Source organism: Marmota flaviventris, chromosome 18 (genome assembly GCF_047511675.1).
Source record: "Marmota flaviventris isolate mMarFla1 chromosome 18, mMarFla1.hap1, whole genome shotgun sequence".
NCBI lineage: Eukaryota > Metazoa > Chordata > Mammalia > Rodentia > Sciuridae > Marmota > Marmota flaviventris.
Window position 1 is genome coordinate 7,892,273 of NC_092515.1, and position 71,775 is coordinate 7,964,047.

General features: G+C 43.8%; 3 protein-coding genes across 3 annotated transcripts; 2 read left to right on the forward strand and 1 right to left on the reverse strand.

Moving 5' to 3' along the window:
• The first annotated feature begins 5,291 nt into the window (after positions 1-5,291).
• LOC139702666 (sulfotransferase 2A1-like) lies at positions 5,292-20,273 on the forward strand. The gene is made up of 6 exons (XM_071604256.1): positions 5,292-5,427; positions 6,478-6,686; positions 12,940-13,066; positions 16,314-16,408; positions 18,092-18,269; positions 20,161-20,273. Exons 1-6 carry the CDS (start codon positions 5,292-5,294, stop codon positions 20,271-20,273), a joined length of 858 nt encoding a protein of 285 aa, XP_071460357.1.
• An 8,035-nt stretch (positions 20,274-28,308) lies between these two features.
• Positions 28,309-35,853, forward strand: LOC139702782 (uncharacterized). Its single transcript, XM_071604944.1, has 4 exons — positions 28,309-28,661; positions 33,726-33,872; positions 34,086-34,217; positions 35,475-35,853. Exons 1-4 carry the CDS (start codon positions 28,576-28,578, stop codon positions 35,851-35,853), a joined length of 744 nt encoding a protein of 247 aa, XP_071461045.1. The 5' UTR covers positions 28,309-28,575.
• A 3,099-nt stretch (positions 35,854-38,952) lies between these two features.
• Positions 38,953-53,933, reverse strand: LOC139702665 (sulfotransferase 2A1-like). The gene is made up of 6 exons (XM_071604249.1): positions 53,798-53,933; positions 52,539-52,747; positions 46,159-46,285; positions 42,818-42,912; positions 40,956-41,133; positions 38,953-39,065 (listed from the first exon to the last, which is right to left on the reverse strand). Exons 1-6 carry the CDS (start codon positions 53,931-53,933, stop codon positions 38,953-38,955), a joined length of 858 nt encoding a protein of 285 aa, XP_071460350.1.
• Between the last annotated feature and the right edge of the window lie 17,842 nt (positions 53,934-71,775).

Below are 71,775 nucleotides of genomic sequence, written 5' to 3' on the forward strand. Positions count from 1 at the left end.
AAGCAAGCCTTCAGAATTTAAGATGAAATAAAAACTTCTCATGGTAAGCAGAGACTAAAAACAACAAAAAAACAACAAAGACATGACCACTAAACCAGCACTACAGTGCACACTCAATGAAATAGTTCATGCAGAAGAAGTGAAAATAAACATCAGAGCCAGTGCAGGATGAATTTCACTGGATGAGTTGTCAACTACAGAAGAAGCAAGTCTGAATTAAGAATTAGAAACCAATTAAAACATCAGGAAATAAAAATCATCTCCATAATAACACTGAATGTTAACTTTCCAATCAAAGCACAGACATTGGCAGAATGAATTCAAAAATAGGACCCCACCATGTAAGACCCACTTTACAGGCAAAGACACCCACAGGCTGCAGGTGAAAGGATGGAAAGAGATTTACCATGCAATTGGAAACCGAAAACAAGCAGCAATCGCTATCTCATCTGGCAAAATAGATTTCAAGACAAACTCAGTCAGAAGAGACAAGGGTCCCTTCATACTGGATAAGGGAATTATCCAATGGCAAGATATAAAGATTGTAAATATTTATGTCCCAAACATCTGTGCACCTACATACATAAAATATTCCTGACTCACATAAAGAATCATATGAACCCTGATACAATAACACTGTGTGATTTCAACATACCTCTCTCACCAATAGAGAGGTCATCCAGACATCATAAACTAAGGAAAGACTCCTGAGATATATATATATATATATTCAAGTGTACCTAACAGACATCTCTAGAATATTTCATCCATCAAAAATAGAATTCACATTTTTCTCAGCTGTACATAGAGACTTTTCAAAATAGACCATATTTTAAAACACAAAGCAAGTCTTAGCAAATATTAAAAAATAGCAATCATCCCTTATATCATATTTAATGGAAAAAACAGAAATCAATAAGATTAAACAAGTCATTTTAACATCTAGAGATTACATATTATGCTTCTGAATGAGAAATGGGTCAAAGGAGAAATGTAATAAAAAAAGACCTTAGAAACCTATGAGAAAAAGACATAACAACATAAAATCTCTGGGATGTTATGACAGCAGTTCTAAGAGGAAAGTTTATAGCAATAAGGGCCTCCATCTAAAAAAAAAAATAGAAAGATCCCTAATATTCTAATGTTAGGGATCAAGACACTAGACCTCAAGATACTAGAAAAGGAAGAAAAAAATAATTTCAAAATAATTAGAAATGGAAAATAATGAAAATCAGAGTCAAAATTAATGAAATTAAGAATAAACAACATTCAAAGAACCAATACAACAGAGTTGGTTGTGTGAAAGGATCAAGAAGATTGATAAACCCTACCCAAACCAAGCAAGAGAAAGAGAGAGAAGAACCCAATCCACTAATTTACGGACTAAGAAGAAGATACCAGCACAGACACATCTGAAATTGAGAGGATCAGTAGAAACTATCTGGAAAAGTTATGCTCCAACAAACTGGAAAATCCAGAAGATACTGACACATTTCTAGACAATATGACCTGCCCAAATCGAGACATGGGGATATCGAAAACCTAAACAGCCAATATCAAACTATGGGATTGAAGCAGAAATTAAAAGCTTTCTAAAAAGGGAAACCCCAAACCAGCCGTGTTCTCAGCCAAATTCTACCGATCGCTGAAATAAAATCTTATATTCTTCTTCCTCAAATCATTCCATGGAATAGAAAGGGGGGAAACCCACCCAAATTTGTTCTGGGAAGCTGATATCCTTCTTATATACAAACCAGACATAGAAAAAGGAAAGAAAACCACAGACCCATTTCTCTCTAAACAAAGACACCAAAAATAACTAATGAACTGTTAACAAAGTGCTTTCAAAACAGATCAAGAAGGTGGGGCACCATGGTCAAGTGGGATTCCCCCAGGGATGCACAGTCGCTTCAACATACATAAATCAGTAAGTGTAATTCCTCACAGAGCAGAATTAAGGACAAGAATTACACCATCACCCCACAAGCAGAAAAAGCCTTTGATAAAATACAGCTTAAAAATGCTGGAGAAACTAGGAGATGGAGAGCAGAACAAACCCTGGGGAGTCGGCAGGCTCACCACCATGGTCTGCTGCCCCAAGTGTGTTCCCAGAGGAGGGGCACCACCCCTCACCTGCCTGGATGGAATATTTTTCTCTATCTGTCACTCAAGAGACCCTTCAGCCCACACTTGAGTTCCCAAATAAATGCTGCTATTGATCAAGCTGGTGCTGAGGGATTCCTCTTTGGAATCCTAACAGTCATTTCATGGTGGTTTCTAGCACTATATTGTGGAAACTCCTGGGTGACAAGTTTGGAGAGTCCCAGCAGAGGGACTAGACAGGAAGGACAGATTGTAACCGTATAGTCAGAGCCTCCGGTGCCACCAGGGATAACTGCAGACCATACACAGCGGGCAATGGAGGGCACTAGGATAACTGTGGCCAGCACAGCACTGACTCAGGGGTCACCCAGTGTTCTCCATTTATAGAACATGAACTTGCTTATCACCAGGAACAAGGGTGCTGCAGCACAGAGATCACAGTAGGCCAGTGGGTGCTGGACTCTGCTGTCCCTCAGTCATAGCACTGGTCCAGGACAGGGCATGGACTGAAGTTCAGAACTGAGCATGGGCCTGTGGGATCCAGCAGAGAGCATGACTGGGTCACACCTGGTGACAACTATAGGCAGAGGGTGCTTCAGAGGAACTAAATGTAAGTGTCACCACACTCCTGACACCGGGACTCATTCCAATAAAGTAACCATTTTATTAAAAGAACTCAATAGACACTTCTCAGAAGAAGAAATACAAATGACCAACAAATACATGAAAAAATGTTTGGGCTGGGGATGTGGCTCAAGCAGTAGCGCGCTCGCCTGGCATGTGTGCAGCCCGGGTTCGATCCTCAGCACCACATACAAACAAAGATGTTGTGTCCGCCAAAAACTAAAAAATAAATATTAAAGAAATTCTATCTCTCTCTCTCTTTAAAAAAAATGTTCAACATTCCTAGCAATCACAGAAATGCAATCAAAACGACATTGAGATTTCATCTCACTCTGCTCAGAAAGACAATCTTCATGAACACAAATAATAAATGCTGAGGAGGACGTGGGGAAAGGGCACTCTCACACATTGTGGATGGAACTGCAACTTAGTACAACCTCTCAGGAAAGAACTATGGAGATTCCCCCAAAGACCAGGAATGGAACCCCATGGGACCCAGCAATCCCACTTCTTGGCATTTATCCATCTCTAAAGTTAGAACACTGTAGTGATGCAGCCACGTCAACGTATACACCAGTAGAACTCACAAGAACCCAGTTTTGGAACTAGCCCAGGTACCCATCAACAGGAGAATGGATTAAGGAAATGTGGTGTATACACACAGAGGAGTATTACTAAGTCATAACAAAAGATGAAATCATGGCATTTCCAATAAATAGATGGAACTGGAGGACGTCATGCTGAGTGAAATAAGCCAACTCAGAAAGGGAAGGGTGAGATGACTTGGCTCATATGAGGAACGAAGGTCAAAATAAAGGTGAGGAGTGTGTGTGTGTGTGTGTGTGTGTGTGTGTGTGTGTGTGTGGCAGGTGCTTTGGTATCATAAAGATAGAGGGAATATCAGTGGAGAAGAAGAAAAAGACTGAGGGGGTAGGAGGGACCGGAGGTGAGAAAATGGAGAGTGGAGTGGACAAAACCATGCAGTGTGCATTATAAATACAGCACAGTGGGCTCCACCTTAATGCATCTCTATAAAGCGTAAGTACATAAATACTAGTGGATAGAGGAGGGAAAAGTGGGGGAGGAACATCACAGCCCACTGGGGACAGAAGTGGAGAAAATGACATCCCATGCATGTATGATTGTGTCAAAATGAAGCCAACTATTACGTGTCACCACAGTGCACCACTAAACCACCAGAAAGCTCACCATTTTACTCTGTCGCCTGGTGGTGTCCACACTCCCTCATTCAACCCATGGGATTGGTGGACGGTGTAACTGGTGACACATATTAAGTGTGCTCAGTGCTTTAGACACATGTCACCACTCCATAACTACTGAGCACTCACAGGGTCACGTGATTGCCATAACTCTCTAGAATTACTTGGCAATACTAGTAAAGAAACAAAACTCATGAAGCAGCTTCCCCTTTTATAAAAGGTAGCTCTTTGCTCCTGATGGGCCCAGTGTTCTGTCTGTCCAGAGCACATGTGCCCCTGCAACTTTGACTGACTCAGTTCCTCTCTGCCTTCAGCCAGACGAATACCCGTGCCCCGACTGTTGGTCATTCTCCCCAGGATGCACACAGCAGTCTGTGGGCACATAGATCTGGATTCAGTGTCCACAGCTCCTAGTTCAACACACAAGTGCTCAGTCTATTGATTCTCCCAGGAATCAGCAGGAAGAGTGGAAAGTGTTCTTGTTCCTGATCATCAACATCTACAGGAAACCCCGTTGCCTTCAATGTGGGGTTTACGTCATTGATCAGATGGTTTTCCCTGTAGCTGACAGAAGCCCATGGGAACCGACAAAAATGTAGGTGCATCTTTCAGCATTCCTGGAATCAGTAGGTCACTATTATGGGCCCCCTGGATGGGCGTGTTGCTTGAACATGTGGAGCTGTTGGTCCCCGAGTCCCCTGGGCACTGAGAGTGCTCAACCAAGGAAGAAACAGAGCGTCGATGGATCTTTGATGTGATAGATATGAAGATTCCCTCATCTCAGTCCCTAAATCCTGACAGCATGCAACCCACTCCCACATGTGAATCAGAGGAAAGGGAGGACTGGACCCTGGAGTCCAGTGATAGTCCAGCCCTCTGTCTGCTGACTCTGAAGCAGGTTCTTGTCCTTTAGAGTCAAGAGTCTTCCATCCACAGTTCCACAAAGTCCTTCCAGGCTATTATTCTTACACTGTATCTATTGATTTCATGTAAAATTTCTATTATGAAAACTCTTCAAAACACATATAAACAAAAAAATGGCTTTCTTCAGGCCCCACACATTCCTCAGTGGGGTTATTTTGCAGCACTTGCCATGGGGTCCTGTCTATGAACTCATGCTCCCATCCTGATCCTGTTGTTCCCTGAATGATTCCTAAATTGCTCAATAAAAAGAAACTTTGATCACCAGTCACAATTTTGTTTAATCACCCAGTTAATTTGACAACAAGAAAAGTTAATGATTCTTTTGACTTTACTTCAAAGTCCATTCTCCCAGTACCTCCCCCAACATCCAATGGTGGATACAGCTTGAACCCCTGCACCTCGCACAGAGAGCTCATCACCATGACAGATGGCTACTTGTGGTTTGAAGGGTTACCTTTCGCTGTGGTTGGTTTTAGCTATGAAGTTTTGAAAGAAGCATGTGCTCAGTTTGTGATAAAGGATGAAGACACAGTGTTGGTGACCTACCCCAAATCAGGTAAGGAAACAGGACAGGGACCATCAATGGGAAAGGCGATGGCTGCGTTTCTCGCTTACACAGCAGATGGATGGCCTGACCTCTCCATGCCAGTGAGCCCTGCTTTAGGGAAGAAGAGGCAGTGCCCCAGGCCACTTGCATCCAGACTAGGACAGAGTGACATAAGTGCTCAGCAGGGGTCGTCTGAGGTATTAGAGTGAGATATAGGAGTGAATCCTAAGCAGATTTGGGCATTTGTGTGGTGGCACGGAGAAGGGTGTGGAATAGGGTGACCTGTGAAGACCTACTGGTGAAATACCAGCTCAACAGGAAGGAAAAGTTGGAATGGAGGTCATGTGGTGGAGGGGTACTGTAGAGCAGGAGGGTCAGCGTGGACTTGAAATCAGAAAGAGCCTGGAAAATTCAAGGGACTGAAAGGACATGTGTCATGCACCTACAGGAGAAGGGCATGGAGCAGGATCACAGCAAACTGGGCGAGGATTGGGGCCAATGACCTTTGAAGGGACACGAGGTTGGAAAGTCAAGGGAAGTTGGGACATATTAGAAGGATCTCAGCCAAGAGCCAAGGGTTGCAAGCATCCAAATATCCACTGGTAATTTAAAGGGTAAACAAAATGTGGCGAGTTGATACAATGGAGTAAGATTCAGCCTTAACCAGGACACAGGCTGACTCCTTCTACAATATAGGTCAATACTGGGACTCATGCTAAGTGCAGTCTGATGGGCACAAAAGGACAAATAGTATAGGAATCCCTGGGGCAAAGTGTAGTCAAGTTCACAGAAACAGAGAGCCCCATGGTGGGTTCCAGGGCCTGAAAGATGGAATTAGTAGGGAAATGTTGTTAAGGAGCAGAGAGTTTCAGTTTTTCAGACAAAAAGCTTCTGGACATCGGCTGAGCAACAGCAGGAACATGCTGAACACTGCTCAGCACCACCCCATGGCATGCTTAAAATGGGCAGATGGTAAAGTGCATGTCATGTATTTTATCATAAGTTTTGTTCACAAGCCAGGTTGAAGTGAGTGACCATCACTTTTCCTTTTTTATCTAGGAACTAACTGGTTGGTTGAAATTCTCTGCCTGATTCACTCCCATGGTGATACCAAGTGGATTCGATCTGTGCCCACCTGGGAACGCTCACCCTGGATAGAGACAGATGTGGGTTACAAACTGTTAAATGAGAGAGAAGGTCCACGGCTCATGTCCTCTCACCTCCCCTTCCATCTCTTCCCTAAGTCTCTATTCACTTCCAAGGCCAAGGTCAGTGCCTAATGTTCAGCCCATGCTTTCCCCTTCCATGTGCCTAGGTCACCCTGCAGATCTTGCTGGGGTGTGTGCTCACTGGGTGGATTGGGTGAGACAGCCATTCCCAGATATTATTTAGGTTCATGTGGCCACAACCAGACCACTCTTTTTTTTTTATGTTTCTTTTTTTTTTGTTGTTTGTTTTTTTTTTTAATTTTTTATTGTTGGCTGTTCAAAACATTACATAGTTCTTGATATATCATATTTCACAATTTGATTCAAGTGGGTTATGAGCTCCCATTTTTACCCCATATACAGATTGCAGAATCACATCAGTTACACATCCATTGATTTACATATTGCCATACTAGTGTCTGTTGTATTCTGCTGCCTTTCCTATCCTCTACTATCCCCCCTCCCCTCCCCTCCCCTCCCCTCTTCTCTCTCTGCCCCCTCTACTGACATTCGTTTGTCCCCCTTGTATTATTTTTCCCCTTCCCCTCACTTCCTCTTGTATGTACTTTTGTATAACTCTGAGGGTCTCCTTCCATTTCCATGCATTTTCCCTTCTCTCTCCCTTTCCCTCCCACCTCTCATCCCTGTTTAATGTTAATCTTCTTCTCATGCTCTTCGACCCTACTCTGTTCTTAGTTACTCTCCTTATATCAAAGAAGACATTTGGCATTTGTTTTTTAGGGATTGGCTAGCTTCACTTAGCATAATCTGCTCTAATGCCATCCATTTCCCTGCAAATTCTATGATTTTGTCATTTTTTAATGCAGAGTAATACTCCATTGTGTATAAATGCCACACTTTTTTTATCCATTCATCCATTGAAGGGCATCTAGGTTGGTTCCACAGTCTAGCTATTGTGAATTGTGCTGCTATGAACATCGATGTAGCAGTGTCCCTGTAGCATGCTCTTTTTAGGTCTTTAGGGAATAGACCGAGAAGGGGAATAGCTGGGTCAAATGGTGGCTCCATTCCCAGCTTTCCAAGAAATCTCCATACTGCTTTCCAAATTGGCTGCACCAATTTGCAGTCCCACCAGCAATGTACAAGTGTACCCTTTTCCCCACATCCTCACCAGCACTTGTTGTTGTTTGACTTCATAATGGCTGCCAATCTAACTGGAGTGAGATGGTATCTTAGGGTGGTTTTGATTTGCATTTCTCTGACAGCTAGAGATGGTGAGCATTTTTTCATGTACTTGTTGATTGATTGTATGTCCTCCTCTGAGAAGTGTCTGTTCAGGTCCTTGGCCCATTTGTTGATTGGGTTGTTTGTTCTCTTATTGTCTAATTTTTTGAGTTCTTTGTATACTCTGGATATCAGGGCTCTATCTGAAGTGTGAGGAGTAAAGATTTGTTCCCAGGATGTAGGCTCCCTATTTACCTCTCTTATTGTATCTTTTGCTGAGAAAAAACTTTTTAGTTTGAGTAAGTCCCATTTGTTGATTCTAGTTATTAACTTTTGTGCTATGGGTGTCCTATTGAGGAATTTGGAGCCCGACCCCACCGACTGTAGATCGTAGCCAACTTTTTCTTCTATCAGACAGCGTGTCTCTGATTTGATATCAAGCTCCTTGATCCATCTTGAATTCACTTTTGTTCATGGCGAGAGAAAGGGATTCAGTTTCATTTTGTTGCATATGGATTTCCAGTTTTCCCAGCACCATTTGTTGAAGATGCTATCCTTCCTCCATTGCATGCTTTTAGCCCCTTTATCAAATATAAGGTAGTTGTAGTTTTGTGGATTGGTTTCTGTGTCCTCTATTCTGTACCATTGGTCCACCCGCCTGTTTTGGTACCAGTACCATGCTGTTTTTGTTACTATTGCTCTGTAGTATAGTTTGAAGTCTGGTATCGCTATACCGCCTGATTCACACTTCCTGCTTAGCATTGTTTTTGCTATTCTGGGTCTTTTATTTTTCCATATGAATTTCATGATTGCTTTCTCTATTTCTACAAGAAATGCCGTTGGGATTTTGATTGGCATTGCATTAAACCTATAGAGAACTTTTGGTAATATCGCCATTTTGATGATGTTAGTTCTGCCTATCCATGAACAGGGTATATTTTTCCATCTTCTAAGATCTTCTTCTATTTCTCTCTTTAGGGTTCTGTAGTTTTCATTGTATAAGTCTTTCACCTCTTTTGTTAGGTTGATTCCCAAGTATTTTATTTTTTTTGAAGATATTGTGAATGGAGTGGTTGTCCTCATTTCCATTTCAGAGGATTTGTCGCTGATATACAGGAATGCCTTTGATTTATGCGTGTTGATTTTATATCCTGCCACTTTGCTGAATTCATTTATTAGCTCTAATAGTTTCTTTGTAGACCCTTTTGGGTCTGCTAGGTATAGAATCATGTCATCTGCAAATAGTGATAATTTAAGTTCTTCTTTTCCTATTTTGATGCCTTTAATTTCTTTCGTCTGTCTAATTGCTCTGGCCAGTGTTTCGAGAACTATGTTGAACAGAAGTGGTGAGAGAGGGCATCCCTGTCTTGTTCCAGATTTTAGAGGGAATGCCTTCGATTTTTCTCCATTCAGAATGATGCTAGCCTGAGGCTTAGCATAGATTGCTTTTACAATATTGAGGTATGTTCCTGTTATCCCTAGTTTTTCTAGAGTTTTGAACATAAAGGGATGCTGTACTTTGTCGAATGCTTTTTCCGCATCTATCGAGATGATCATATGGTTCTTATTTTTAAGTCTATTGATGTGGTGAATAACATTTATTGATTTCCGTATATTGAACCAGCCTTGCATCCCAGGGATGAATCCTGCTTGATCATGGTGCACAATTTTTTTGATATGTTTTTGTATCCGAGTGGCCAGAATTTTATTGAGGATTTTTGCATCTAGGTTCATTAGAGTTATTGGTCTGTAGTTTTCTTTCTTTGAAGTGTCTTTGTCTGGTTTAGGTATCAGGGTGATGTTGGCCTCGTAGAATGAATTTGGAAGTTCTCCCTCTTTTTCTATTTCCCGAAGTAGCTTGAAAAGTATTGGTATTAGTTCCTCTTTAAAGGTTTTGTAAAACTCTGCTGTATACCCATCCGGTCCTGGGCTTTTCTTAGTTGGTAGTCTTTTGATGGTTTCTTCTATTTCCTCAATTGATATTGGTCTGTTTAGGTTGTCTATATCCTCCTGACTTAATCTGGGCAGATCATATGACTTAAGAAATTTATCTATGCCTTCACTATCTTCTAATTTATTGGAGTATAAGGATTCAAAATAATTTTTGATTATCTTCTGTATTTCTGAAGTGTCTGTTGTGATATTGCCTCTTTCATCCCGTATGTTAGTGATTTGAGTTCTCTCTCTTCTTCTCTTCGCTTGCATGGCTAAGGGTCTGTCGATTTTGTTTATTTTTTCAAAGAACCAACTTTTAGTTTTGTCAATTTTTTCAATTGTTTCTTTTGTTTCGATTTCATTAATTTCAGCTCTGATTTTAATTATTTCTTGCCTTCTACTTCTTTTGCTGTTGTTTTGCTCTTCTTTTTCTAGGATTTTGAGATGAAGTATGAGATCATTTATTTGTTGGTTTTTTCTTTTTTTTAAGGAATGAACTCCAAGCAATGAATTTTCCTCTTAGAACTGCTTTCAATGTGTCCCATAGATTCCGATATGTTGTGTCTGTGTTTTCATTAATCTCTAAGAAATTTTTAATTTCCTCCTTGATGTCTTCTATGACCCATTGATCATTCAGTAACCTATTGTTCATTCTCCAAGTGATGTATTCTTTTTCCTTCCTTCTTTTATCGTTGATTTTCAGTTCCATTCCATTATGATCAGATAGGATGCATGGTATTATCTCTACTCCTTTATATTGTCTAAGAGTTTCCCTGTGACATAATATATGATCTATTTTTGAGAAGGATCCATGTGCTGCTGAGAAAAAAGTGTAACTGCTTGATGTTGGGTGGTATATTCTATATATGTCAATTAAGTCTAGGTTATTAATTGTGTTATTGAGTTCTATAGTTTCCTTATTCAACTTTTGTTTGGAAGATCTGTCCAGTGGTGATAGAGGTGTGTTGAAGTCTCCCATGATTATTGTATGGTGGTCTATTAGACTCTTGAACTTGAGAAGAGTTTGTTTGATGAACATAGCTGCACCATTGTTTGGGGCATATATATTTATGATTGTTATGTCTTGTTGGTGTATGGTTCCCTTGAGCAGTATGTAGTGTCCCTCTTTATCCCTTTTGATTAACTTTGGCTTGAAATCTATTTTATTTGATATGAGTATGGATACTCCTGCTTGTTTCCGAAGTCCATATGAGTGATATGATTTTTCCCAACCTTTCACCTTCAGCCTATGTATGTCTTTTCCTATCAAATGCGTCTCCTGTAGGCAGCATATTGTTGGGTCTTGTTTTGTGATCCATTCTACTAGCCTGTGTCTCTTGATTGGTGAGTTTAAGCCATTAACATTTGGGGTTATTATTGAGATATGGGTTGTTCTTCCAGCCATATTTGTTTATTTATGTTACTAAACATGGTTTGTTTTCCACTTTGATTATTTTCCCCCCTTAGTGTCCTACCTCCCACTGTTGGTTTTCATTGTTATTTTCCATTTCCTCTTCCTGTAATGTTTTGCCAAGGATGTTTTGAAGAGATGGTTTTCTAGCTGCAAATTCTTTTAACTTTTGTTTATCGTGGAAGGTTTTAATTTCATCTTCCATCCTGAAGCTTAATTTCGCTGGAAACACAATTCTTGGTTGGAATCCATTTTCTTTCAGTGTTTGAAATATGTTATTCCAGGATCTTCTAGCTTTCAGAGTCTGTGTTGAAAGATCAGCTGTTATCCTGATTGGCTTACCCCTAAATGTGATTTGCTTCCTTTCTCTTGTAGCTTTTAAAATTCTCTCCTTATTCTGTATGTTGGGCATCTTCATTATAATGTGCCAGACCACTCTTGAGTGCAAGGATGTTGGACCATTCTGCAGATTAGCCTCACGTGAATTCAGGGGTAATACGACTGGCTCAAGTCAGAATCTTAGAAAACCACATTCCATGTGTAACCAGAATTATAACTGCATCTACACTAGAGTGTTCCTGCATACAGCTCTTACACATGTCCGCCAATCTCACTCAATAACAGCCTCCTGCCAGGTTCGAGGAGGCACCCAAGTCAGTGTTGCCCATATGTGGGGAGCAGAGCCTGCATACACTGATGAATGCTCACATCCAGGGGACTGCTAGGAGTCAGGGCTTGCGTCATTACCACGTCACTGTGCTCTGAGATCAGCAGCCTCTCCAGCCTCCCCATGGCTGATGGATGATCAGCACAGACAGTGGTTATCCAAGATCTTACATGCCAAAGACTATATTTAGGAAGATCCTTTCTTAAGGTTGACTTCTTATTTTTTTCATGTTTTAAGTTTAAATGATGCCAAGATCATAGAATGATAACCAAGTGTCTTGGAAATGTCACAAAGTGCCTAACAGTGAGGCTGCTCCAATAGACCCATTTGCATGTCTCCTGTTGGATTCCTTTAGCCTCTGCCTGAGGAAACTGAGGCCTGTAGCGACATAAGTCCTCCAATAACAACTCCAAGAAAGTTGGCGCAAATACAAAGTTAGTTTCTAATGATTAAGTACCACGTGGTGTATGTGTGTGTGTGTGTGTGTGTGTGTGTGTGTGTGTGTGTTTGCTAATCGTAAACAAGAGCCTCTTCATATGAACAAATGCCCACAGTAGGTCAACTATCATGCAGACCAGATGTACAACATTTCTATAATCCAGAAAGTCTCCGTCTACCATGAGTGCCCACCACCTGAGGGCAAACTCCCTAGACTTTCAGCCACAGATTACTTTTGCTTATTCCTGAATTTTCTATAAATGCTTGCATACTGTCTGAATGTCATACATGTGAGACTCATCAATGGTCTTGAGTGTGAGAATGCTGTATGTGCTATGAATCTGAATATTCCATAATTTATTAATCCAGTGTGCTGTTAGTGGTCATTGTGGGAAAGCACACACACCCCTCACCACTTACCAGCAGCTTCCCAGGAAGAGTAGACAAGCATCCCAGAAAGAAGAGACAAGGTCTTCCCCCTCTACTCCTGGCACATGACCATGTAATAGGAACGTTAAGATGTGTATTTGGTGAATGAACGCTATAATATTTTATTAAAGGAATCCATCTTGTTTAATAAAGATTAAGGAAGAACTGCCCAGGGAAAGATCAAGATCAAGGTGGGGAAATGACTGACTGAGACTGATTTTTCATTTTCGCATTTTCTCTAATTTAAGGTGATATATATCACGAGAAATCCCAAAGATGTTCTTGTGTCAGGTTATTATCATCTGTCTATGATGAAACTATGTAAGCAACCAGAGTCACTGGAACAGTATTTTCAATGGTTCATCCAAGGAAACGGTGAGTGTTCTTCACATACAGGTCTGTGTCCTCTATTCTGCTGGTCTTTCTCTTGTTTTTTGGTATATCTATTTTATTCTTCTTCTGCGTATTTTCCACATATGAGAGAAAGCAGACAACCCTTGACTCTGTGAGTCTGGCTTGTTTCAGTCAGCATGCTGGTCTCCAGTTCCATCCATTTTCCTCAAAGTGACATAATTTAGTCCTTCTTTATGATGAGTAAAATCCATTGTGTATGAACCACATTCTCTGTATCCATTCATCAGTGGACACCAAGGCTGGTCCCATAGCTCAGCTGCTGGGAGTTGAACTGCTATCCACCTGGGGGGCATGTGTTGCTATAGTGTGCTATCTTTGTTTTGATGGATCCCAAGGAGTTCTATGATTAGGGCACATGCTGGCTCCATTCCTAGTCTTTTGAGGAAACTTCAGACTGATATCCATGGTGTTGTACTAATCTCCAATCCCGATAGTGTGTATGTGCTCCTTTTCACTCAGTCCCTCCTAGTGTTTATTCCTATTTGTGTTCTTTATGATTGCCATTGTAACTGGAGAGAGACACGATCTCCATGTAGGTTCTATTTACTTTTCTCTTGTTGTTAAAGAAGTTGAAATTTTCTTCATACAATTGTAGGCCATTGTATTTCTTCTTTTGAGAAATGATTGTGATTTCCCATCTGTTGATTTGGTTATTTGGTTTTTGGTGTTAAGTTTTTTGGTCTTATCCCAATCAATAAATGGGCTAAGGAACCAAACAGGCACTTCTCATAAGATATACAATCAATCAACAAATACATGAAAAAAATGTTCAGCAAGTTGAGAAATGCAAATCAAAACTACTCTAAGATTTCATCTCACTCCAGTCATAATGTCAATTTTCAAAAATACAAGCAAGAAGAAGTGTGGTAGGAGGTGGTAAGGGGAAAAGGCAAACTCATACATTGCTGGTGGCACTGCAAATTGGTGCAACTACTCTGGAAAGCAGTATAGAGATTCCTTAGAAAACTTGGAATGGAACCATATTTGACCCATTTATTCCATTCCTTGGTTTTTACCCAGAGGACTTAAAATCAGCAGACTATAGTGACACAGCCACATCAGTATTTATACCAGCTCAATTCACAATAGATAAACTTGGAAGCAACATAGATGCCCTTCAACAAATGAATGGATAAAGAAGCTGTGGCACTTATACACAATGGACTATTACTCCGCATTAATAGAGAATAAAATCATAGCATCTGCAGGTAAATGGATGGAGGTTTAGAATATCATGGTATGTAAAGTAAGCCAATCCTAAAAAAACAAAGGCCAAATGTTCTCTGTGATAAGTGGATCCTGAACCAAAAGGGACAAGGGCGGTGGTCAACGAAAGAATAGAGGAACTTTGATTGGGAAAAGCAGGGGAGGAGACATGAGGGCAGGAAAGACAGTGGAATGAGATGGACATCATTACCCTAAGTCCATGTGTGAGTGCAGACGTGGTGGGACTCTACTTCCTGCACAACCAGAGAAATGAAAAGTTGTGTTCCGTTTGTGTACAATGAATCAAAATGCATTCTACTGTATGTATAACTAATTAGAAGAAAGAAATAATAATAACAAACTTATTTTTGAGTTCTTTTTATGTTCTGCATGTTAATCTTCTGTAAGAAAAATTGGCTGGAAAAGGTTTTGCTCCCTTCTGTGAGCCCTCTCTCTCTGTGTCATCTCCTCAATGTGCACAAGCTTTTCAACTTGAGCGTCTCCATTTATCAACTCCTGGCCTTTCCTGAACACTAGGAGTCTTACAGAAGTAACGCTTGCACCTACAGGTCGGAGGATAGGCACTATGATTTCCACTAGTAGTTTCGGTGTTTATGGTCTAATTCCTGTTTTTTGATCCACTTGGAGTTGATTTTTCTGCAGGATTTAGCTTCATTCTTCTACCTGTAGATGTTCAGTTTTCCAAGCACCATTTATTAAATAGGGTTTGTTTTCTCCAAAATTTGCTTTTCGTGTCTTTCTTGAGGATCATTTGACTCCATCTGTGTGGGTCTGTCTCTGAGTCTTCTATTCTAATCTACTGATCTCAGTGAATGTTTTGATATTAGCAAACTTTTTTGTTACTATACCTCTTCAGTATGACTTGAGACTGGTTAGACTTTAAAACATGATAACTTCAGCATTATTATTATTATTATTCTATGGCACTGGGGATTAGACCCAGGGCTCTGCAGGTGCTAGTCAAGTGCTCTATGACTGAGCCACATCCCCAGCCCCTTTTCATACTTTATCTAGAGAGAGGGCTTCCCTAAGTTGCTGAGGCTGCCTTTGAACTCTCGATCCTCCTGCCTCAGCCTCCTGAGTATCTGGGATATAGGCATGCACCATCACATTCCACTACCTGGGTATTTGTTGAAACCTTTGTGAATGGAATTGCATTCTTGAATTCTTCCTCAGCAGATTTATTCTCGTGATGAAGAAAAGTGCTTGTTTATTAATGTTGATTTTTTTGTCTTGCTATTTTCCTCGATTGATCAGTTCTAGGAGTTTTTTGGGAAAGGTTCTTGGGTGTTCACAGCAGAGCCTCCTATCACCTGCGAACAGTGATAACGCGGCTTCTTTCTTTCCCACTGGTGAGGTTTTGATTCCCTTCTCTGCCAACACCTCTGGCTCGAGTCTCTAGAGCTCTGTTGAATGGCAGTGGTGAAAGTGGACATCCTTGTCTTGTTCCTGATATTAGGAGAGATGCTTCCAGATTTTCCCCATTTAGCATGATGTTGGCTTGGGGTTTGTCACACACAGCCCTCATGATGCTCAGCCAAGTTCCTCTGTCAAGGCCAATTCTATTGATGTGGTGAAATACATTTATGGATTTCCCTGTGTTGACCCAACCTTACATCCCTGGATGGAAATCAACATCTCTTGATGTACAATCCTAAAGTGTGAACACAACATGTCCTGAGTATAATCTTAATGCTGAATAGGATTTGCTGAAATTTTAATAAGCTGTTCTGTATCTATGTTCAGCAGGAATATTGGTCTGTTGTTTACTTACTTAATCTGTGTTTCCCAGTTGGGTATCAGTATGCTACTAGTTCCATAGAATGAATTCAGAAAAGGTCCCCTTCTCTATTGCATTACTTATTTTCAGCAGCATTTATCAATTATACGTGAATCAAGCTGTCAATATGTGTAGAGTGACACAGATGGCTCAGACCTGTTTTGACAGTGTGTAACCTGCACCCCTGTGCCTGCCCCACAGTGCCCTATGGATCATGGTTCGAGCACATTCGGGGCTGGATGTCCATGAGAGACAGGGAGAACGTCCTGCTGCTGAGTTATGAAGAGCTGCAGAAGGTGAGCGCCCTCTCATAGTCGGCACCTATAGCATCCCAACATCCTCTCTCTCCCCGATGTCCCTGGTCTTCAGGGTGTCCCCTTCATGTTTCCTGTCAAAGCATAGGCTGTGAAGGTCACTGAGAGGAGATGAACTTTGGCCTCCATTTTCCAGCTTCTGTGAGACCCTCCCTAAGTTCCAAGATCTTTCTTCATATCTTCCAAACTATTGAGTCTGGCATCATCTAAAGGGCCTTCTCACAAACCCAGAAGAGTGCCACGGCTTATGCCACCCCCTGGGCCTGCTCAGTTCTCTGCCTGCAGGACCTTGTCTGTTCCCAGAAACCTAGCCATCCGAAGGGGTGGGGCAGAAAGCACTAATCCCAGAGTTAGGTCCACCTTTCTGGATTCCCCCTTGACTGACAAAGTGACATGAATGTGAGGTGCCACTTTGGGTGACTATTGTGAGGGGTCAGGGGCTGGAGTAACAGGCAGGGCCTGTGGATGAGCTCAGCCCTGGTGGGTGGGTGCAGGGTACAGCTGGGAACAGCAATGACTTCCAGTGACCTGAGGCACAGGGTGGCAACCGTAGAGAAGAGTAACTAAGTATGTATTTCAAAATAGCAAATGGAGAGGATGTTGAATGTTCCCAACTAAATAAATACTCTCATCTGAGTTTGCAGATGTCCACTTACACTGACTGGATCGTCACACTTTGAGGAGGTACTTAGCCTAACGTTATTTTTCTGCTGGTGCAGAAAAAACTGCCCATGAACGGCACAGAGATGCACGGGGCTCTGTGGGAGGCTCACAGGTCCACACAGAATGGGAAGCTTTAAAATATTTAGAAGCTTTTTCAGAAGTGGTCAAAAATGAACAAAAAGTAAAGGAGTGAGCAGACCTTAGAAAACCCTTGTCCTGTGGGTGTGTCTTGGGGACAGAGAAGGTGCCACAGGCTCAGGCATCTGTTTCCCCTGGAGAAGGGACCCTGGTCACCTTCCTGCAGCTGCTTCCTGTTCTGCTGTGTCCTCAGCATGAGGCCGGTCCTCAGGGAGGAGCCTTGGTGCCATGTCAGCCACCTCAGCAGCAAGCTGCACACTGCCTGGGATTCTCCTCTCCAACCAACAGCATGTTCTTCCATTATTGGCACAGTTGGGTCTTCTTGTCACTCAGTGACTGGGGCTCCTGAAAACATGACTATAATAAAGGACTATGGTGCTGACAGGAGCTCTAGGTCTCCAAGGAAATACCTTCTTCTCATAATGACCTGTTCCCTTGCTGTGATCTCCCAGGAAAACCCATCCATAATCACGGGGTCAAGTTAAGGAGACATTGTAAATCCCTGTGTGTTATTAAGTGTCAGTCAAGGGACGCAGGATCACTTGGTGTGAGGATTAGCCTTTGGGGACTTTGTCTCGCTGCCTTATCTTGAAATCTCAGGCGTCTCCTTAGAAACCCCAGCCCCTGCCTTTGGGGTGTCCTGACTCAGCCTCCTGGGAAGCCCCTGTGATCTCCACATCACCACACACCTCACGCCCTCTGCTGGCCCTGTCTCTGCCTCCCTCCCCTGGCGTCCCCAGCTGGCTTCCCCCATCTGATGTCATTCCCCTCCTCTTCCTCCCACAGCCCTCCTAACACCCCTTCCCATCCTCCGAGTCCTGCTGTCCTGCCGTTCACAGCTTCCCTCTTCATGTTCACACGTAGGACCCAAGAAGCGCCATAGAGAGGATCTGTCAGTTCCTGGGAAAGAAGTTGAGTCCAGAAGAACTGGACTCCGTCCTCAAGAACAGCTCCTTCCAAGTCATGAAACAAAACAAGATGTCCAACTTTGAAACATTGCCTGAAGCTTTATTTACTAAGCCTTTCTTAATTACAAGAAAAGGTAAATGCCCTGGTTTCAGAATGGGTTAGACTACGTGGGCATTCCTGTGTTTACCCCCGGCACTGAGAATGCAGGTGTTGGGACATTTCAACTTGAATCCTTCATGGCCCAGAAAGCCTCTCGTGCCCTTCAGGAAAACTGTGTTCATGGGACTGGGATGGGCTGCAGGTACCTGGAGAAGGTTGACCCCTTCTTGGGGAGGAGGTGGGTCTGGAGATGGTGGTGTCTGGGCCACTCCACTGGTGACCTACCACAGAGCACTGCCCTAAAGAGAGAGATACACAAAGAAAGACACGACTGGAGAGAGTGGAGAGGAGGGCATTTGCTATGAGACATTGTAAGGCCTCCTTCCTGTGAGGAAAGACGAATCATGTCCCCACCCTTGGGTTCAGGCCTATTGAAAATGTCTACTCCAAGTAGTGGCAGGACCTGTTTTGCCATATTCCTCCAGTTCACATGGATCTGAAAGGGTGACCCATGGAATCAATATACTAAGTACTTCAAGGGATATTCAGGAGGTCAGGATTCCTGTCACCCAGTGAGCCTGGAACCCAGAGCCATAAAACAGAGATGGGGATGGGACTTGGGAAGGAGCCCAGGCCCAGCAGAAGAAATCAGTAAAGATTGTTCTACTAATGAAGATAACTATGAAAATGGGAGTCGTGTGTGGTATTAGGACAGCCATGACATATGACATAGGCTGCTACTTTATATTCATCTGAGTGTATTGTTTACATGCACATCTTACATTGGTTTAGCTATTGTTATGCTTTTATTAATTTATTAGATCAGTCTGCTATGTGAAAATTAATGTATATGATGCATAATGCTGTAATCACATAAGTAAAGGATAAGAATCATGTCCATATATTTAGCACCCATGTCACCACCACCACTGTCACTGGGTATCCCCTCCAGGGAGTTTTTAAAACCCTTGTCTGTAAAGCTAGTCTATTCCTCATTTTTTTATCAATCCTATCCAAAAATATTTATTGAGCATATACGGTATAATTCCTTTAAGCAGTAATTCTTAGGCAATTTGTGAAAATTATTTCATACCCTAATATGTTAGAAGTGCATACCTTATGCACATTCAAAAACTAAGTACACAGAATGTATCAGGTTTGATCATTGCTATGAACGAGGATGGAGATGTAGGGTTCTGAGCTGAGAGCCCACTGAGTCACTGCATTGGAGTAAACATTTGAGTGAGGCCAGTGGACAGAGGTGAAGGTGTCTGCTAGGACAGCACTCTGGGGTCAGGAGCAGGAAATGTAAACACCCTGAGGAGGGGGCAGCCTGGCAAGTCTGAAGCTGAAACAGAAGACTGTGTCATGGAGCCGAGAGAGCAAATGGGCAGTCCCAGGGATGGAGTCCCAACCAACAAGGACCCTACACCTGGAGCCTCAAAGCACCAGGGAACTTGGCTGAAGGAGAGTGGACGTCCTGGGAGACTCTGAGCCCCCAGGAACTGGAGCCACTGGATCTGGCAAGGGGTCAACATGGGTTCCATGTGCAGAAGGTATGATCACAGGGATTGGCCAAAGCAGAGAGACTAGGTGTGACCTGCTCTCATCACCCAGGTCTGAAATTTTGTCAGCTTGGGCCAAAGTGCTCAAAAAACAAGTGGTCAGACTTAGTTCCAGTCCAGATGTTCTGATTTATAGCCAGGATCGCTGCTTGTGGATTCTGTGCAGGATGGTTTGGGAGAGAAGGGCAGTCAGGACACACTTTCCAGACAGGTAGAAGGGGAAATGCACATGGTGTGCAGGCAGGAGAAGGCCTCACCAATGACCCAGGGGTCACTCTGCTGTCTTGACAGAGCAGGGAGGAGGTCTCCATCTTAAGACCTCTCCCTAGATCTGATCTGTGTCTACTTCATCTTTTCCAGGCATCTCTGGGGACTGGAAGAATCACCTCACAGTGGCCCAAGCTGAAGCCTTTGATAAAGTTTACCAGGAGAAGATGGCGGGTTTCCCCAAAGAGCTGTTCCCATGGGAGTAACCTCTAACAGGTCCATGATCTTCCATGGACACTGTGTGGTTTTCCTGTCCTGGGACATGCTCAGGACTGAGGGGTTCTTCACGTAAAAACCACTTTTCGGGAAAAGGGGGTGGGAGGATAGGATAACATAAAGAACCAATGAAATATAAGATAATTGAGAAGCAAAAGGAATTCTAGTTGGTTAGAGTAGGAGAATGGAGGGGGAGGGGCATGTGGGGAAGGGGGATCAGGAAGGGAAATAGACTTCCACACATGGGTGGGTTTCTCTGCATGAGCCCATCTCCTATGTGAACCTACAAAGCTCTGGCAGAATTTAAAACCTGTTTCTTCATTCTGAGCCTGTATTTGGCTTCTCTCATCACTTGCTTGTAAAAATGACTGGAATTTCCCTATTCACTTTGTCACATCCTGGCATTTAAAAAAATCATGTATAATTTTAAACAGAAGCCTACCAATGTAAGATGAATATCACCCACAATTGTCTCTCATTCTTAAAACAAGAAATACAATGTAGCAGCACCTAGGGTTCCTTTTCTTTACGTGCATCTCCAGATTGTGTTGTGATGAGGATCTGGAGGAGTTTGATTTTCAGACTAGTTTATTCTCCTTCCTGGTGGTGTTTACATCATAAGTAACAATTTCTCTGTTTGGGACTTTTCAAACATACATCAATGGTGAGAGAAATGATATAGTCTGAGTTCTCATTTCTACTCAGCATTTACCACATGGTTTTATCTGAGCTGAGGTGTAATGAGTGGTTAGGAATTGACTGAGACTTGGGACACAGTTTCCTGTTCTCCTATAAGTGACCCTGGGTTTTCCCCTCACCAATTTCCCCATATTTAAAGCACTATTTGGCAAGCATGACACAACCAAAGGTACGAGTTTTCTAGGATACATTTAGAACTGAACTGGACTGTTCACTCATTGGCCCCTGGTAGGTGTTAGGAAATTTTTCTCCATAATCTTGTAATGAAGGTAAAGTCCAAATAAACTCTACCTCTGGACTGCTTTTAGTTCAATGTACAATTCACTAAATTTGGAGGTCATGCAGCAGAGCTATGTAGTATTAGTCTCCTGCACCTTACTCCTCAGTCTATACTCAAAGGTCTTGAAATCTACATAAGATAATGACAAACCACATCAATGTTCAAGGTCACCATGACAGAGTCCCTGAATTTTCTATCAAACCAAACGTAATCTAAGCACAATAATTGTATTTTATTATGTTTTTTTCAGAGCAATTTGTAAATCCCACCCCCCACCTGTGAACACAAAGGCATTGGTAAGGGTTATCCCACCGCCCACCAACAAGGCTTTTCACATTGTTATCAGTGCGGCAGAGCTGGGCAACTGGACATCTCAGGCATCATTTCCAGCAAGGCCTAAACTTGGCTCTCAAGTCTTCAGATCCAGAAGTTCTAATGGGAAGAACTAACTGGTGAAAACACACAGTCATGAAGGTTACCCACAGAAAAGACGTTGGAAATCATTCTCGCCTACTCTCTGGCAGGCGTGAACATCAGACATTACTTATTAGGATCCCAGAGCAGGTCATGGGCACTAGGCTCAGGGGCAGCAACAGTCATTCTTCTTCACAGCTCCTCAGCTGCCCTGTTTGGGCCTGAATGCTCTCTCCACATAGATTCCCAAATTCCTCACACCAAATCTCTGAGGAAGGCCTGGCCTGTGAATTCAGCCAATTGCGGTTGGTGATGTGCCCATTTTCAGGGAGTGTCTTGTTTGAGTGGAGGTAGATGGTTAAAGCCAAGTTCCCCCGTCCTAGAGTATGCAGTGCAGATGAGGAGAAAGATAATAACCCCACATTCACAGAAATGAATATCAACGTAGATCAGGATCAAATGTAGAGTGTGGAGTCAGGCAGAGACACCCACTGTGGAGTATCACGTCACGGTGAGGGGAGAGACAGAGTCGTCAGAGTCCCCATTTTAGATAGTGATAAGAGGGGCCCTCTGAGCCGGTGACAGGGCTTTCCTTAGACAGGAGAAATGGAGAGAGGGAGAGAGAAGGATCTGCCATCTTTCAGGAACAGTTGTGGCAGACAGAACCCAAATGTAAGTGACCTGAAATGGAGACACATTTGGGATGTTTGTGGAATGGCAGGAAGGCCACCTGGGTTGTATTAGGGTGGCTTCTCCTCAGCTCTGGAGGTAGTTTGAGAGGGAGGCCCACTCAAAAATTCAAATACATGGAGTTTCAGGAATTCCTGTGTGTTATATGTTCAGATGTTCAACCCTCAAAGTCAATAAGTAGTTAGCCAGAGGGTGGTGCTGCAGTCCAGCTGGTCCAAATAACCGGGAATTGACAAGCAACTTGAAGGTTGAAGCAGGAACTGCTTTATTGCAGGGAAACTCAGTGGGAACTGAGCGGGCACTCACGGTAGCCAGAACCGCTTTATTGCGAGACAGCAGAGGTATATATACCTAACTGATTACACACAGCTTGATTCAATTAGTATTATCCAGATACAGCAATCAGCCAATAAGGAATCTCCACCATCTTAATGGCTCGGTGGCGTTGCCTCACAAGCAGTCCTCCTGGCAAACTGCCAGGCGCCATCTTCACTTGGTTGTGGCTCTCAACATCTCCCCCCTTTTGTTTAATTAAACAACAAGTATGTGGTTTAGGGACCGTGCCTGTTTTAGGTTGTCCAATACTACATATGTTCCTTACCCGTCATTGGATTGTCTGACCTCAAATCATCAGCTTCCTGGCTTAGGTTGGTACCATTGTAATTGGATCTTACCCGTCTTTGACTACCAACCCAACATATATAGCCATACTTGTGGATAACGACCATAGTGGTTTTTACACAAGCACCATAAATAACTTGCTACAAGCAGAAGGAGGAGGATACAAAATGCCATGATACCAAGCCATAGACGGCTCCTTTGGAAAAATTTTACCACCGATGACACTGTCAGCAAAGATACCCTGGTACTATTACAATTATCTATAGATTCGCTCATAATGCATATAAGTGATACACAGTCCAGGTACGTTCTGTAAGCAGCTTCTTGTGCTACTTGTTGAGTACTTATTGATGCAGCAGTTTGTACAGTTTGTTGTGATAGCTATCGCAGAAGCTGTAGTAGCAGCAGCAGAAACAGCAACAGCTGTGATGATGGTAGCTGTAATTCTGAAGTACTAGAAATTCTTCTATTTTTGTCTTCACTGGAACTGGGATGAAGGCAGGAATTCTGGCAATGATGGCTAAAGAACCGTGTAGCATTCCAGCAGGTACTAAGAAAACAATCCTCTGAACAATCTAGTACATTATCCTGAACAGAATTACTAGATATAATGAAAAGGAAAGGTGAAAGTAAACAAACAGATCTGTTAATCTTCATATTTTAAAACAATCCTTGTAAATTTCTGAATTTAGGTAGACTATTTCATAGACATTAACATTTTGAACACCTAGAAAAACTTGTAAGCTTAATTTTAAAGATATCTTTACTTTCAACTGTTTACCCAATTTAAATTAAACTGTTTAAATCACGTGAATAAAAGATATTTGGATCCATTGCTTAAATTTTCATGAGCGCTTCTCATAAATGATATATGGACATATGCACATACAGACATACAATACATAACACAAGTGTGCACACATAACAAACAACACATAACACAAATGTGCACACATATCACAATAGTAGAGGCTTTGTAGCTTTTCACAGGTGAAATCTCCATTGTAATGTTTAAAAACTCCACAGCTGATCAAAAAATAAAACTGATCAGAAAAGCATTAACCTAGGTCTGTATGAGCTCAAAAAATAAAATTGAAAAAAGCATCCTTTCTACCACCTGGGTTTGACTCTTCTTTTGATATCTCATCCTTCTTCCTGTAACTTGCATATGAGTTTGAAGGTATTCCCACAAGTAAGCCTCAAGGTTTTTTACATTTGAAATAGGCCTTAATGGTGCTCATTATTCATGGCCTCCAGGTGTGGGAGAACCATAGTCGCAGATGTAAGGATAGCTAAACTGGAGTTCTGAATATCAGCTGTTATGGATTTGAGCCAAATCGTCTTCTTTTTGGTCTGTAGAAATCGCTTTAGTTAGTCTCTCTGAAATCCAAATCAGCTGCTGTTTTCCCTGTGGAAACATACAAACAGACTCCCGACTCCAGACAATCACTGAGTCAGGACCTTTCCATTGTCCAGTTAGAATATCCTTCCAAAGTACCTTGGGCTTATGTACATTTTTTAGACGCATGTGCCTTTCCGCAGCACTAAGCCTTGATGAATCCAAATTTAAAAAGTTTAGAGTAAAAAGGGTTATGTTAAGCTTATCGTTCGGGGATTTATATCCCTTCCCAATTCCTTCTTTTTGTTTTAGTAAGTACATTTTAATAGTTTGATGAGCTCTTTCAACTATGCCTTGTCCCTGTGGATTATACAGGATACCTGTTATATGAGTAATGCCAAATGATGAGCAAAATTGCTTGAAAGAAGCTTCTGTGCTGTGCATCTATGAAACACAGGTATCAAACAACCCCTGTCACAGATAAAAAGGGGACATTTAACTAAGGTGCCCGCTAGCACAGAAGGATCTCCAAGATTGGCACCTTGGAATGGGCCATGTCTGGATGCCTTTCTCCTTCTTGGTCCTTCGTATTTTTTTTCCTAAGCTTTTCCTTTTCCTTTGTTCTCTCGTCAGGGTTCTCCTTTGGCAACAAAGTTAATAAAAGTCAAGGAAATGTTGGAATTGCCTTCAGTTGTAACTAGCAGCTCTGAGCAGGTTGAGTGCTTGAGGGATCCACATTCTTTCAGGCCTGACAGGAATACCCATAAGGATGGGGTGCTCCGCTCTAGCAAGACATCAATGAAACCACATGCTCAGCACTTGTGGTTAACATTGACAAACCACCCTGCTACCTGAGGACGACGCTCACATGCCTCCACTGGATTGACAGATTCACTGCACCATGTTCTCAATGCAAACTGGGAACAACATCTTCACTTCTGTAATAGATAAAAACTGACCCACTGCTCCCTCCATCTCTGGGAGAATCACTGGCAATTTTCACTGAGCTGTGATTCGTTGTTTCCTATGGAAGACGGGAACCAAGTGCAGCTCTGCCACTTGGTGGGGTGATGACCTTCAGTAAGATTCCGTTTCCTTTTTACATTAATATGTTATTGGTGCATGATGATCACAGGAAGAGATGGGTTCTAGGTGGCACACACCATGCACACAGCATAATCAGGTCTGTTTCACTGCTGGACACCCCCTCCCCCTTCCCCTTCCCTCCTTCATCCCTCCCCTGGTTCATTTTTAAGACTCCACTGTCTCATCTATTTCCTTTTTCCTTTCCAGCTTCTGCATATGAGATAAAATGTATAACCATTTACCTTCTGAGTCTTACTTATCTCACATAACAAGCTGTTCTCCATTTGAATTCATTTTCCTGCAAATGACATAATTTTGTAATTCTTTATTGCTGAATAAAGCTTCCTGGTGTATATATACAACATTTTGTATCCTCTCATCATTTGACACGTTGTTTCCCTTAACTTGGTTATTGTGTCACTGGCATAACCAGGGGGTGCATGTACTGCTGTTTACTATGCTGACTGGAATTCTTTTGAGTAAATATCAAGCTGTGACAGAGCTCGGGCACGTGGTGGCTCCATTCCTAACATTGAAGAATCTCCATTCCTAGCTCCATAGTGGTTGTGCTGATTTATAATTCCATCAACAGTGCAAAGGTGCTCCTTTCTCCCGGACCCTCATCGAATTTATTATCAGTCTTCATTCTTGACATTCTAATTAGAGTTAGATGAAATCTATTTGCAGTTTTGATTTACATTTCCCTGATTTCCTAGGATTGAACATGGTTTGATACATTTGTTGACCATCTGCATTTCTTCTTTTGGAAGATGTCTGTTTAGTTCATTTGCCCACTTATTGCCTGATGTATTTGGGTTTTTGGAGATTAGTTTCCTTGAGTTCTTTCTATATTCTGTCAGAAGGGTAGCTGGCGAAGATTCTCTCCCATTCTTTAGCATCTTTCTTCACATACTTGCTTCTTTGGCTGTGCAGAACTCTTTCAATTTGATGTCTTTCCATTTGCTATTTATTTGTTTTATTTCATACATTTTAGGAGTCTTAGGAGGAAGCCTGTGACTCTATGTTGGAGACTTAACACTCTTATTTTTGTAGCAGTTATAAAGTTTCTGGTCTTACTCTAGGTCTTTGGCCCACTGCTTCAGAGGTACAATGTGTAAATGTCACCATTCCTGACACCTGGGCCCACTCCCAAAAAGTAACCATTTTACCAAAAGACATGAACAGACACTTCTGAGAGTAGCAAATATAAGTGGACAACAGATAGATATATGTAATATATATATATATATATATATATATATATATATATATATATATATATATATATATTCAACGTCCCTAGCAATCACAGAAATGGAAATCAAAACTACATTGAAATGTCATCTCACTCCACTCAGAATGTCAACCATCAAGAACACAAAGAATAAATGCTTGGGAGGTTGTAGGGGAAAAGGCACACTCACACATGGTGGGTAGAACTGCAAATTAGTACAATCACTCAGGAAAGGACTATGGAGATTACCCCAAAGACTAGAAATGGAATCCCATATGACCCAGCAGTCCCACTCCTTTGCATTTATGCCAAGTCAGAATACTGTAGTGTCACAGCTACATCAGTGTATATAACAGCATAACTCACATGAACCAAGTTTGGGGAAATAACCCAGATGAGTGGATTAAGAAAATGTGGTGTATATATATGCACAGTGGAATATTACTAAGTCATAATGAAGAATGTACTTATAGTATTCTTTGATAAATGGATGGAACTGGAGAACATCATGCTGAGTGAAATAAGACAGCTCAGAAAATGAAGGATTAAATATTTTCATTCATATGTGGAAGCTGGAGCAATGTAAGAGGGAAAACTGGGGGGGGGGCTCTGATATCATAAAGTTAGAGAGAGGGAAGATGAATGTAGAATAAGGAGGTGAGAAAATGGAGAGTGGAGTGGACAAAATCATGCAGTGTGCATTATAAATACAGCACAGTGGGCTCCACCTTAATGCATCCCTATAAAGCGTAAGTACATAAATACTAGTGGATAGAGGAGGGAAAAGTGGGGGAGGAACATCACAGCCACTGGGGACGGAAGTGGAGCAAATGTCATCCCATGCGGGTATGACTGTGTCAAAATGAAGCCAACTATTACGTGTCACCACAGTGCACAACTAAACCATCAGAAAGCTCACCATTTTACTCTGTCACCTGGGTGGTGTCCACACTCCCTCATTCAACTCATGGGACTGGTGGATGATGTAACTTGCGACACATAATAAGTGTTCACAGTGCTTTAGACACATGTCACCACTCCATAACTACTGAGCACTCACAGGGTCACGTGATTGCCAAAACTCTCTAGAATTTCTTGGCAATACTAGTAATGAAACAAAACTCAGAAAACAGTTTCCCCTTTTATAAAAGGTAGCTCTTTGATCTTGATGGGCCCAGTGTTCTGTCTGTCCAGAGCACATGTGCCCCAGCAAAAATGCCTGATTCAATTCCTCTCTGCCTTCAGCCAGACGAATACCCATGCGCTGACTGTTGGTCATTCCTGCATCTTGCCCACCCCCAGGGCTTCTGGAGGGCGCCCTACTCTCTGTCTCAGCCTTGGGTGGTTTGCATGCCGCCTCCTCTCTTGGGGGCATTTCTGACCTGCTTCCTGTGCACCCTCTGCCTCCTGGGCACCCTACACATCATCCAGGCTCAGGTGAGCAGGGGGGCATGCAGGGTGGGAGTCCTGCAGGGCCGGGGTGCCACTTCCCATGCCGGGCTCTAGTGGCCTCTGGGCCTCTCCACTCTGCCCTCCAGTGAGAGGCTCACTCGCAGGTAAGGGGCATCCTGCCTTCTTCACTTAGCAAATATTGGCTCGTCACCCAGGCGGTGTCAGCTGCTCTTCCAGGTGATGTGGATGAACAGAAAAGAACACAAATCTGTCCTCATGTGGAGCTTCTGCAGGCAGGGGACCCAGATACTAAAATATAGAGAAGTTTCATAACATCAAGTGCCAACCCATCTTTGTTTGTAAAGTCAAGTAGGGAGCCGGCTGGATTTGGCCACCATGGACATTAGCCAAACCTGGAGTCAGGGGACACAATTCCAGAGTTCATTGTTCCTACCTGGGTGATTTCCTTCAGATGACATCCCGTCATGGAGAGACAGGTACGGCACGTTCCAGGGGGCCGACAGCTACAGCAGGGACATGGTGACGCAGCTCCTGGAGGTGTCCAAGAAGAACGTTGGCATGAACAAGACGAAGATCCTCAGCGAGGTGAAGAACGTGGCCAGGTAGGGGTCAGGCCACCCTGCCCTCCCCTTGGCTTTTGCTCGGTGAACACGTGCTGGAGACTTTCTCTGTGTCTGGCGTGAGGACTGCAGAGGTTAAGAGAGGCCCGTGTCCCTCGGGACTTGCCTCTGTGATGGAGAGAGACCGTGAGCACCTTCAGGGAGAGAATGGGCTAGGGGGAGGGATGAAGAGTGGCTGGCTTCCTGGGGAGCTTAAACACAGGAATTTACTATCTGTCTGTCCAGAGGCCAGAAATCCAAGCCCAGCGGTGGGCTGGGCTGGCTCCTCCTGGGGGCGTGGGGAGGTTGTCCAGGTCTCCCTCCTGGGCTGGGAAGGGATGGCTGTCTTCCCCCTGTGTCCTTTGACATGCTCTTCCTTCTCTGGGTCTTCTGGGACAATTTCCCCTTTTCGTAAGGAAACTAGTTGTGTGGGTTAGAGCTCACTCGCAAGGTCACTCCACTCTGCCGCTCTAAACATGAATCTCAAAGAAGGGCACAGTGTGATGTGCTGGGGTCGGACCTCAGCACAGGAACTTGGGGGGACACAATTTGACAGACAACTCGGGGTTCACTGAGAGAACCAGGTCGAGCTACTTGAAGGGTCATATCAGAGAAGGTTTCTGAATGAAGTGAAGGATCAACTTCCACACTTTCTCCTTGGGGAGGGGGAGGTGGAGATCCCTGGAGCAAGGGTGCTGCATATGTAGAGTTGAGGTGGAGGGAGGCGGGAGAAGAGTCTGACAGAGAGAGAGGTGGAGGAGATGAGGCATCAGTATCAGTGTCCTCTTGCTGCTGTAACAAGTGACCACCAGCTTAGTAACTTTAAACCTCAGCTTTGTCATCTCACAGTTCTGGAAGTCAGAAATCTGAAGTGAGTCTTGGGGGCTAAATCCAAAGTGTTGGCCAGGCTGATTCCTTCTGAGGGGTCTGGGAGAGGTTCCCTCATTGCCTTTTCAGTTTCTGGGACATTCAGTGTCTGCATTCCTTGGCTTGTGGCCTCTGCCTTGACCTCTTGCTTCCAGCTTCTCCTCTTGTCCCTTTTAAGAAGGACCTGTGTGGTGGCATTAGGCCCACCCTGATAATCCAGGACCAGGGCCATCTCCCCACCTGAGGAGTCTTAACTTGACCATACCTGAAAAGGTCCTTTGCCATGAAGGTGACATACTCACACTCCAGAGATTCAGACGTGGACATCTGTGGGAGTCTCTATGCAGCCACAGAGAAGTAGGCAGGGCCCAGAGGAGGAAACCCAGGGAGGAGTTGGAATTTTCTTCTCAAGGTACCAGGAAGCCCCAGTTGTGAGCAAGGAGTCTTCAGAGGACCACCCTGGCTCCTGTGTGGCCTGAGGCTGGATGAGCAGAGGACACACAGAGCCCAGGAGACTGTCTTTCCGTCCCTCCGTAGGGAGGCAAGGTGGGAAGCTCCAGGTCCTCAGGTTCCTCTCTGGCCTCAGTTCTCCCGTCTGGAGAAGGTAGGGAAGTGGCTCTGCCCCTCTCCAGGGTCAGTAGGTAAAGCCTGAGGGACACACAGAAGTATCAGTTAACGGCCGGCGTCCTTAATCATTCTCAGTTAATTCTCAAGCATTTTCCTCAAAATTCCATGATGGTGACTCCTTTGAGTCATTCAGAGACGTTCAGAGCATTAGAAAGGCTGAGATCTTTACCTGGTTCAAAAAAGCTGATCTCAGACAATTGAAGAGACAAGGGAGCTGATTGGAAAGTGTGGGTGCATCTCACAGAATCAGGAGCCCCAGGCCCCAGGGCAATGCAAGCCTGCTCTGGGGATCTGGGAATGCAGATGGCACAGCATATCCAGCAGTGTCCCTGCCCCTCACTGGCACCTCCTGTCTTCTGCAGCTGTGGCCTCTCTGGTGGGCGCCTGCTGAGGGCCATTGCTAAGTAAGAATGACACATGGCAATTTATTTGTCAGCCTACCCAATGTTGCTTAGAGGAACGACTCTCCATATTGACCCAGGTCATTTGCAGTGTCATTGCATGTAAGGTGACCTTGCTCAAGGATCAGGGCAGATGGGGGTTTAGGGCGTTCCCGGTTTAGGACAATCCGGGTTTAGGGCGGTTCCAGGTTTAAGGTGTACCCTGCTGGGAATCGAGCGTATCCTGCTGCCTCAGGCACGCCTGCTCGTTGAGTTCCCATTGAGTTCTTGCGGGATTCAGAGAGTATTTTGGGATTTTGCCCAGAACATGTTTGGGGCCCAGAATGTGAATTCCCCCAGAACGTGTGTAGAGTGCTGGTGTGAGTTGGGGAATAAAGAATTGCTGTTTGAATCTACAAGGCTGTGAGTGGCTCATGATTGTGTGCCCAGCCAGACTGCGGCATTTTGGTGGTCCATGCGGGGAACGTCTAAAGCTTGGAGGTAAGTGAAATTGCTCGCCCCTGAGGAAGAGCGAAAGAATGGGTGACCAATTCAAAAAACAATGTGTTCTTGTTTTGACTTATTTTGTTTTTATTCCAAGCTGCCTGTTCCTAGAACTTTCTCAGGCAAACTGGGGAAAATGGTTGACTCAAGGACTGAAGTTGTTTGCCCCCGAGGAAGAGAAATTATTAGAGGAAGGAGGCACCCCAGAAAGACCAAGAACAGTTAGGACATATGTTGATACAATAAAAAAATGTAGCCCATGGCTTTTTAAAGACGAGTTATTAAGTATATCAATGGGACCATCATGGTATCCTGTAGAAGGATTTTTCTTCAACAAGAAAGCGATGGCTAGTTCTGTTTACTACATTTGTCTAAGATCTTGGTTTTTACAGACATCTGATTAATTTACAAAGCTAAAGTTTTAAAATATCAACCACTAAATATAAAATCAAGTACTCTTTACTTAACATTATGTGTGTTTTCATAAATTGGTGAATGGATAAAAGGTTTAATATTGCTTTGGTCTGTGTCTTTGCTGAAACAAGGTTACTAAGTGTTAAGATTCTATCATGTGTAATTTATATACAAAGAGTATAAGAAGTTTCAGTTGGGTTTCAATTATAGTATTATAGTATCATAAAAAACATGAAAGTCTTTCATCTTATTAAAGTGGAGTAATTTGTCTAAATCAGAAATTTTATAAGAGTTGTTTCAAAATGTGAATTTATAAAAAGGGTTAACGGTTAAAAAAGAGATAGAAAAAGATTCAAGATGTGAAAATATATTTTAATATAAAGGTTAAAAAAAAGAAAGAAATGTTTCTAGATGAGATAATCTCTGTGTGGTAAAGTAAAAAGTTGTAAAATGCCGCAGTCTGGCTGGGCACACAATCATGAGCCACTCACAGCCTTGTAGATTCAAACAGCAATTCTTTATTCCCCAACTCACACTGGCACTCTACAAACAAGTTCTGGGGGAATACACGTTCTGGGGGAATTCACGTTCTGGGCCCCAATCATGTTCTGGGCAAAATCCCAAAATACTCTCTGAATCCCACAAGAACTCAATGGGAACTCAACGAGCAGGCGTGCCTGAGGCATCAGGATACGCCCTATTCCCAGCAGGGTACACCTTAAACCTGGAACCGCCCTAAACCCGGATTGTCCTAAACTGGGAACGCCCTAAACCCCCATCTGCCCTGATCCTTGAGCAAGGTCACCTTACATGCAATGACACTGCAAATGACCTGGGTCAATATGGAGAGTCGTTCCTCTAAGCAACATTGGGTAGGCTGACAAATAAATTGCCATGTGTCATTCTTACTTAGCAATGGCACTCAGCAGGCACCTACTGGAAGGTAGTGGCCCAGCACTCCCAGGCCTCCACCTCTCCATCTCTCCTGCAAGACGGAGTCCCTACTCCAGCTGGCTGGAAAGGCTCTGGTTGACCCACTGGGGATCACCAGACACCCAGCCCCATCCACAAGGTGCAGGGCTCCCCACACATTGGTTCTCAGGTGGCCCAGGACCCCCCACCCCCACCCCGTCAGCACAGCTGGCGTGTGGGCTGGATGATGCCCTACTGTGGGGCCGCAGGGCACTGGAAGATGATTTTCAGTCCCTGGCCTCTGCCCTTCAGAAGTCAGGAGCACCTCCCAGACATGACAATCAAACTGTCTCTAGAACTTCCCATGTCGCCACAGAGCAAAAGTCACCCCTGTCCAGATGACATTTAAACAGTGCTCTTTGTTGTAGGACTTATCAGGGGCTTGAGTGACCTAATGTGCTTTCTGCAGCTCTAAGGAGGGCCTGGTATGCTCTTTGGATGGCATTTAGGACATGTCAAATCACAGCTATTTCCGGAGTTGTGCTGTGCAGAAGGTTCCTTCAGGACAGTGTCCCTACAGCTGTGGGTGCTGACTCCATGAGAGCCTGGCTCTGCCTGATCAGAGGCTTAGACACTGGACAGGGACATGCAGAAAACTCCAGGAGAATTGGGCATAAGTAAGCAAGTGGATGCCCTCAGGGGGTTAGTGGGGACTCTTTTCCTGGATGGAATGACTTCAGCTGCATTGCTGATGACTCTGGTCCTTGCAGAGCTTAGGAACCCACTTTCTGGTCCTTAAGACGTGGCAGTGCTACTGCGTGTGCCCTGGTGGCTGTGAGTGTGGGGTGGAGGCAGATGAGCCCCCGTGATGGGAGCTGGTGAGGTGTCCATGTCCTGCTGGTGGATTCTGTGCTGGCTCTGTGGTCACGGGGCCTCCTGGAAGGAGGAGTCTGGGGAAACTGAGTCAGAGCCCTGGACTGAGGAGGCTGTGTGTGGCTAGAGGACCTGAGGGCAGCCAGTTCCCTGAGATGTCCCTGATGGTCTGACAGTTCAGCCAGACATGGGACAACCCTGATGTGGCCCCTGATGAATGCCTTGAGTCCCTTGGGTCCCCTCTGCCAGCACTGAGTGTTACCACCTCTGGGTTCCTTTGCTCAGTTGGGGATAGAAATGGAGGCAGGTGACACCATTTGGGTGAAGCCTCTCTGGGACTCAAGCTGCAGCACTCGGGAGGCAGCACACGGGACAGGGCCCTGCACTGCTCCCTGGACCCTAGGGGTACAGTGGGCGCACAGGACAAGACAGGCTGTGCAGGTGCAGGGCCAGAGCTGCCACGGTGCAGGACTGTGCCCTGTCTTGTCAGTTCTCTGCCCTTGGCACCTGGGTCAGCCCTTGGCACAGAGACCTGCTCAAGCCCCAGGGTCCCTGAGGAGCTCTGCTCAGGAGAGGTGGAGGAGCTCACCATCTCCAGCCCAGGAGGGCTCTACCAAGAAGTCAAGTTCAAGTTCAGGTACGTTGTGTGGGCTGGAGGTGGGGTTGCAGCAGAGCTTGGGAGACTCAGCAGCTCCTGAATCTGTCACTGGGGGAAATGTGTTTGAAGGCAGCGGCTCTGGGTGGGAACCTCAGGGGGCATCGGGGTCCTTCCTGCAGTGTCTCACTAGTAGCTGCCCAGGCTTCAGAGGTCCCTGTGGGGGAAAGTCACAGCTTCTTGCTTGGATCTCAGTGAGGACCCAAAGCTCCCAGCTGGGGATGAAGAGGAGTGTTCTCTGGAGGACACAGTGGTAGACGTCCGAGGCTCCCGTACTGTGGGCATCAAGATCACCAACAGGACAGGTGTGACGTTCAAGGATCCCATGTAAGTCCCTTCCTGTCTCCTCCCTGAAGGTCATTCAGGTGTCTGCAGGGCTGGTGTCCCCTGAAGACTCTGCTGGCTTGCAGGTGGCCGTCTTCTGTGTCCTCACAGGGTGGTCCCCCTCTGTGTGCATGCTGATGTCTTCCTCTGAGGACACAGGGCACCCCCACCCTACAGACCTCACTTTAGATGAGTCACGTCTTAAAGCTTCTGTACAGATAAGGTCCCGTTCAGAGGCACCGGGGTTGGACTTCAGCATGCGAATCTGGGGGCTGCTGGGGGGTGGTCACAATTCAGTTCACGACAGGACCCACCCAATGGCTCTAGTGTGTGGGTACAAACCAATCAATCACAGACTTCACGAAGAGCATAGGACGGTGGCTGGACTCAGCCGCCCAGTGGCCCTCCCCTCTTTCGGGCAGGTTGTTTACAGGCCACAGCTCCCGTCGCTCCTGGCTGTCCATCTTTCATCTCAGGTCGAGTCTCTGTCCTGCCAGGAGCTGGTCTCACCCCAACCTGAGAGGTCTCCCTGTCACCCGCTCTGCTGTCCCCGGCCTTCCCACCACCCCAGAGTTCTCTCATGTCCTGCTCAGGGCTTGTTCTTGCTTGTGGATCCTCTGTCCTTGTAACTGGGCCTATAGCCCTGGGGGTCAGGCCCCACAGCCCTGCTCATCACGGTGTCCATTCACTCATTCCATAAACATTTATTGGGTGCCTACTGCATACCTGTACGGCAGCAAGCATTTCAGGGGTGGACACTTGACCCACACATGGGAGCCAAGGATCTGCAGGGTGGGTGTGGAGAGAGGTCCAAGCTGTGAAGACACAGGGCTCAGTGTGTGCTGGGAGTGACACGAGGGTCCTAGGAAAGGGGGTGGTGCTCTGGGAAGGCCCCAGAGGGAGAGCCTGTGGCCTGGGCCTGGATGCTGAGCAGGTAGCCATGGTCCTGGCAGGAGTGACTTAGGTCTGTTTAAGGAACAGGATGAAGGCTGGGTCAGGGAGGGTGTGGGAGAAGCCCTGAGTGACATGGGATTGGAGACATGGACAGAGCTCCATCCTGTGCCCTCTGGCGGGTGCCATGGCATTTGACGCAGGGGAAGAGTTAGCTGTAGGCCGAGTTCTGCACTCGTGTGCTTAGCGTTCATAATGTTGGACAAATCAATGTAGCCGACAGGAGCTCCACGGTAGGTGGTGGGGCTGGGGCAATCAGGTACCTAGTGGACGAGCGTCTCTCCCAACTCATGAGTCCCTCTCGTGCAGTGCACAACACTGCCTGCAGACACACGGGGCCCCAACTCCTCTCCCAGGCTGCTGTCAGAGTGGCCAGGCCCAGGTGAGACCACCACCTGTGCTTCCCCCGAAGTCCACTGTCCACTGCTCCTTCACAAAGACGAGCTCCAGCTTCCAGGGCACGGCGGGCCTGCTGGCCTACCAGGGCCCAGACGAGCACCTGGCCCTGCTGTTCTCCGTCCCCTTCAGCTACACCCTCCATCGCATCCAGTTTGCCCTGGCCGTGCTCAGGGGGCTGCTGGCCCAGGACGGCCTTGAGCAGGTCTTTGATGGCATCATGGAGAAGGAGGCCCCGGATCCCAAGGTGGTGAAGTGCATCCTGCAGACCCTCAGGGGGCCCTGGAGCTGAATGATGGCTCCCTGAGCATCAGAGCCACCGTGTCCAATGTTCATGTGGCCAAAATTGATGTGGTGATGGAGACCAAAGCCACCTAACTCTCCCTTGTCATTTCACCTCTCTGCTGCAGCCCCCGTGGGCCGGTGACCCCAGGGGAGGAGGAATGGGCCCCTGTCATGGGCTAGATCCTCGGGGCCAAGTCAGCTATGAGGACACAGGTGCCTAATAAAGCTTGCTGAGTGACGCTGTGTGACCATGTGGCTCCTGGTCTGCTGTCACAGCACAGCCTCCCTGTCCACCTGGGCTCCCTTCATCCCCGCCCTGGGCCCTGTCCCACTTACCCACCAGCAATCCCTTCCCCCACTCTTCTTCAGGTGGACTGTGTCCCCAGCTGTCCCCTCTGCTCCTCTGGCTTCCTCCCTCCTCCCTCCCCTCCTGTCCTCTCCCCCTACTCATCTCTCCCTCAGTGATGAAGCCCAGGACCCTGGTGGGCTCTTCATGCCTGTGCCCCTTATCACACTTGGCACCTGAATCCTGGAGAGGGTGACAGGAGTCTCAAGACCCCAGGCAGCATCTGGCGTGGACCCAATGTTGAGGGACATTACCATTGTTTGTCACACCCTGCCTTTCCTAAAGAAGGGCTCAGGAGTTGAACTGTGTCCTGCCAGAAGGTCCTGATGTCACAACCTCCAGTACTTGGACTGTGACCTTTTGTGGAAATTGGGTCTTTACAGATGTGAGCAAATGGAGGTGAGGTCATAGGGGCAATCCACCTGCCTCAGTCATATAGTAGCTAGGACCCAGGCCTGAACCCCACCCTCTGGCTGAGTACTTATTGACTTTGAGGGCTGAACAACTGAACATATAACACACAGGAATTCCTGAAACTCCGTGTATTTGAACTTTTGTGTGGGCCTCACTCTCAAATTATCTCCAGAGCTGAGGAGAAGCCACCCTCATACAACACAGGTGGCCTTCCTGCCATTCCTCAAACAGCCTGAACTTGTCTCCATTTCAGGTCACTTACATTTGGGCTCTGTCTGCCACAACTGTTCCTGAAAGATGGCAGATCCTTCTCTCTCCCTCTCTCCATTCCTCATGTCAAGGAAAGCCCTGTCACCGGCTCAGAGGGCCCTTCTTATCACTATCTAAAATGGGGACTCTGACGACTCTGTCTCTCCCCTCACCGTGACGTGATACTCCACAGTGGGTGTCTCTGCCTGACTCCACACTCTACATTTGATCCTGATCTAAGTTGACATTCATTTCTGTGAATGTGGGGTTATTATCTTTCTCCTCATCTGCACTGCATACTCTAGGATGGTGGGACTTAGCTTTAACCATCTACCTCCAGTCAAACAAGACACTCCCTGAAAATGGGCACATCACCAACCGCCATTGGCTGAATTCACAGGCCAGGCCTTCCTCAGAGATTTGGTGTGAGGAATTTGGGACTCTATGTGGAGAGAGCCTTAAGGCCCAAACAGGGCAGCTGAGGAGCTGTGAAGAAGAATGACTGTTGCTGCCCCTGAGCCTAGTGCCTGTGACCTGCTCTGTGATCCTCATAAGTAATGTCTGATGTTCACGCCTGCCAGAGAGTAGGCGAGAATGATTTCCAACGTCTTTTCTATGGCTAACCTTCATGACTGTGTGTTTTCCCCCAGTTAGTTCTTCCCATTAGAACTTCTGGATCTGAAGACTTGAGAGCCAAGTTTAGGCCTTGCTGGAAATGATGCCCGAGATGTCCAGTTGCCCAGCTCTGCTGCACTGATAACAGTGTGAAAAGCCTTGTTGGTGGGCAGTGAGATAACCCTTACCAATGCTTTGTGTTCACAGGTGGAGGGTGGGATTTACAAATTGCTCATGAAAAAAAACATAAATAAAATACACTTATTGTGTTTACATTGCATTTGGTTTGATAGAAATCCTGGGTCTCTGTAATGGTGACCTTGAACATCGATGTGGCTTGTCACTAACTTATGCTGATTTTAAGTCCTTTGAGTGTAGGCTGAGGAGTAAATGCAGGAGACTAATACTACATAGCTCCATTGCATGACCTCCAAATTTAGTGAACTGTACAGTGAACTAAAAGCAGTCAGAGGTAGAGTTTATTTGGACTTTATCTTAATTACAAGACTATAGAGAAAAATTTCATAATACCTACCAGAGGCCAATGAGTGAACAGTCCAGTTCAGTTCTAAATGTATCCTAGGAAAACTCGTACCTTTGTTTTGTGTGACGCTTGCCAAATAGTGCTTTAAATATGGGGAATTTGGTGAGGGAGAAATCCAGGGTCACTTAGAGGAGAACAGGAAACTGTGTCCCAAGTCTCAGTCAATTCCTAACCACTCATTACACCTCAGCTCAGATAAAACCATGTGTTAAATGCTGAGTAGAAATGAGAGCACAGAAATTATTGTTCCTTTCACCATTAATGTAAATTTTAAAAGTCCCAGACAGAGCAATTGTTATTTATGATGTAAACACCACCAGGAAGGAGAATAAACTAGTCTGGAAATCACACTCCTCCAGATCCTCATCACAACACAATCTGGAGATGCACGTAAAGAAAAGGAACCCTAGGTGCTGCTACATTGTATTTCTTGTTTTAAGAATGAGAAGCAATTCTGGGTGATATTCATCTTATATTGGTGGACTTCTGTCTGTATAAAATTATACATGATTTTTTTAAATGCCAAGATTTGACAAAGGGAATAGGGAAATTCCAGTCATTTTTACAAGCAAGTGATGAGAGAAGCAAAATACAGGCTCAGAATGAAGAAACAGGTTATATATTCTGTCAGAGCTTTGTAGGTTCACATAGGAGTTGGGCTCATGCAGAGAAACCCACCCATGTGTCGAAGTTTATTTCCCTTCCTGATCCCCCTTCCCCACATGCCCCTCCCCCTCCATTCTCCTACTCTAACCAACTAGAATTCTTTTTGCTCCTTAATTTTCTTATATTTCATTGGTTCTTTATGTTATCCTATCCTTCCCACCCCCCTTTTCCTACAGACATGATTTTTATGTGAAGAACCCCTCAATCCTGAGCATGTCCCAGGACAGGAAAACCATCACAGTGTCCATGGAAGATCCTGGACCTGTTAGAGGTTACTCCCATGGGAACAGCTCTTTGGGGAAACCCGCCATCTTCTCCTGGTAAACTTTATCAAAGACTTCAGCTTGGGCCACTGTGAGGTGATTCTTCCAGTCCCCAGAGATGCCTGGAAAAGATGAAGTAGACGCAGATCAGATCTGGGAGAGGTCTTAAGATGGAGATCTCCTCCCTGCTCTGTCAGGACAGCAGAGTGACCCCTGGGTCATTGGTGAGGCCTTCTCCTCCCTGGACACCATGTGCATTTCCCCTTCTACCTGTCTGGAAAGTGTGTCCTGACTGCCCTTCTCTCCCAAACCATCCTGCACAGAATCCACAAGCAGCGATCCTGGCTATAAATCAGAACATCTGGACTGGAACTAAGTCTGACCACTTGTTTTTTGAGCACTTTGGCCCAAGCTGACAAAATTTCAGACCTGGGTGATGAGAGCAGGTCACACCTAGACTCTCTGCTTTGGCCAATCCCTGTGATCATACCTTCTGCACAAGGAACCCATGTTGACCCCTTGCCAGATCCAGTGGCTCCAGTCCCTGGGGGCCCAGAGTCTCCCAGGATGTCCACTCTCCTTCAGCCAAGTTCCCTGGTGCTTTGAGGCTCTAGGTGAAGGGTCCTTGTTGGTTGGGACTCCATCCCTGGGACTGCCCATTTGCTCTCTCAGCTCCATGACACAGTCTTCTGTTTCAGCTTCAGACTTGCCAGGCTGCCCCCTCCTCAGGGTGTTTACCTTTCCTGCTCCTGACCCCAGAGTGCTGTCCTCGCAGACACCTTCACCTCTGTCCACTGGCCTCACTCAAATGTTTACTCCAATGCAGTGACTCAGTGGGCTCTCAGCTCAGAACCCTACATCTCCATCCTCGTTCATAGCAATGATCAAACCTGAGATGCTCTGTGAACTTCCTTTTTGAATGTGCATAAGGTATGCACTTCTAACATATTAGGGTATGAAATAATTTTCACAAAATGCCTAAGAATTACTGCTTAAAGGAATTATACCGTATATGCTCAATAAATATTTTTTGATAGGATTGATAAAAAATGAGGAATAGACTAGCTTTACAGACAAGGGTTTTAAAAACTCCCTGGAGGGGATACCCATTGACAGTGGTGGTGGTGACATGGGTGCTAAAGATATGGACATGATTCTTATCCTTTACTTATGTGATTACAGCATTATGCATCATATACATTAATTTTCACATAGCAGACTGATCTAATAAATTAATAAAAACATAACAATAGCTAAACCAATGTAAGATGTGCATGTAAACAATACACTCAGATGAATATAAAGTAGCAGCCTATGTCATATGTCATGGCTGTCCTAATACCACACACGACTCCCATTTTCATAGTTATCTTCATTAGTAGAACAACCTTTACTGATTTCTTCTGCTGGGCCTAGGCTCCTCCCCAAGTCCCATCCCCATCTCTGTTTTATGGCTCTGGGTTCCAGGCTCACTGGGTGGCAGAAATCCTGACCTCCTGAATATCCCTTGAAGTACTTAGTATATTGATTCCATGGGTCACCCTTTCAGATCCATGTGAACTGGAGGAATATGGCAAAACAGGTCCTGCCACTACTTGGAGTAGACATTTTCAATAGGCCTGAACCCAAGGGTGGGGACATGATTCGTCTTTCCTCACAGGAAGGAGGCCTTACAATGTCTCATAGCAAATGCCCTCCTCTCCACTCTCTCCAGTCATGTCTTTCTTTGTGTATCTCTCTCTTTAGGGCAGTGCTCTGTGGTAAGTCACCAGTGGAGTGGCCCAGACTCTACCATCTCCAGAACCCCCCTCGTCCCCAAGAAGGGGTCAACCTTCTCCAGGTACCGGCAGCCCATCCCAGTCCCATGAACACAGTTTTCCTGAAGGGCACGAGAGGCTTTCTGGGCCATGAAGGATTCAAGTTGAAATGTCCCAACACCTGCATTCTCAGTGCCGGGGGTAAACACAGGAATGCCCACGTAGTCTAACCCATTCTGAAACCAGGGCATTTACCTTTTCTTGTAATTAAGAAAGGCTTAGTGAATAAAGCTTCAGGCAAAGTTTCAAAGTTGGACATCTTGTTTTGTTTCATGACTTGGAAGGAGCTGTTCTTGAGGACGGAGTCCAGTTCTTCTGGACTCAACTTCTTTCCCAGGAACTGACAGATCCTCTCTATGGCGCTTCTTGGGTCCTACGTGTGAACATGAAGAGGGAAGCTGTGAACGGCAGGACAGCAGGACTTGGAGGATGGGAAGGGGTGTTAGGAGGGCTGTGGGAGGAAGAGGAGGGGAATGATATCAGGATGGGAGAAGCCAGCTGGGGACGCCAGAGGAGGGAGGCAGAGACAGGGCCAGCAGAGGGCGTGAGGTGTGTGGTGATGTGGAGATCACAGGGGCTTCCCAGGAGGCTGAGTCAGGACACCCCAAAGGCAGGGGCTGGGGTTTCTAAGGAGACACCTGAGATTTCAAGATAAGGCAGGGAGACAAAGTGCCCAAAGGCTAATCCTCTCCCCAAGTGATCCTGCGTCCCTTGACTGACACTTAATAACACACGGGGCTTTACAATGTCTCCTTAACTTGACCCCATGATTATGGATGGGTTTTCCTGGGAGATAACAGCAAGGAAACAGGTCATTATGAGAAGAAGGGATTTCCTTGGAGACCTAGAGCTCCTGTCAGCACCATAGTCCTTTATTATAGTCATGTTTTCAGGAGCCCCAGTCACTGAGTGACAAGAAGACCCAACTGTGCCAATAATGGAAGAACATGCTGTTGGTTGGAGAGGAGAATCCCAGGCAGTGTGCAGCTTGCTGCTGAGGTGGCTGACATGGCACCAAGGCTCCTCCCTGAGGACCGGCCTCATGCTGAGGACACAGCAGAACAGGAAGCAGCTGCAGGAAGGTGACCAGGGTCCCTTCTCCAGGGGAAACAGATGCCTGAGCCTGTGGCACCTTCTCTGTCCCCAAGACACACCCACAGGACAAGGGTTTTCTAAGGTCTGCTCACTCCTTTACTTTTTGTTCATTTTTGACCACTTCTGAAAATGCTTGTAAATATTTTAAAGCTTCCCATTCTGTGTGGACCTGTGAGCCTCCCACAGAGCCCCGTGCATCTCTGTGCCGTTCATGGGCAGTTTTTTCTGCACCAGCAGAAAAATAACGTTAAGCTAAGTACCTCCTCAAAATGTGACGATCCAGTCAGTGTAAGTGGACATCTGCAAACTCAGATGAGAGTATTTATTTAGTTGGGAATATTCAACATCCTCTCCATTTGCTATTTTGAAATATATACTTAGTTACTCTTCTCTACGGTTGCCACCCTGTGCCTCAGGTCACTGGAAGTCATTGCTGTTCCCAGCTGTACCCTGCACCCACCCATCAGGGCTGAGCTCATCCACAGGCCCTGCCTGTTACTCCAGCCCCTGACCCCTCACAATAGTCACCCAAAGTGGCACCTCACATTCATATCACTTTGTCAGTCAAGGGGGAAGACAGAAAGGTGGACCTAACTCTGGGATTAGTGCTTTCTGCCCCACCCCTTCTGATGGCTAGGTTTCTGGGAACAGACAAGGTCCTGCAGGCAGAGAACTGAGCAGGCCCAGGGGGTGGCATAAGCCGTGGCACTCTTCTGGGTTTGTGAGAAGGCCCTTTAGATGATGCCAGAATCAATAGTTTGGAAGATATGAAGAAAGATCTTGGAACTTAGGGAGGGTCTCACAGAAGCTGGAAAATGGAGGCCAAAGTTCATCTCCTCTCAGTGACCTTCACAGCCTATGCTTTGACAGGAAACATGAAGGGGACACCCTGAAGACCAGGGACATCGGGGAGAGAGAGGATGTTGGGATGCTATAGGTGCCGACTATGAGAGGGCGCTCACCTTCTGCAGCTCTTCATAACTCAGCAGCAGGACGTTCTCCCTGTCTCTCATGGACATCCAGCCCCGAATGTGCTCGAACCATGATCCATAGGGCACTGTGGGGCAGGCACAGGGGTGCAGGTTACACACTGTCAAAACAGGTCTGAGCCATCTGTGTCACACTACACATATTGACAGCTTGATTCACGTATAATTGATAAATGCTGCTGAAAATAAGTAATGCAATAGAGAAGGGGACCTTTTCTGAATTCATTCTATGGAACTAGTAGCATACTGATACCCAACTGGGAAACACAGATTAAGTAAGAAAACAACAGACCAATATTTCTGCTGAACATAGATACAGAACAGCTTATTAAAATTTCAGCAAATCCTATTCAGCATTAAGATTATACTCAGGACATGTTGTGTTCACACTTTAAGATTGTACATCAAGAGATGTTGATTTCCATCCAGGGATGTAAGGTTGGGTCAACACAGGGAAATCCATAAATGTATTTCACCACATCAATAGAATTTGCCTTGACAGAGGAACTTGGCTGAGCATCATGAGGGCTGTGTGTGACAAACCCCAAGCCAACATCATGCTAAATGGGGAAAATCTGGAAGCATCTCTCCTAATATCAGGAACAAGACAAGGATGTCCACTTTCACCACTGCCATTCAACAGAGCTCTAGAGACTCGAGCCAGAGGTGTTGGCAGAGAAGGGAATCAAAACCTCACCAGTGGGAAAGAAAGAAGCCGCGTTATCACTGTTCGCAGGTGATAGGAGGCTCTGCTGTGAACACCCAAGAACCTTTCCCAAAAAACTCCTAGAACTGATCAATTGAGGAAAATAGCAAGACAAAAAAATCAACATTAATAAACAAGCACTTTTCTTCATCACGAGAATGAATCTGCTGAGGAAGAATTCAAGAATGCAATTCCTTTCACAAAGGTTTCAACAAATACCCAGGTAGTGGAATGTGATGGTGCATGCCTATATCCCAGATACTCAGGAGGCTGAGGCAGGAGGATCGAGAGTTCAAAGGCAGCCTCAGCAACTTAGGGAAGCCCTCTGTCTAGATAAAGTATGAAAAGGGGCTGGGGATGTGGCTCAGTCATAGAGCACTTGACTAGCACCTGCAGAGCCCTGGGTCTAATCCCCAGTGCCATAGAATAATAATAATAATAATGCTGAAGTTATCATGTTTTAAAGTCTAACCAGTCTCAAGTCATACTGAAGAGGTATAGTAACAAAAAAGTTTGCTAATATCAAAACATTCACTGAGATCAGTAGATTAGAATAGAAGACTCAGAGACAGACCCACACAGATGGAGTCAAATGATCCTCAAGAAAGACACGAAAAGCAAATTTTGGAGAAAACAAACCCTATTTAATAAATGGTGCTTGGAAAACTGAACATCTACAGGTAGAAGAATGAAGCTAAATCCTGCAGAAAAATCAACACCAAGTGGATCAAAAAACAGGAATTAGACCATAAACACCGAAACTACTAGTGGAAATGATAGTGCCTATCCTCCGACCTGTAGGTGCAAGCATTACTTCTGTAAGACTCCTAGTGTTCAGGAAAGGCCAGGAGTTGATAAATGGAGACGCTCAAGTTGAAAAGCTTGTGCACATTGAGGAGATGACACAGAGAGAGAGGGCTCACAGAAGGGAGCAAAACCTCTTCCAGCCAATTTTTCTTACAGAAGATTAACATGCAGAACATAAAAAGAACTCAAAAATAAGTTTGTTATTATTATTTCTTTCTTCTAATTAGTTATACATACAGTAGAATGCATTTTGATTCATTGTACACAAACGGAACACAACTTTTCATTTCTCTGGTTGTGCAGGAAGTAGAGTCCCACCACGTCTGCACTCACACATGGACTTAGGGTAATGATGTCCATCTCATTCCACTGTCTTTCCTGCCCTCATGTCTCCTCCCCTGCTTTTCCCAATCAAAGTTCCTCTATTCTTTCATTGACCACCGCCCTTGTCCCTTTTGGTTCAGGATCCACTTATCACAGAGAACATTTGGCCTTTGTTTTTTTAGGATTGGCTTACTTTACATACCATGATATTCTAAACCTCCATCCATTTACCTGCAGATGCTATGATTTTATTCTCTATTAATGCGGAGTAATAGTCCATTGTGTATAAGTGCCACAGCTTCTTTATCCATTCATCTGTTGAAGGGCATCTATGTTGCTTCCAAGTTTATCTATCATGAATTGAGCTGGTATAAATACTGATGTGGCTGTGTCACTATAGTCTGCTGATTTTAAGTCCTCTGGGTAAAAACCAAGGAGTGGAATAAATGGGTCAAATATGGTTCCATTCCAAGTTTTCTAAGGAATCTCTATACTGCTTTCCAGAGTAGTTGCACCAATTTTCAGTGCCACCAGCAATGTATGAGTGTGCCTTTTCCCCTTACCACCTCCTACCACACTTCTTCTTGCTTGTATTTTTGAAAATTGACATTATGACTGGAGTGAGATGAAATCTTAGAGTAGTTTTGATTTGCATTTCTCAACTTGCTGAACATTTTTTCATGTATTTGTTGATTGATTGTATATCTTCTGAGAAGTGCCTGTTTGGTTCCTTAGCCCACTTATTGATTGGGATAAGACCAAAAAACTTAACACCAAAAACCAAATAACCAAATCAACAGATGGGAAATCACAATCATTTCTCAAAAGAAGAAATACAATGGCCTACAATTGTATGAAGAAAATTTCAACTTCTTTAACAACAAGAGAAAAGCAAATAGAAACTACATGGAGATCGTGTCTCTCTCCAGTTACAATGGCAATCATAAAGAACACAAATAGGAGTAAACACTGGGAGGGACTGAGTGAAAAGGAGCACATACACACTATCAGGATTGGAGATTAGTACAACACCATGGATATCAGTCTGAAGTTTCCTCAAAAGACTAGGAATGGAGCCAGCGTGTGCCCTAATCATAGAACTCCTGGGGATCCATCAAAACAAAGATAGCACACTATAGCAACACATGCCCCCCAGGTGGATAGCAGTTCAACTCCCAGCAGCTGAGCTATGGGACCAGCCTTGGTGTCCACTGATGAATGGATACAGAGAATGTGGTTCATACACAATGGATTTTACTCATCATAAAGAAGGACTAAATTATGTCACTTTGAGGAAAATGGATGGAACTGGAGACCAGCATGCTGACTGAAACAAGCCAGACTCACAGAGTCAAGGGTTGTCTGCTTTCTCTCATATGTGGAAAATACGCAGAAGAAGAATAAAATAGATATACCAAAAAACAAGAGAAAGACCAGCAGAATAGAGGACACAGACCTGTATGTGAAGAACACTCACCGTTTCCTTGGATGAACCATTGAAAATACTGTTCCAGTGACTCTGGTTGCTTACATAGTTTCATCATAGACCGATGATAATAACCTGACACAAGAACATCTTTGGGATTTCTCATGATATATATCACCTTAAATCAGGGAAAATGAGAAAAATCAGTCTCAGTCAGTCATTTCCCCACCTTGATCTTGATCTTTCCCTGGGCAGTTCTTCCTTAATCTTTATTAAACAAGATCGATTCCTTTAATAAAATATTATAGCGTTCATTCACCAAATACACATCTTAACGTTCCTATTACATGGTCATGTGCCAGGAGTAGAGGGGGAAGACCTTGTCTCTTCTTTCTGGGATGCTTGTCTACTCTTCCTGGGAAGCTGCTGGAAAGTTTTAAATGGTAAGTGGTGAGGGGTGTGTGTGCTTTCCCACAATGACCACTAACAGCACACTGGATTAATAAATTATGGAATATTCAGATTCATAGCACATACAGCATTCTCACACTCAAGACCATTGATGAGTCTCACATGTATGACATCCAGACAGTATGCAAGCATTCATAGAAAATTCAGGAATAAGCAAAAGTAATCTGTGGCTGTAAGTCTAGGGAGTTTGCCCTCAGGTGGTGGGCACTGATGGTAGACGGAGACTTTCTGGATTATAGAAATGTTGTACATCTGGTCTGCATGATAGTTGACCTACTGTGGGCATTTGTTCATATGAAGAGGCTCTTGTTTACGATTAGTGAACACACACACACACACACACACACACACCCACCACGTGGTACTTAATCATTAGAAACTAACTTTGTATTTGCGCCAACTTTCTTGGAGTTTTTCTTGGAGGACTTATGTCGCTACAGGCCTCAGTTTTCTCAGGCAGAGGCTAAAGGAATCCAACAGGAGACATGCAAATGGGTCTATTGGAGCAGCCTCACTGTTAGGCACTTTGTGACATTTCCAAGACACTTGGTTATCATTCTATGATCTTGGCATCATTTAAACTTAAAACATGAAAAAAATCAGAAGTCAACCTTAAGAAAGGATCTTCCTGAATATAGTCTTTGGCATGTAAGATCTTGGATAACCACTGTCTGTGCTGATCATCCATCAGCCATGGGGAGGCTGGAGAGGCTGCTGATCTCAGAGCACAGTGACGTGGTAATGACGCAAGCCCTGACTCCTAGCAGTCCCCTGGATGTGAGCATTCATCAGTGTATGCAGGCTCTGCTCCCCACATATGGGCAACACTGACTTGGGTGCTTCCTCGAACCTGGCAGGAGGCTGTTATTGAGTGAGATTGGCGGACATGTGTAAGAGCTGTATGCAGGAACACTCTAGTGTAGATGCAGTTATAATTCTGGTTACACATGGAATGTGGTTTTCTAAGATTCTGACTTGAGCCAGTCGTATTACCCCTGAATTCAGGTGAGGCTAATCTGCAGAATGGTCCAACATCCTTGCACTCAAGAGTGGTCTGGCACATTATAATGAAGATGCCCAACATACAGAATAAGGAGAGAATTTTAAAAGCTACAAGAGAAAGGAAGCAGATCACATTTAGGGATAAGCCAATCAGGATAACAGCTGATCTTTCAACACAGACTCTGAAAGCCAGAAGATCCTGGAATAACATATTTCAAACACTGAAAGAAAATGGGTTCCAACCAAGAATTGTGTTTCCAGCGAAATTAAGCTTCAGGATGGAAGATGAAATTAAAACCTTCCACGATAAACAAAAGTTAAAAGAATTTGCAGCTAGAAAACCATCTCTTCAAAACATCCTTGGCAAAACATTACAGGAAGAGGAAATGGAAAATAACAATGAAAACCAACAGTGGGAGGTAAGACACTAAAGGGGGGAAAATAATCAAAGTGGAAAACAAACCATGTTTAGTAACATAAATAAACAAATATGGCTGGAAGAACAACCCATATCTCAATAATAACCCTAAACGTTAATGGCTTAAACTCACCAATCAAGAGACACAGGCTAGTAGAATGGATCACAAAACAAGACCCAACAATATGCTGCCTACAGGAGACGCATTTGATAGGAAAAGACATACATAGGCTGAAGGTGAAAGGTTGGGAAAAATCATATCACTCATATGGACTTCGGAAACAAGCAGGAGTATCCATACTCATATCAAATAAAATAGATTTCAAGCCAAAGTTAATCAAAAGGGATAAAGAGGGACACTACATACTGCTCAAGGGAACCATACACCAACAAGACATAACAATCATAAATATATATGCCCCAAACAATGGTGCAGCTATGTTCATCAAACAAACTCTTCTCAAGTTCAAGAGTCTAATAGACCACCATACAATAATCATGGGAGACTTCAACACACCTCTCTCACCACTGGACAGATCTTCCAAACAAAAGTTGAATAAGGAAACTATAGAACTCAATAACACAATTAATAACCTAGACTTAATTGACATAAATAGAATATACCACCCAACATCAAGCAGTTACACTTTTTTCTCAGCAGCACATGGATCCTTCTCAAAAATAGATCATATATTATGTCACAGGGAAACTCTTAGACAATATAAAGGAGTAGAGATAATACCATGCATCCTATCTGATCATAATGGAATGGAACTGAAAATCAACGATAAAAGAAGGAAGGAAAAAGAATACATCACTTGGAGAATGAACAATAGGTTACTGAATGATCAATGGGTTATAGAAGACATCAAGGAGGAAATTAAAAAATTCTTAGAGATTAATGAAAACACAGACACAACATATCGGAATCTATGGGACACATTGAAAGCAGTTCTAAGAGGAAAATTCATTGCTTGGAGTTCATTCCTTAAAAAAAGAAAAAACCAACAAATAAATGATCTCATACTTCATCTCAAAATCCTAGAAAAAGAAGAGCAAAACAACAGCAAAAGAAGTAGAAGGCAAGAAATAATTAAAATCAGAGCTGAAATTAATGAAATCGAAACAAAAGAAACAATTGAAAAAATTGACAAAACTAAAAGTTGGTTCTTTGAAAAAATAAACAAAATCGACAGACCCTTGGCATGCTAGCGAAGAGAAGAAGAGAGAGAACTCAAATCACTAACATACGGGATGAAAGAGGCAATATCACAACAGACACTTCAGAAATACAGAAGATAATCAAAAATTATTTTGAATCCTTATACTCCAATAAATTAGAAGATAGTGAAGGCATCGATAAATTTCTTAAGTCATATGATCTGCCCAGATTGAGTCAGGAGGATATAGACAACCTAAACAGACCAATATCAATTGAGGAAATAGAAGAAACCATCAAAAGACTACCAACTAAGAAAAGCCCAGGACCGGATGGGTATACAGCAGAGTTTTACAAAACCTTTAAAGAGGAACTAATACCAATACTTTTCAAGCTACTTCGGGAAATAGAAAAAGAGGGAGAACTTCCAAATTCATTCTACGAGGCCAACATCACCCTGATACCTAAACCAGACAAAGACACTTCAAAGAAAGAAAACTACAGACCAATATCTCTAATGAACCTAGATGCAAAAATCCTCAATAAAATTCTGGCCACTCGGATACAAAAACATATCAAAAAAATTGTGCACCATGATCAAGCAGGATTCATCCCTGGGATGCAAGGCTGGTTCAATATACGGAAATCAATAAATGTTATTCACCACATCAATAGACTTAAAAATAAGAACCATATGATCATCTCGATAGATGCGGAAAAAGCATTCGACAAAGTACAGCATCCCTTTATGTTCAAAACTCTAGAAAAACTGGGGATAACAGGAACATACCTCAATATTGTAAAAGCAATCTATGCTAAGCCTCAGGCTAGCATCATTCTGAATGGAGAAAAATTGAAGGCATTCCCTCTAAAATCTGGAACAAGACAGGGATGCCCTCTCTCACCACTTCTGTTCAACATAGTTCTCGAAACACTGGCCAGAGCAATTAGACAGACGAAAGAAATTAAAGGCATCAAAATAGGAAAAGAAGAACTTAAATTATCACTATTTGCAGATGACATGATTCTATACCTAGCAGACCCAAAAGGGTCTACAAAGAAACTATTAGAGCTAATAAATGAATTCAGCAAAGTGGCAGGATATAAAATCAACACGCATAAATCAAAGGCATTCCTGTATATCAGCGACAAATCCTCTGAAAAGGAAATGAGGACAACCACTCCATTCACAATATCTTCAAAAAAAATAAAATACTTGGGAATCAACCTAACAAAAGAGGTGAAAGACTTATACAATGAAAACTACAGAACCCTAAAGAGAGAAATAGAAGAAGATCTTAGAAGATGGAAAAATATACCCTGTTCATGGATAGGCAGAACTAACATCATCAAAATGGCGATATTACCAAAAGTTCTCTATAGGTTTAATGCAATGCCAATCAAAATCCCAACGGCATTTCTTGTAGAAATAGAGAAAGCAATCATGAAATTCATATGGAAAAATAAAAGACCCAGAATAGCAAAAACAATGCTAAGCAGGAAGTGTGAATCAGGCGGTATAGCGATACCAGACTTCAAACTATACTACAGAGCAATAGTAACAAAAACAGCATGGTACTGGTACCAAAACAGGCGGGTGGACCAATGGTACAGAATAGAGGACACAGAAACCAATCCACAAAACTACAACTACCTTATATTTGATAAAGGGGCTAAAAGCATGCAATGGAGGAAGGATAGCATCTTCAACAAATGGTGCTGGGAAAACTGGAAATCCATATGCAACAAAATGAAACTGAATCCCTTTCTCTCGCCATGCACAAAAGTTAATTCAAAATGGATCAAGGAGCTTGATATCAAATCAGAGACACGCTGTCTGATAGAAGAAAAAGTTGGCTACGATCTACAGTCGGTGGGGTCGGGCTCCAAATTCCTCAATAGGACACCCATAGCACAAAAGTTAATAACTAGAATCAACAAATGGGACTTACTCAAACTAAAAAGTTTTTTCTCAGCAAAAGATACAATAAGAGAGGTAAATAGAGAGCCTACATCCTGGGAACAAATCTTTACTCCTCACACTTCAGATAGAGCCCTAATATCCAGAGTATACAAAGAACTCAAAAAATTAGACAATAAGAGAACAAACAACCCAATCAACAAATGGGCCAAGGACCTGAACAGACACTTCTCAGAGGAGGACATACAATCAATCAACAAGTACATGAAAAAATGCTCACCATCTCTAGCTGTCAGAGAAATGCAAATCAAAACCACCCTAAGATACCATCTCACTCCAGTTAGATTGGCAGCCATTATGAAGTCAAACAACAACAAGTGCTGGCGAGGATGTGGGGAAAAGGGTACACTTGTACATTGCTGGTGGGACTGCAAATTGGTGCAGCCAATTTGGAAAGCAGTATGGAGATTTCTTGGAAAGCTGGGAATGGAGCCACCATTTGACCCAGCTATTCCCCTTCTCGGTCTATTCCCTAAAGACCTAAAAAGAGCATGCTACAGGGACACTGCTACATCGATGTTCATAGCAGCACAATTCACAATAGCTAGACTGTGGAACCAACCTAGATGCCCTTCAATGGATGAATGGATAAAAAAAGTGTGGCATTTATACACAATGGAGTATTACTCTGCATTAAAAAATGACAAAATCATAGAATTTGCAGGGAAATGGATGGCATTAGAGCAGATTATGCTAAGTGAAGCTAGCCAATCCCTAAAAAACAAATGCCAAATGTCTTCTTTGATATAAGGAGAGTAACTAAGAACAGAGTAGGGTCGAAGAGCATGAGAAGAAGATTAACATTAAACAGGGATGAGAGGTGGGAGGGAAAGGGAGAGAGAAGGGAAAATGCATGGAAATGGAAGGAGACCCTCAGAGTTATACAAAAGTACATACAAGAGGAAGTGAGGGGAAGGGGAAAAATAATACAAGGGGGACAAACGAATGTCAGTAGAGGGGGCAGAGAGAGAAGAGGGGAGGGGAGGGGAGGGGAGGGGGGATAGTAGAGGATAGGAAAGGCAGCAGAATACAACAGACACTAGTATGGCAATATGTAAATCAATGGATGTGTAACTGATGTGATTCTGCAATCTGTATATGGGGTAAAAATGGGAGCTCATAACCCACTTGAATCAAATTGTGAAATATGATATATTAAGAACTATGTAATGTTTTGAACAGCCAACAATAAAAAATTAAAAAACAACAACAACAACAACAACAAAAAAGAAACATAAAAAAAAAAAAAGAGTGGTCTGGTTGTGGCCACATGAACCTAAATAATATCTGGGAATGGCTGTCTCACCCAATCCACCCAGTGAGCACACACCCCAGCAAGATCTGCAGGGTGACCTAGGCACATGGAAGGGGAAAGCATGGGCTGAACATTAGGCACTGACCTTGGCCTTGGAAGTGAATAGAGACTTGGGGAAGAGATGGAAGGGGAGGTGAGAGGACATGAGCCGTGGACCTTCTCTCTCATTTAACAGTTTGTAACCCACATCTGTCTCTATCCAGGGTGAGCGTTCCCAGGTGGGCACAGATCGAATCCACTTGGTATCACCATGGGAGTGAATCAGGCAGAGAATTTCAATCATCCAGTTGGTTCCTAGAGAAGGAAGGAAAAGTGATGGTCGCTCACTTCAACCTGGCTTGTGAACAAAACTTATGATAAAATACATAACATGCACTTTACCATCTGCCCATTTTAAGCATGCCATGGGGTGGTGCTGAGCAGTGTTCAGCATGTTCCTGCTGTTGCTCAGCCGATGTCCAGAAGCTTTTTGTCTGAAAAACTGAAACTCTCTGCTCCTTAACAACATTTCCCTACTAATTCCATCTTTCAGGCCCTGGAACCCACCATGGGGCTCTCTGTTTCTGTGAACTTGACTACACTTTGCCCCAGGGATTCCTATACTATTTGTCCTTTTGTGCCCATCAGACTGCACTTAGCATGAGTCCCAGTATTGACCTATATTGTAGAAGGAGTCAGCCTGTGTCCTGGTTAAGGCTGAATCTTACTCCATTGTATCAACTCGCCACATTTTGTTTACGCGTTAAACTACCAGTGGATATTTGGATGCTTGCAACCCTTGGCTCTTGGCTGAGATCCTTCTAATATGTCCCAACTTCCCTTGACTTTCCAACCTCCTGTCCCTTCAAAGGTCATTGGCTCCAATCCTCGCCCAGTTTGCTGTGATCCTGCTCCATGCCCTTCTCCTGTAGGTGCATGACACATGTCCTTTCAGTCCCTTGAATTTTCCAGGCTCTTTCTGATTTCAAGTCCACGCTGACCCTCCTGCTCTACAGTACCCCTCCACCACATGACCTCCATTCCAACTTTTCCTTCCTGTTGAGCTGGTATTTCACCAGTAGGTCTTCACAGGTCACCCTATTCCACACCCTTCTCCGTGCCACCACACAAATGCCCAAATCTGCTTAGGATTCACTCCTATATCTCACTCTAATACCTCAGACGACCCCTGCTGAGCACTTATGTCACTCTGTCCTAGTCTGGATGCAAGTGGCCTGGGGCACTGCCTCTTCTTCCCCAAAGTAGGGCTCACTGGCATGGAGAGGTCAGGCCATCCATCTGCTGTGTAAGCGAGAAACGCAGCCAACGCCTTTCCCATTGATGGTCCCTGTCCTGTTTCCTTACCTGATTTGGGGTAGGTCACCAATACTGTGTCTTCATCCTTTATCACAAACTGAGCACATGCTTCTTTCAAAACTTCATAGCTAAAACCAACCACAGAGAAAGGTAACCCTTCAAACCACAAGTAGCCATCTGTCATGGTGATGAGCTCTCTGTGCGAGGTGAAGGGGTTCAAGCTGTATCCACCATTGGATGTTGGGGGAGGTACTGGGAGGCTGGACTTTGAAGTAAAGTCAAAAGAATCATTAACTTTTCATGTTGTCAAATTAACTGGGTGATTAAACAAAATTGTGACTGGTGATCAAAGTTTCTTTTTATTGAGCAATTTAGGAATCATTCAGGGAACGACAGGATCAGGATGGGAGCATGAGTTCATAGACAGGACCCCATGGCAAGTGCTGCAAAATAACCCCACTGAGCAATGTGTGGGGCCTGAAGAAAGCCATTTTTTTGTTTATATTTGTTTTGAAGAGTTTTCAAAATAGAAATTTTACATGAAATCAATAGATACAGTGTAAGAATAATAGCCTGGAAGGACTTTGTGGAACTGTGGATGGAAGACTCTTGACTCTAAAGCACAAGAACCTGCTTCAGAGTCAGCAGACAGAGGGCTGGACTATCACTGGACTCCAGGGTCCAGTCCTCCCTTTCCTCTGATTCACATGTGGGAGTGGGTTGCATGCTGTCAGGATTTAGGGACTGAGATGAGGGAATCTTCATATCTATCACATCAAAGATCCATCGAAGCTCTGTTTCTTCCTTGGTTGAGCACTCTCAGTGCCCAGGGGACTCGGGGACCAACAGCTCCACATGTTCAAGCAACACGCCCATCCAGGGGGCCCATAATAGTGACCTACTGATTCCAGGAATGCTGAAAGATGCACCTACATTTTTGTCGGTTCCCATGGGCTTCTGTCAGCTACAAGGAAAACCAGCTGATCAATGACGTAAACCCCACATTGAAGGCAACAGGGTTTCCTGTAGATGTTGATGATCAGGAACAAGAACACTTTCCACTCTTCCTGCTGATTCCTGGGAGAATCAATAGACTGAGCACTTGTGTGTTGAACTAGGAGCTGTGGACACTGAATCTAGATCTATGTGGCCACAGACTGCTGTGTGCATCCTGGGGAGAATGACCAACAGTCGGGGCACGGGTATTCGTCTGGCTGAAGGCAGAGAGGAACTGAGTCAGGCAAAGTTGCAGGGGCACATGTGCTCTGGACAGACAGAACACTGGGCCCATCAAGACCAAAGAGCTACCTTTTATAAAAGGGGAAGCTGGTTCATGAGTTTTGTTTCTTTACTAGTATTGCCAAGTAATTCTAGAGAGTTACGGCAATCACGTGACCCTGTGAGTGCTCAGTAGTTATGGAGTGGTGACATGTGTCTAAAGCACTGAGCACACTTAATATGTGTCACCAGTTACACCGTTCACCAGTCCCATGAGTTGAATGAGTAAATGTGGACACCACCAGGCGACAGAGTAAAATGGTGAGCTTTCTGGTGGTTTAGTGGTGCACTGTGGTGACACGTAATAGTTGGCTTCATTTTGACACAATCATACCCGCATGGGATGTCATTTTCTCCACTTCTTTCCCCAGTGGCTGTGATGTTCCTCCCCCACTTTTCCCTCCTCTATCCACTAGTATTTATGTACTTACGCTTTATAGCGATGCATTAAGGTGGAGCCCACTGTGCTGTATTTATACTGCACACTGCATGGTTTTGTCCACTCCACTCTCCATTTTCTCACCTCCGGTCCCTCCTACCCCCTCAGTCTTTTTCTTCTTCTCCACTGATATTCCCTCTATCTTTATGATACCAGAGCACCTGCCCCCCCCCCCCACACACACACTCCTCACCTTTATTTTGACCTTCGTTCCTCATATGAGCCAAGTCATCTCACCCTTCCCTTTCTGAGTTGGCTTATTTCACTCAGCATGACGTCCTCCAGTTCCATCTATTTATTGGAAATGCCATGATTTCATCTTTTGTTATGACTTAGTAATACTCCTCTGTGTGTATACACCACATTTCCTTAATCTGTTCTCCTGTTGATGGGTACCTGGGCTAGTTCCAAAACTGGGTTCTTGTGAGTTCTGCTGGTGTATACGTTGACGTGGCTGCATCACTACAGTGTTCTAACTTTAGAGATGGATAAATGCCAAGAAGTGGGATTGCTGGGTCCCATGGGGTTCCATTCCTGGTCTTTGGGGGAATCTCCATAGTTCTTTCCTGAGAGGTTGTACTAAGTTGCAGTTCCATCCACAATGTGTGAGAGTGCCCTTTCCCCACGTCCTCCTCAGCATTTATTATTTGTGTTCATGAAGATTGTCTTTCTGAGCAGAGTGAGATGAAATCTCAATGTCGTTTTGATTGCATTTCTGTGATTGCTAGGAATGTTGAACATTTTTTTTAAAGAGAGAGAGAGAGAGAGAATTTCTTTAATATATATTTTTTAGTTTTTGGCGGACACAACATCTTTGTTTGTATGTGGTGCTGAGGATCGAACCCGGGCTGCACACATGCCAGGCGAGCGCGCTACTGCTTGAGCCACATCCCCAGCCCAAACATTTTTTCATGTATTTGTTGGTCATTTGTATTTCTTCTTCTGAGAAGTGTCTATTGAGTTCTTTTAATAAAATGGTTACTTTATTGGAATGAGTCCCGGTGTCAGGAGTGTGGTGACACTTACATTTAGTTCCTCTGAAGCACCCTCTGCCTATAGTTGTCACCAGGTGTGACCCAGTCATGCTCTCTGCTGGATCCCACAGGCCCATGCTCAGTTCTGAACTTCAGTCCATGCCCTGTCCTGGACCAGTGCTATGACTGAGGGACAGCAGAGTCCAGCACCCACTGGCCTACTGTGATCTCTGTGCTGCAGCACCCTTGTTCCTGGTGATAAGCAAGTTCATGTTCTATAAATGGAGAACACTGGCCTGAGTCAGTGCTGTGCTGGCCACAGTTATCCTAGTGCCCTCGATTGCCCGCTGTGTATGGTCTGCAGTTATCCCTGGTGGCACCGGAGGCTCTGACTGAGGTTACAATCTGTCCTTCCTGTCTAGTCCCTCTGCTGGGACTCTCCAAACTTGTCACCCAGGAGTTTCCACAATATAGTGCTAGAAACCACCATGAAATGACTGTTAGGATTCCAAAGAGGAATCCCTCAGCACCAGCTTGATCAATAGCAGCATTTATTTGGGAACTCAAGTGTGGGCTGAAGGGTCTCTTGAGTGACAGATAGAGAAAAATATTCCATCCAGGCAGGTGAGGGGTGGTGCCCCTCCTCTGGGAACACACTTGGGGCAGCAGACCTCGGTGGTGAGCCTGCCGACTCCCCAGGGTTTGTTCTGCTCTCCGTCTTCTAGTTTCTCCAGCATTTTTAAGCTGGATTATATCAAAGGCTTTTTCTGCTTGTGGGTGATGGTGTAATTCTTGTCCTTAATTCTGCTCTGTGAGGAATTACACTTACTGATTTATGTATGTTGAAGCGACTGTGCATCCCTGGGGGAATCCCACTTGACCATGGTGCCCCACCTTCTTGATCTGTTTTGAAAGCACTTTGTTAACAGTTCATTATGTATTTTTGGTGTCTATGTTTAGAGAGAAATGGGTCTGTGGTTTTCTTTCCTTTTTCTATGTCTGGTTTGTATATAAGAAGGATATCAGCTTCCCAGAACAAATTTGGGTGGGTTTCCCCCCTTTCTATTCCATGGAATGATTTGAGGAAGAAGAATATAAGATTTTATTTCAGCGATCGGTAGAATTTGGCTGAGAACACGGCTGGTTTGGGGTTTCCCTTTTTAGAAAGCTTTTAATTTCTGCTTCAATCCCATAGTTTGATATTGGCTGTTTAGGTTTTCGATATCCCCATGTCTTGATTTGGGCAGGTCATATTGTCTAGAAATGTGTCAGTATCTTCTGGATTTTCCAGTTTGTTGGAGCATAACTTTTCCAGATAGTTTCTACTGATCCTCTCAATTTCAGATGTGTCTGTGCTGGTATCTTCTTCTTAGTCCGTAAATTAGTGGATTGGGTTCTTCTCTCTCTTTCTCTTGCTTGGTTTGGGTAGGGTTTATCATTCTTCTTGATCCTTTCACAGAACCAACTCTGTTGTATTGGTTCTTTGAATGTTTTTTATTCTTAATTTCATTAATTTTGACTCTGATTTTCATTATTTTCCATTTCTAATTATTTTGAAATTATTTTTTTCTTCCTTTTCTAGTATCTTGAGGTCTAGTGTCTTGATCCCTAACATTAGAATATTAGGGATCTTTCTATTTTTTTTTTTAGATGGAGGCCCTTATTGCTATAAACTTTCCTCTTAGAACTGCTTTCATAACATCCCAGAGATTTTATGTTGTTATGTCTTTTTCAAATAGGTTTCTAAGGTCTTTTTTTAATTACATTTCTCCTTTGACCCATTTCTCATTCAGAAGCATAATATGTAATCTCTAGATGTTAAAATGACTTGTTTAATCTTATTGATTTCTGTTTTTTCCATTAAATATGATATAAGGGATGATTGCTATTTTTTAATATTTGCTAAGACTTGCTTTGTGTTTTAAAATATGGTCTATTTTGAAAAGTCTCTATGTACAGCTGAGAAAAATGTGAATTCTATTTTTGATGGATGAAATATTCTAGAGATGTCTGTTAGGTACACTTGATTATATATATATATATCTCAGGAGTCTTTCCTTAGTTTATGATGTCTGTATGACCTCTCTATTGGTGAGAGAGGTATGTTGAAATCACACAGTGTTATTGTATCAGGGTTCATATGATTCTTTATGTGAGTCAGGAATATTTTATGTATGTAGGTGCACAGATGTTTGGGACATAAATATTTACAATCTTTATATCTTGTCATTGGATAATTCCCTTATCCAGTATGAAGGGACCCTTGTCTCTTCTGACTGAGTTTGTCTTGAAATCTATTTTGCCAGATGAGATAGCGATTGCTGCTTGTTTTCGGTTTCCAATTGCATGGTAAATCTCTTTCCATCCTTTCACCTGCAGCCTGTGGGTGTCTTTGCCTGTAAAGTGGGTCTTACATGGTGGGGTCCTGTTTTTGAATTCATTCTGCCAATGTCTGTGCTTTGATTGGAAAGTTAACATTCAGTGTTATTATGGAGATGATTTTTATTTCCTGATGTTTTAATTGGTTTCTAATTCTTAATTCAGACTTGCTTCTTCTGTAGTTGACAACTCATCCAGTGAAATTCATCCTGCACTGGCTCTGATGTTTATTTTCACTTCTTCTGCATGAACTATTTCATTGAGTGTGCACTGTAGTGCTGGTTTAGTGGTCATGTCTTTGTTGGTTTTTTTTTTGTTGTTGTTTTTAGTCTCTGCTTACCATGAGAAGTTTTTATTTCATCTTAAATTCTGAAGGCTTGCTTTGCTGCATACAGAAATCTTGGTTGGCCTCTGTTATCATTTAGGATTTGTGTATATTATTACAAGTCTCCTAACTTACAGTATCTGGACTAAAAAATCAGTAGAACTCTATTGGCTTACTTCTAAATGTAACCAGCTTTTTCTCTCACAGCTATCATTCCATCCTTGCTCTGTGTGTCAGGCGTTTTCATCATAGTGTGTGTTGCAGAGGAACGTTTGCATCTTGTTTATTTAAATGTGCCTTTTGTGTTTGAGTTTCCATGTTGTTCTCAAGGTTTAGAATTTTTCTGTTATTATTTCATTAAAAACATTGTGCATTCCTTTAGTTTGTAATTCAATGCCTTTTTCTATGCCAATGATTCTTAGACTTGGTATCTTAATTTTGTCCCATATTTCTTGAATATTCTGGTCATGACCTCTTAACACCTTTTATTTATCCTCAGCTTTGTTTTTGAGATTGTAGAATTTCTCTTGAAGGCCTGAGTACCCATCTTCAAAGTAGTTTCATCTATGGGTGATGCTTTCAACTTAATTTTCAATTTAATTTATTGAGACTTTCATTTCCAGGATTCCTGTTTTCTTCTTTTCCAGAACCTCTATTTCTTTATCTGAGTGTTCTTTGATTTCCTGGATATTCTTTCTGAGTCAGTTCCTTAGATCTTCTTGTAGTTCATGGAAAATTTTAATTATCAACTTTTTGAATCCCTTGGCATTCCCTTCCCTGTTGTGGTAAAGGGGTCGGTTCTGTTGTGAGCTATCTGGGGTGGCTTTTCCCCTTGGTTCTTTTCATACTGTAACTATTCTACTCATCTTCTGGGATGATCACCTCATCTAATATTACATAAGGGACTTTTTAGTGAGCTCCTTTCTCTTTACCGTGTGTCTCGGGTTGGGCAATGTCCTGGTGTCAATATTTCACGTGATCTGAACTCATTGCTGTGCACAGTTCTAACACCACATTAATGGGAGCCACTAGTCCTCATTTTTTGTAGTCACTTCAGAACAACACTTTATGCCAATTGCTTCTTAAAAGAAAAGAAAGCTTATCAACAATGGTCTCCAGCAATCCACCAATCTGGGTGTAAATGGAAGATATTTTCTTGAACATGTGGAGAAATTACTTAAGAAGAAATGTCAAATTGTTTTTATTAGAGCATTCTATTTTCCATAGTGTTCGAGTCCCTTTGGATATGATTATCCACATAAGGAGCTGGACTTCACCTCTGTCTCCCCCCTTTCCTCTCTTCCTTCTGCCCCTCTTCTCTCTCACCTGTTCTACCATATCTGGGCTCTGGCCAGCTGTTGTCCCACGGATATGACTCTGGCCTGTGGAGAGGAGGAGGCGTATTCTTTCCCTTCCACCATGTTCTGGGAGCCAGTTTATTCATTTTTCTTGCTGAGTTTTTTCTCACTTTTTATGGGGGCCTCACAGTACATATGGAGGGATGGGCTGGGACCTATTTGGACGTGCACACTGCACAACAATATGATTTCCCAATATCCCTCCCCATCTTGCTGAGGCTTTTTAAATAGAGTGATTTCTGGGGGTTTCAGTTACTGTTTATTCTCGGCCCTGACCCCAAATGCTTAGACTCCTAGGGAAGTCTGGATGCGGAGTTCCACTGCAGGTCTCACTGACTCTCTGACTGGCAGCTCTGACTCACCGACAGATCCTGTGCCCTGGGGGAGAGTGGAAAGCGCCAGTTTCTTCTCCTGCCCTGACTAGGCGTGGAAGAGATGACTCGGGGATCACCAGATTTTGTCACGATTTAATTGGTCTCAGTTCTCTGTCCCTCCCCTGGTGTCATCTCGGCTCCTTTTCCTGTGGCTCAAACAACCTGTTTCAGGCAAAGCATCCTCAGTCTTCTCAGCTTTGCGGAATCTCTTGCAGGTGCTCAATTGCTCTTCAGAGTGACCCTTGGGGAGTTGCCATGAGGGTGTGGTTTTCCCTGAACCACCTCATTCCATCCACCAAAGGGGCGATCCGCATGGATGGAAAGGATGTTTAAAACTGTAGTTCATTAAGAGTAAAGAAGTTGGGGTGTGAGGTGGGACTATTCAAGAGGTGAGAGGAGAGAAAATGGAAGCAAGGTAGCTCATGAAGGGGCTAAGAGGGAGGAGGTGAGGGAGTGTCAGCAAGAGAACAAGCTGTTTTGTACTAGAGGGCGAGAGGAGACCCAGCAGAGAAAACAGCACCAGGAACCACCCCCAACATGAAACAGAAAGAGACCCTTAAAAACACTCAGGAAACCAACCACTACCTTTTAAAAAGAATGCAATGAAATGTATAAGGAAAATCAATGATGAAAGGAAAAACCCCAGAAACGTGTGCACGTGTACCCTGAGTCACTCAGCACCTGTAGCCAGAGCAACGTCCAAAAATATTAATCATAAAAAAGAAAGAGAAAGAGAAATGAAAATTCTTAAATTAAAAGGCTTGAATTTTTCCACAGAGGGAGCTAAATAGAGTATTTGTACCCTTCCAGGTCATGTTCTGTCCCTTGCTTCTTGGGTTATGTGCCTCTGAGGTCCAGCTAGGGCTGGGGGATATTGAACCCAAATCCTTTTGTAATTTGCACCTCTCTGTGAGCTGGAGCTGACGGGAATGTCGCTGGTTGAAATGGCTCTCCACTTTCCTGCTCACCAGGTCAGGGCGATGGAACTGGAAGAACCTTCTATTGGGTTTGGTCCCGGTGTCTTAGATTGCTGGCTTTTCCTGGCTGGTGGTGGTGCATAGATCTGTTTGAGAAGTTGTACCTGCTGGAGACAAGCAAAAACAGAACTTTGGACCTGTGTTTTGTGTATCTATTCCAGAGTGATCCAATCCTGCAGACCAGGCTGAAGAGGTGCCAATCTCAGCTAGGCATTTGGGGTTCTAGCTTCTCTTTGGGGCTCTCTGGTCAGGGCATGGTGACAGACCTCTCTGGGTGCATGCTGCATGGCAGGTTCCCCGACCCCTGCTCCCCTACCAAATATGAATTTCCCAGTCTCCGTTCCTGAATGTAATCACTCCATGGGATCAACTTCCCTGAGGACAATATGATTTCAGCTGGTTGTTTGTTAGAGTCTGTAAACAAGTCTGGATGGTGCCTGGCAAAATGCCAGAGGGAGTGTTTTGTGAAGTAACACCAGCGAGCCATTAAGTGTGGAGATTCCTTATTGGTTGACTGATGTATCTAGTTTATGCTAATTAGATAAGCTGTGTGGAATGTATAAATACTGCTCCTGTCCTGCAATAAACGGCTCCCATTCCTGCTGTATCAATCTACACAAGTTGTTCGTCACCCCCCGGTTATTTTGCTGCAGCCGCACTGCGGCAGTTGTTCCCTCCAGAGATCTCAAAATAACATGGGGTGCCCTCTCCTGTCATCCAGGCCACCACACCACCGGATCTGTTTCCCTGACCCTTCTTCCCTGGTGGCTTGCACCAGGGGGCTCCAAGGGACAGCAGGTAGCATTCTCCTCTTGGCGCTGTCATGAACCTCCTGGGTCCTCTGTTCCCTGTGTCTTGTGGGGCTGGGATGTGACTGGGGCCCTTTAGACCACGCAGTTAGCACTCCCTGAGGCCAGAGCAGTACTTGCTGGGCCTCTCGGGTTTCCACGGGGTCTCCTGCTCAGTTCCTCCCCTGGGGCACACGTGGATCCCCAGCTCACTGAGCGTCTGCACATCAGCTGGGCGCAGACCTCCCCCCGCAGGAGCTATAGACCCAACATGTCCAGTGTTTCCATTGCCCTCTGTGTTGTCCCTTCCCTCCGTGGTGACAGGACACCTCTGCCACTGCCGGCCTCAGGGGCATTTCTTTATATGCTCCCTTCACGTTGCCGCAATCTCTCGGCGTCTCTGAATCTCTGACAGTTATTGACTTTCGATTTTTCTCCAGACGCTTCCTTATGAAGCCATAATCCTGTTGTTCTAATTCCAAACAGCGGAGCAAGGGCACGGGCCTCCTCTCCCACTCCACCCTCTTGCTGTCCTGGCACAAAGGCTTTGAAGGGTCCCCACAGGAAGTGCTGGGCCTTGTAGAAATGCAGGTGCTCAGAGTGGACCCTTGATGGGAGGTAGGTCCCACCGCCTGATAATGGTTCTCCCTGTCGGGAGTTTTCCAGGTGGGGTCCAGGGTCCGTGGAGGGATGTTTTTCCGTGAGGACCATTAAGTCTACACAGTTGTCACAGTCCCACGAGGGCTTGTTTGTCCTTCTCACTTTTGTTCTTTCCTGGGCCTGCAGGGAGTGTCCCTGGTGCTACTTGACATGTGATGATATCATCCTTGGGGGCTGATAAGATGTGTTCTTGTGGCAATCCTGGCTTTAATTGGTTCTGAGTTTTAACTTGAAATACAGTGAATATTGACAGATGCAGCCACATCAGCAAGATGCCCTTGGTAACAAGTTAGTCAAGGTTCTCCGGAAGGACAGAAACAATGGGACAGACACACGCAGTGATGGTTTGGATGTGAGGTGTCCCCAAAAGGCTCATGTGCAAGAAGGTCCAGAGAAGAAATGATTGGGCTACAAGAGCCTTAGCCCAATCTGTGAAGTCACCCCTGATAGGGATCAACTGAGAGGTAACTGAAGCCGTCGGGTGCGGCTGGAGGAGGAGGGAATTGGGGCTTGGCTTTGGGTACATCTGTATCTGGCAAGTGGAGTCTCTCTCTGCTTCCTGATCTGCACATGAGCTGGTTCCTCTGTCCCTGCTCTGCCATGATGTTCTGCCTCAGCTCGAGCCCTGGGGAGGGAGCCGGCCTTCTGTGGACTAAGACCTCGGAAAACCTGAGCCTTCAAATAAACTTTTCCTCCCTGACAATTGTTCTAGTCAGATCCTTTAGTCCCAGTAGTGAAAAGTGACACACACACACACACACACACACACACACACACACACACACATAGATATATGAGAGAGGGGTCCCTAGAGGACTTGGTTCACCTAACTATGGAGAATTCCCACAACAGGCCTTCTGCAAGCTGCCAGCCGGGCTCAGTCCTAATCCAAAGGACTCAGATCCACTGAATCTCACAGCGCAACCCTCAGTCCAAGGCCAGCGTCCTGAGACCTGGGAGGAGATGGGTAAAAGTTCTTGAGTCCAAAGACAGAGAGCATGAAGTTCTGACGCCCCAGGGCAGTTCAAGGAGGGTGCCCAGCTCCATGAGATGGAGAAAGCAAGGGGTTATCTTCCTCTGTGGGTTGTTCTCTGTGGCCTCAGCTGACCGGCTGGTCCCCATCCACATCAAGGACAGGTCTTCTCCACTCAGCCAACTGCTCAAATGCCAAGGTTTCCAGAAACACCTCACAGATATTCCCAGAAATATGCTTGCAGATTAGCATGCCCTGTATTTGAGAATGAGAGAGGGCAGCGATACCACCAGGTTTTGGATTTCAAAACTGTAAAAGAGTTGAAAGAAGCTGTAGCAGCCTATGGTCCTCAAGCCCCTTTTACTGTAAGCATGGTGGAATCCATTTCAAATTTAAACTGAGCACCAATAGATTGGGCTAGCATGTGAAAAGCTGTGCTAAGTGGAGGACAATATCTGTTGTGGAAGGTTGCTAATCAGGAGATCTGTGTGGAGACTGCCAGGCGAAATGCAGCAGCCAGTTATCCTCAGAAAAATCTAGAAATGTTGCTAGGAGAGGGACCTTATGAGGGTCAGCAGCAACAAGCAGGATATGATCCTGCCATATACTTACAAATCGCTTCAGCTGCGGTTAAGGCATGGAAGACTTTACAAGGACAGGGAGATTTGCAAGGTCAATTTTCTAAGGTTATACAAGGAGCTAATGAACCTTACACTGAGTTTGTGGATAGGCTTATATAAACAGCAAGCAGAGTCTTTGGGGATGTAGAACAAGCAATGCCATTAATAAAACAATTAGCCTACGAACTAGCCAATAGATGGTGTAGGGAGGCTATTAGACCTTGGAAATATAAAAACTTAAACGCATATATTAAGTTAAGCAGAGATATTTATGAACCAGTGATGCAGGGGCAAGTCTTGGCAGCTGCAGTACAACAGGCTTTAGGTGCCAGGAAAAAAACATGTTATAATTGTGGTCAAGCAGGACATTTTAGAAGGAATTGCCCCATAGGAGGAGGGTTTAAAACAAGTAACAGAACTGGGTATGATCAAAAAAGAAGAATACCAGGTGTTTGCCCACGATGTTGTAGAGGAAAACATTGGGCTAATGAATGCCGTTCTCGGGCTACTGCAGAGGGTACTCCATTGCCAAAAAATGGACAAGGGAGCCCAATGCCCTGGGGCCCACAACCACAAATATACGGGGCATTGAAGGAACACAGCAACACCATCAGGGTAGTGCCCAGGACACATTATCCGTTAACTCCATTATCAGACAAACCAGAGGGAGCACAGGATTGGACATCTGCGCCTCTGCCAGAGCAGTACTAACTCCAGAGATGGGAGTTCAAGTGATTCCCACAGGGGTAAAAGGACCTCTTCCCAAAGGAACAGTGGGTTTATTATTAGGACACAGTTCTTCTACTCTAAAAGGACTTATGATAAGTCCTGGGGTAATTGATCCTGATTATGAAGGAGAGATAAAAATTATAGCTAGTTCTCCAAGGGGTATCTCAGTAATTTCACCAGGATATAGGATTGCACAGTTATAAATACTACCCAGTTTACATGACAAATTTTCTAGTCATTCTGTAGAAAGAGGTTCCAAAGGATGTGGCTCCACAGGTATAGATTGGGCTATGCTTTCTTTAAATTTAGATTCTCGCCCCATGCTAAAATTAACTACTCAAGGCAAGGATTTCAATGGGCTACTGGACACATGTGCAGATCTTAGTATCATTTCTTGTCAAGAATGGCCAGAGCATTGGCCTTTACAACAAGCCACTCAAACGCTTCGAGGCCTAGGAGTGGCGACTAATCCCCATAGAAGTGTGATGGTATTAGATTGGAAGGATCCTGAAGGATGTGAAGGAACTATACAGCCATATGTTTTGGATCATCTTCCCGTAAATTTGTGGAGAAGAGATGTCCTAGATCAAGTAGGTTTGACATTAACAAATAACATCAAGCAAAATGCACCCACTATTATGACTAGACAAGGTTTTAGGAAAGGAAAAAGATTAGAAAAACAAGAACAAGGTATAGCAGCACCAATACAAATAGATCAAGGAATGGACAAACATGGGTTGGATTTTAAGAAAGGGCCACTGAGACAATCAAAATTACTTGGAAATCAGAAAGACCAGTATGGGTTCCTCAGTGGCCCCTGACTAAAGAAAAGATACAAGCAGCCCATGACCTGGTCAAACAACAATTAGTGGAGGGACATATACAACCTTCTGTATATCCCCATAATACTCCCATTTTTATTATTAAAAGGAAATCTGGCAAATGGAGATTATTGCAAGATTTAAGAGCTATTAATAACGAGATGGTTATTATGGGACCTGCTCAATCGGGGATTCCTCAACTGTCTGCTTTGCCAAAAACCTGGTATGTTTTAGATACAGATATTAAAGATTGCTTTTTTTTTCAATTCCAATTCATCCTGAGGATAGTCCACATTTTGCATTTACTATCCCTGCACTGAATCATGAAGGTCCTGATCAGAGATATGAATGGAAAGTACTCCCTCGAGGGATGGCTAACAGCCCTACTATGTGTCAAATTTATGTTAACAAAGCAATCCAGCCACTTAGAAATCAAAATCCTGAACCACAAGTATTTCATTATATGGACGATGTATTATTAGCACACAAAGATAAAAATACATTGTTAGAATGTTATGCCACACTTACAAACTTATTAAAAAATTATAACCTAGAGAGAAATAGATAAAGTGCAGTTAAATTTTCCAATTAATTATTTAGGAATTCTATTATCCTTGACCATGATCTGCCCACCAAAAATTCAAATACGAGTAGATCAACTTAGAACACTTAACGACTTTCAAAAATTGTTAGGAGACATAAATTGGATAAGGCCTTATCTAGGCATACCAACAGGAGAGTTGGGACCTTTATTTGATATCCTAAAAGGTCCATCAGATCCAAATTCACCCCGCATGTTAATGCCTGAAGCAAGAGAGACATTAAAACTCATTGAAACATATATGGAAAATATGCATCTGGACAGAATTGATATAAGTTTGCCTCTGCTATTTATTGTATTACCAACTAAAAATATTCCTATGGGAGTATTTTGGCAAGAAGTTCCATTATTATGGATACATTTATCTTATTCTCCTAACACTATTCTTACTAGGTATCCTGAGGCTGTAGGACAATTAATACTCAAAGGAATAAAAGCAGCAAAGAGAGTTTTTGGAATTTCTCCTAATAAAATTATTACTCCATATACTATCGATCAGATTAATGAGTTAGCTAATGAGTTAAATACTTGGGCAATAATCATGTGCAAATCTACTTGTTCATTTGATAATCACCTACCATCCAATCCTTTGTTGTCTTTTTGGTCCTCACATCCTGCAGTTTTTCCAAAAATGACAAGAAAAACACCTGTCATGAATGCTCCAATAATATTTATAGATGGGTCAAATAATGGTACAGCAGCAGTAGTTACCCCTGATCAAGCTTTTACATTTTTAGTACCCAAACAATCATCTCAAAAAGTAGAGCTTAATGCAATATTACAAGCTTTTGTGATGTTTAAAGATTCTGTATTTAATTTATTTTCTGACAGTCAATATATAGTTAATGCTATAATATCCCTTGAAGATGCTGGTAGAATTTCCCCTTCCTCTACTGTTTTCTCTTTGTTTTCCACTATACAAAGTCTAATCTGGAACAGAAAAGATCCATTCTTCATAGGACATATCAGGGCACATACAGGATTGCCTGGGGCCCTTAGTTTGGGCAATGATTTATCAGATAAAACTACACATGACATACACGTTTTTTCAATACTAGAAGAAGCTACAAATTTTCACAAATCCTACCATGTTCATGCTAATACATTACAAAAGCATTTTAAAATAACTAAGGAACAAGCTAGACATATAATAAAGCAATGTCAAAATTGTGTGACCTTTTTACCACAAGTTAATCTTGGAATCAATCCTAGAGGACTGATACCTAATCATATATGGCAAATGGACGTCACGCATTTGCCAGAATTTCAAAAATAAAAATATTTGCATGTTACAGTTGACACTTCTTCTGGATACTCGATGGGCTCCCTTCATACCGGAGAAAAAAACTAAAGATATTATATCTCATTGCTTACAAAATTTTGCCACTGTGGGCATTCCAAAACAGTTAAAAACAGATAATGGCCCTGGCTATACTTCTACTTCTTTCAAGCAATTTTGCTCATCATTTGGCATTACTCATATAACAGGTATCCTGTATAATCCACAGGGACAAGGCATAGTTGAAAGAGCTCATCAAACTATTAAAATGTACTTACTAAAACAAAAAGAAGGAATTGGGAAGGGATATAAATCCCCGAAAGATAAACTTCACATAACCCTTTTTACTCTAAACTTTTTAAATTTGGATTCATCAAGGCTTAGTGCTGCGGAAAGGCACATGTGTCCAAAAAATGTACATAAGCCCAAGGTACTTTGGAAGGATATTCTAACTGGACAATGGAAAGGTCCTGACTCAGTGATTGTCTGGAGTCGGAGGTCTGTTTGTATGTTTCCACAGGGAAAACAGCAGCTGATTTGGATTTCAGAGAGACTAACTAAAGCGATTTCTACAGATAAAAAGAAGACGATTTGGCTCAAATCCATAACAGCTGATATTCAGAACTCCAGTTTAGCTATCCTTACATCTGCGACTATGGTTCTCCCACACCTGGAGGCCATGAATAATGAGCACCATTAAGGCCTATTTCAAATGTAAAAAACCTTGAGGCTTACTTGTGGGAATACCTTCAAACTCATATGCAAGTTACAGGAAGAAGGATGAGATATCAAAAGAAGAGTCAAACCCAGGTGGTAGAAAGGATGCTTTTTTCAATTTTATTTTTTGAGCTCATACAGACCTAGGTTAATGCTTTTCTGATCAGTTTTATTTTTTGATCAGCTGTGGAGTTTTTAAACATTACAATGGAGATTTCACCTGTGAAAAGCTACAAAGCCTCTACTATTGTGATATGTGTGCACATTTGTGTTATGTGTTGTTTGTTATGTGTGCACACTTGTGTTATGTATTGTATGTCTGTATGTGCATATGTCCATATATCATTTATGAGAAGCGCTCATGAAAATTTAAGCAATGGATCCAAATATCTTTTATTCATGTGATTTAAACAGTTTAATTTAAATTGGGTAAACAGTTGAAAGTAAAGATATCTTTAAAATTAAGCTTACAAGTTTTTCTAGGTGTTCAAAATGTTAATGTCTATGAAATAGTCTACATAAATTCAGAAATTTACAAGGATTGTTTTAAAATATGAAGATTAACAGATCTGTTTGTTTACTTTCACCTTTCCTTTTCATTATATCTAGTAATTCTGTTCAGGATAATGTACTAGATTGTTCAGAGGATTGTTTTCTTAGTACCTGCTGGAATGCTACACGGTTCTTTAGCCATCATTGCCAGAATTCCTGCCTTCATCCCAGTTCCAGTGAAGACAAAAATAGAAGAATTTCTAGTACTTCAGAATTACAGCTACCATCATCACAGCTGTTGCTGTTTCTGCTGCTGCTACTACAGCTTCTGCGATAGCTATCACAACAAACTGTACAAACTGCTGCATCAATAAGTACTCAACAAGTAGCACAAGAAGCTGCTTACAGAACGTAACTGGACAGTGTATCACTTATATGCATTATGAGCGAATCTATAGATAATTGTAATAGTACCGGGGTATCTTTGCTGACAGTGTCATCGGTGGTAAAATTTTTCCAAAGGAGCCGTCTATGGCTTGGTATCATGGCATTTTGTATCCTCCTCCTTCTGCTTGTAGCAAGTTATTTATGGTGCTTGTGTAAAAACCACTATGGTCGTTATCCACAAGTATGGCTATATATGTTGGGTTGGTAGTCAAAGACGGGTAAGATCCAATTACAATGGTACCAACCTAAGCCAGGAAGCTGATGATTTGAGGTCAGACAATCCAATGACGGGTAAGGAACATATGTAGTATTGGACAACCTAAAACAGGCACGGTCCCTAAACCACATACTTGTTGTTTAATTAAACAAAAGGGGGGAGATGTTGAGAGCCACAACCAAGTGAAGATGGCGCCTGGCAGTTTGCCAGGAGGACTGCTTGTGAGGCAACGCCACCGAGCCATTAAGATGGTGGAGATTCCTTATTGGCTGATTGCTGTATCTGGATGATACTAATTGAATCAAGCTGTGTGTAATCAGTTAGGTATATATACCTCTGCTGTCTCGCAATAAAGCGGTTATGGCTACCGTGAGTGCCCGCTCAGTTCCCACTGAGTTTCCCTGCAATAAAGCAGTTCCTGCTTCAACCTTCAAGTTGCTTGTCACCTCCCGGTTATTTGGCCCAGCTGGACTGTAGCACCACCCTCTGGCTGAGTACTTCTTGACTTTGAGGGTTGAACATCTGAACATATAACACACAGGAATTCCTGACACTCCATGTATTTGAATTTTTGAATGGGCCTCCCTCTCAAATTACCTCTAGAGCTGAGAAGAAGCCACACTCATTAACTCAGGTGGCCTTCCTGCCATTCCACAAACATCCCAAATGTGTCTCCATTTCAGGTCACTTACATTTGGGCTCTGTCTGCCACAACTGTTCCTGAAAGATGGCAGATCCTTCTCTCTCCCTCTCTCCATTCCTCATGTCTAAGGAAAGCCCTGTCACCGGCTCAGAGGGCCCTTCTTATCACTATCTAAAATGGGGACTCTGACGACTCTGTCTCTCCCCTCACCGTGACGTGATACTCCACAGTGGGAGTCTCTGCCTGACTCCACACTCTACATTTGATCCTGATCTACGTTGGCATTCGTTTCTGTGAATGTGGGGTTATTATCTTTCTCCTCATCTGCACTGCATACTCTAGGATGGTGGGACTTGGCTTTAACCATCTACCTCCAGTCAAACAAGACACTCCCTGAAAATGGGCACATCACCAACCGCCATTGGATGAATTCACAGGCCAGGCCTTCCTCAAGATTTGGTGTCAGGAATTTGGGACTCTATGTGGAGAGAGCATTCAGGCCCAAACAGGGCAGCTGTGGAGCTGTGAAGAAGAATGACTGTTGTTGCCCCTGAGCCTAGTGCCCGTGACCTGCTCTGTGATCCTCATAAGTAATGTCTGATGTTCACGCCTGCCAGAGAGTAGGCGAGAATGATTTCCAACGTCTTTTCTGTGGGTAACCTTCATGACTGTGTGTTTTCACCAGTTAGTTCTTAACATTAGAACTTCTGGATCTGAAGACTTGAGAGCCAAGTTTAGGCCTTGCTGGAAATGATGCCCGAGATGTCCAGTTGCCCAGCTCTGCTGCACTGATAACAGCGTGAAAAGCCTTGTTGGTGGGCAGTGGGATAACCCTTACCACTGCTTTGTGTTCACAGGTGGAGGGTGGGATTTACAAATTGCTCATGGAAAAACATAAATAAAATACACTTATTGTGTTTACATTAAGTTGGTTT

Bases quoted from the DNA above. Each gene is read 5' to 3' on its own strand.
- LOC139702782 (XM_071604944.1), top strand. From the start codon at position 28,576: ATGGTGACGCAGCTCCTGGAGGTGTCCAAGAAGAACGTTGGCATGAAC. The intron at 28,662-33,725 runs GTAGGGGTCAGG...CTGTCTTGTCAG, and splicing joins GAGGTGAAGAACGTGGCCAG to TTCTCTGCCCTTGGCACCTG. The intron at 34,218-35,474 runs GTAAGTCCCTTC...CCTCTCGTGCAG, and splicing joins GTGACGTTCAAGGATCCCAT to TGCACAACACTGCCTGCAGA.
- LOC139702666 (XM_071604256.1), top strand. From the start codon at position 5,292: ATGACAGATGGCTACTTGTGGTTTGAAGGGTTACCTTTCGCTGTGGTT. The intron at 5,428-6,477 runs GTAAGGAAACAG...TTTTTTATCTAG, and splicing joins GGTGACCTACCCCAAATCAG to GAACTAACTGGTTGGTTGAA. The intron at 13,067-16,313 runs GTGAGTGTTCTT...CCTGCCCCACAG, and splicing joins ATGGTTCATCCAAGGAAACG to TGCCCTATGGATCATGGTTC.
- LOC139702665 (XM_071604249.1), bottom strand. From the start codon at position 53,933: ATGACAGATGGCTACTTGTGGTTTGAAGGGTTACCTTTCTCTGTGGTT. The intron at 46,286-52,538 runs GTCAGTGCCTAA...CCCTGATTTAAG, and splicing joins TATTCACTTCCAAGGCCAAG to GTGATATATATCATGAGAAA. The intron at 42,913-46,158 runs GTGAGTGTTCTT...CCTGCCCCACAG, and splicing joins ATGGTTCATCCAAGGAAACG to TGCCCTATGGATCATGGTTC.